General features: G+C 37.6%; 1 pseudogene; it reads right to left on the reverse strand.

Moving 5' to 3' along the window:
* Positions 1-8,264: 8,264 nt before the first annotated feature.
* Positions 8,265-44,828, reverse strand: LOC114040022 (annotated as a pseudogene).
* Positions 44,829-72,089: the final 27,261 nt, after the last annotated feature.

Here is a 72,089-nt window from a genome sequence, read left to right on the forward strand (position 1 = left end):
CTGAAGACTCAATTATTTCAAAGCAAAGACGTGATGAAATGGTTTAGTAAGAAGGTAGCAATAGAATATTTTCCACATAAATTTTCCACACACACCATCAGTAGAAAGGGTGGGTATACATAGTAAACACACATGGCCTGGGTATACATATGGAAAGGCACAGTGTAGGGGAAGAGTATGGCCAAAGCAATGCATGGTAGAGCACACACATAAGGAACACATATGGAGTGATACACACACAGAGGGAACGCATGTGGTCAAAGTATGGAATTGGAGGAGCAGTTCAAACCTCAAATGCTGCAAGACCGCTAATATTTTCTAGTGAGGTTATCATGCTGCTTCCACCATGCCGATTTCTCATTGATTCCTGCCAAATATATAGGTTCTTCTGAATAAAATGCTCTATATGATATGTCATCCTTTCCAGATACAGATCCTTAGAAGCAGCTAGGTGGCACAGTGGATAGAGTGCTAAGCCTGGAGTCACAAGAATGGAGTTCAAGTCCAGCCCCAGATATTGCCTAGCTGTGTGACCTTGGGCAAGTCACTTAACTAGTGTTTGCATCAGTTTCCATAACTGTAAAATGGGGATAATAATAGCACCTGTCTCCCAGGGGTTATGTGATGGTCAAATGAGATAATATTTGTAGAGTGCTTGGAATGATGCCTGGTATATAGTAGGTACTTAATAAATACTTATTTTAAAAAATAAAGATACTTATCTGCTAGACTCTGCTTGACTGATGTGTAACCCCTGCCTGATGCTTCTAGGTATGGCCTACTGAGGGAAAGGTGGAAAGTGGTAGAGAGAATAAACATTATTAAATTCCTACTATGTGACAAATACTATGCTAAGAACTCTACAAATATTATCTCATTTGATATTCACAACAACCCTGAGAGGTAGCGGCTATTATCTCCATTTTACAGCTGAGGAAACTGAGACAAACAGAGGTTAACAAGGTCACACCGTTAGTAAGTGATTTGAACTCAGGTTTTTGTAATTGCAGGTTTGGTACACTATTCACTGCTTCTCTTAGCTGCCTTAAGAATTTTTTTTCACTAAATGTGTTTTTTTTTAATTACATGTAAAGATAGTTTTCAACATTCATTTTTGTAAGATTTTGAGTTCCAAATTTTTCTCCCTCCTTCTCTTCTTTCCCTCCTCCCCAAGATAGCAAGCAATTTGATATAGGTTATACATGTACAATCATGTTAAACATATTTCCACATTAGTCATGCTGTGAAAGAAGAATCAGAACTAAAGGGAAAAACCACGAGAAAGAAAGAAAAAACAAAAATACGTGAAAATAGTATGCTTCAATATGCATTCAGACTCCATAATTCTTTCTCTGGATGTGGATAGCATTTTCCATCATGAGTCTTTTGGAATTGTCTTGTTGTATTACTGAGAAGAACTAAGTCTATCATAGTTGATCATCACACAATGTTACTGTGTACAATGTTCTCCTGGTTCTGCTCACTTTACTCAGCATCAGTTCACGTAAATCTTTCTAGGTACTCCGCCTGCTCATTATTTTTGATACAACAATAGTATTCCATTACACTCATGTAACACAACTTGTTCAGCTATTCACCAATTGATGGGCATCCTCTCAATTTCCAATTCTTTGCTACAAAAAAAGCGGTTAAAAACATTTTTGTACATGTGAGTCCTTTTCCCTTTCTGCTTTAAGAATTTTGACCAGTACAATGACCAACCATGACTTAAGAGTGCCCTGCTGAGAACATGGCTGTGAAGATTCTCTCTGTTTCCCGGATGAAGACTTTGGCTATTGTATTATCTCTTCCTTAGTGCAAGAGTGGTCTTTACTATACTGCACCTAATTAAAAAACCATAGGCTTTTAAAAATAGCTCTTTTATGAAAGCAGTCACCCTTAATTCAGCCACTGAACCAACAAAAGCCCTAGGAAGAAAAGTCTACAAAGGAGTGGCCTGTCTCTTTGCTTCAAAGAGTTTTGACTTGAAGACATTTCATTTCCATCAGGACATCCCTTGCCTTAGGTGCTAGGCTTCTCAGGATAAAGAGCAAGGTTTCTTTAGCAACCTAATCCCTTCAAGCTTAATCTTTTGTTTCTGACTAAGCCTCCTGGTTCTTTTTGTGGAAAACTTTAGCTGATGGTGAGCATTCTCAATGCTTCCTGATTTTAATTTTTGAAGGCTAGAACATACTTGAGTGTCATTCATATAAGGGTTACTTGTCCAGTTTGAAAACTTGGGACTTCCTTGTTTTTCAACTCTAAACCCCATACACTCTCCCATGTAGATGAGTGGGCAAGGAAAAATCAGAGATAAAACTAAACCTAGGGAATATTTTTAGCATCTCTTCTACGTTTACAATCAAATTTCTATCATAATCACATACAAATGTTAGCAGCCAAAGTCTAAGAATACAAAAAGGTATTATTTCCCATGGCCCTATTTCCCCTCAGCATACACACACACAAAGTTGCAAATGATATTCACGATAGTGACAGTGTTTTCTATATCTTTTATATGTCTTCAGAATGCCTGGTGGAGGTTTCTGGAAAAAGTAACGCCTTGGTAAATGTTCACGGATAGATTACACCAACTCATTACAGTACAACTTTATCCACAAACCCTTAAATTTCTTTTCTTTAAAATTTTTAAAAACTTTTTCTCATTAAAAAATATTCTGATTTTTCTTATGAAAGTGACTAACACTTTTAAAAAGAAACATCTCCATATAAAAAGAATAGAAAATAAGCCTATATTAGAAAATTACAATCTCCATGACTTATAGCTTATTTTAATGCATAGATTAAATTCATCAGTCATTAAATTAATAAGCATTTGTTAAGCACTAACTATGGTCCAGGTTCTGTGATAAGTTCTGGAGATACAAAGAAGGGGGGGGGGGCGGGACATAGACCCTGTCTTCAGGAGCTCACAGCAGGTTAAAACTGTCCTACTTCTCTATCTTTCCTTCTAAACCTCCTCCTGTTCTACTCTCTGCAAAATGAATGCATATTCACCAAAAACAAAAGCAAGCATAAAGTGTTTAGATGAACAGAGCAAGAAAGTGAATTTAAATAATCCAATGACAAAAAATAAACAATTGAACTTACAAATGAATTTACAAATAAACAAAATCAAGCCCAGGATCAAATGGATGTACTCTTCAATGAGGATAGTGAGGCCCTGTTTGGTTCTGATCTTGACTTCCTGGGCTCTTACCTTAACACCATTGATGTTTCCTCACTCAGATCGCTGGCACAGGTTAGTGTTTGCAGTCTGAACTTTGCGATTTGTCATTCCTAGTCAACACATTGATGTAATCTTCTATCTCCCTGAGAGGATCCCTAGTCAGGTTACTGCTATAGTCTTCCATTTTACCTGGGGGTTTGCTTAGTCAGAATGTTGCTAATGTCTTCTTTCCCCAGCCGTGATTCCCCATGTCAAGGTATAGTTGTGGGCTTCCGGTCTGTTCACCTGAGTTCATTCTGGCTTTGGTAGCTGGAACCCTCTTCCAACAGCCAGGGCTTCTGTCTTTTTGTGTACTCCTGGATTGGATGAAGGTGTTTACTCTTTGGATTTTTTTTTTTAATCATTTTTTGAACTGGTGCTTTCTAGTTCATTGCTGGAGCATATCTGGGAGATCTGGGCTACTTTCATGCTTCCATCTTAATCAAAATTCCAAACCTTTCAATTTAATAAATGGCTAGAAAATGATTTTGGGTTTATATGAAAATCAACTCAGTTCTACAATTAATAGAAAAAGCAGCGGAACGCCCTCACAAGAACAAAGATAATTCATCACAGTCAACATAGAAGCATAAACATTTTGTTTTGTACTCGCTACATTTATTATAGACAGAAAGATACTTTTGGAGACAGAAAGACCTGTACTCAACTCCTATCTCTGACACATAGTAACTATGTAACTCTCCTAGGCTTTAAGTTACAGATGAACTTCCGATCTGCATAAGTGGAAGGAATTTCCACATTGGGAGTTCACCCAGATGAAATCACAGATCTAAATCCCCGCCCCCTGACACCCCAAGAACAAAAACAAATTGGAAGGGGGAGGGGTTGATACTTGATCAAATTTGTTTTGCTTTGCTTTGCTTGCCTTGAACATGAGTATTTGTAGGCTGCATGCAAATGGCGAAGACAGACGGTAACCCCAGTTGCGACTCTATTAGTTTGTTTGCATGTTGGAATTTTTTTTATTATTATTATGGTTACTCTACGATTTAACAGTAGGAGGCTAATGGAAATGTTATTCGCTGCAGTGGCAGACTAAATCAGTGGGGGGGTTAGGGAAAAGAAAGAAATGTGTTTACACTTGAAGATGTCACATAAAGCAGCTGGATACTCTGTGCCCCTGATACCAGAATTGGCATGTTCTTTACAGAACTCATCTACATTATTACACGCTCCTTCACACTTAGAAATCTATTAATTTACAATTAGTTGTATTGATTTACTAGTAGATTTGTAATTTCTGTAATAATTTACAGAGTACGGAAGAAATTAACTATGCCCCTTGGAAAGATAAGCATTAGTGAAAAATAGATCTCCATGAGAGATATTGAACACATCATTGACTGTCTGGATTTTTTAGCTTTGAATTCTACATTAATTACAGCATAACTGATAGTCAGCTTCTATCTTACTATTTAAGAAACTTCCTCCTTCAGACCTCCCCAAGTCATAATTTTTTCATCAGAAATTTTACCTGGAGAAGTAAATAAGAAAGTGTTGTCTGTTATTAGAAGGAAAAATTTATTTTTAAGATTTAAAATAAATGGCACTACTTATCAATCCATAAATAGCCCAAGTGGTTTTTATTTTTCCACATGAAAAAAATATTTTTAACAAATAATCTTTTGGACATGTCAGTACAAGATTACCTGTAAATATTTTAAAATGTCTGTGTAATTAAAGAAAAAGCAGAATTTTTTGCTGAATTGCTATTATAGTTTCATTTTCACCATATTCAAATATCAGTGGAAGAAAATGCCAGATCCAACTCAACAGAATAATGCCTGGTTGCCTGAAAAAATTCAATCTTATGTTAAATGTTATTTCCATTTATTTTATTTTTTTCCACAGCCAACAGCTTTCTGTAGAATTTCTCCTCTTCAAATGCCCTTTTGAGAAAGTCACTCACTTCCCTAAGATTTGAGGGAGTCTTTAAAATAAGAAAGTCAAGCTAGATTATCTCTCAAGTCCTTTCTAGCTTTAACAGTTTAGATCAGGGGCTCTTATTCTGGGCTTTGTGAACTAGGGTTTTTTTTTTAATATTTTGATGACTTTATCTCAATATAATTGATTTCCTTTAGAATCCTCAGCATTTTCTTTTCTGCACTTAAAAATATTATTCTGAAAAAGAAGGGTCTATAGGTCTTACTAGATTACCAAAGGGGTCTGAGATGCAACAAGGATCAAGAACCACCGGTCTAGTATTCTACTGAGTTCATGTTGCCCGAATGGGCTACAAAGAGTCAAAAGGACAAAATCAGGAGAATGCAGGTTCATGTCCCAAGGAAATCTGAATTTCTATATTTCTAAGCCAACTTATATCAAACACCACTGGGTTGGGGGAAAAAGGAGGGGTGAAGGAAGGTGCTTCTTCTTAACTTTTTTGCCCCTAAATGATGACCTTCTAAGACTTGCCATAGAGATAACCAAGAAGTCATATACCTTGACCAAATAAGTTTTATTCTAGTATTGACACATTCTTTGGGCCTATTTCTGTAGGAGACGTTTCCTCACAAGTAAAATTTTCTCTGGTGGAGCAAGAAATAAATTCAGTTTAAAAAGAGCAATGGATGGTAACGTAGTATGTTTTTACAGGATTACTGAAGTGTAGAAATGTGCTAAGGGCTCATCTGAAGAAAATGAGTTGAGATGAAAAATACATTTGTACATGTTCACCTATTAGAAAGTGAGAGCTTTTTGAGGCAAGAATCTTCCTTTTTTTTTTTTTTAAATGACCTCTCTAGCCTTAGCATAGTGCCTGGCACATAATAAGCACTTAAATTCTTTTTCATTCATTCAAATGAAATCTTGGATGGATTTTGATTTTGATCAATATTATTGCATTTCATGCCATCAATAACTAAGGACGTTGCTTCATTTTCCTAGGCTTCAGTTTCCCCATCTGCAAAATGAAGGCATTGGACCAGGAGATCTCCAAGTTCTAAACCAATGGTCCTATACTTTTCAATTCTCTTACATTTTCCTTTCTTCATACTTTTGTTCACATTATTCTCTGAGCCAACAATGCACAGTTCCCTCTACTAATTCTATACACTGAAGTCCTATCAAAACTTCAGGGATAGCTTAAACAGTACCTTCTCCATGAAGCCTTTCTTGAACCTCACTAACCAGAAGTGATCTCTTCCTATACTCGTGGCACTTTTAACCTCTCCTAGAATATTCTTAGCTTAGTCCCTTTTAAAAAACAAACAAACAACTATAGCTATTATCTTCCTTGATGAATCATAAATACCTTCAAGCTGAGATTGTGTTTTATTTATTATATAAACATCCACACACACACACACACACACACACACACACACACACACACACCCCCTTGGTAACTCATACAGCAATTTGAACATACTGCAAAAGATGGGTGGTTTCATCATCATCATTCAATAAATAAAATTCATTAATTTCTTACTATGTGCCAGACACTAAACTAGGTGTTGGGGTTTTGGTGATAAAAAAGAAGCAGTCCATGCTATCAAGGAAATTATATCCAATCAGGGAATATATATGTGTGTGTGTATATGTGTCTGTGCATACATACGTACATACATACATACATATAAAATACAAGATCACTTTGGGTGGGAGTAAGGCACTAGCAAGTTCTTTTCCTAGTGGAATGATGACAGTCCCTGAGAGAGCTGCCCTAATAGCAGGACTAGCTCATAAGAATAACTGTAGTAATTGCTTCTTTCAACTCTCCATTAGGAAAGTCCTCAAATAGAAAGTGATTGTTTGGTTGAACCCATTCTGCCATACTATCTATTGCTATCACCACCACCATCACCCCCCCCAAAAAAATCTGGTAGCTAAATTTAGCATCTAGAAACTTGGGGTAACCTGGAAAGGCTTCAAGTAGAAGATGAACCTTGAGCTAACCCATTCCCCCTTCCACATTATCCATTACTATGACCAAATAATAATAATAATAATAATGATAACTGGTAGTCAAATTTATCTAGGCTGGTTCTGGGATGAAGAAAGTCTACCTCTTGCCCTGTTCTTAAAGGCTTTCAGTCTGACAGAAACTTTGTGAACACATAGTCACCTTTACAGGCATGATGAGTCATCAAAGTAGAATTTAGTGGGAGACTTTTTATTGCACATCACTTGGACGACAACAAAAAAGTGGTGGGGGTAATACAGTTATGCTAAAACTGATGAGAACCCTGGTGGCAGATCCAGGTAGTTGGGATGTGAAGAAAAAAGGAAGTGGGACATAGGGAGACACATTGTGACGTGATCTTGAGGCATTTCACTGCCACACAACAGAGCAGGGACTTTAAGATATATATTGGTATGAATTTCTCAAGCACTTGGAAATCAAAGAACTTTCCCCTCTCTATTGTGGTTTGAGACCTCAGATGATGACCGTGTGGGACAGTTTAATTTCAAAAGTCGCTAGCAATAACCAGTCTAGAAGATGGGTCTTTCGGGAAAGTAAATGAAACAAGTAAACATTAGGGCATAATCCTAGCCTTCCAGATACATTTCTCTTGGGTCAGAGATGAAACATGATCCAAACAAGATTCTCACGATTTGTTTAATTACCACTCAGGTAAAATGTAGTTTTTTTTGCTAGTGGAATGATGACAATCCCTGAGAGAGCTGCCCTAATAGCAGGACTAGCTCATAGGTGTAACTGCAGCAATTGCTTCTTTCAACTCTCCAAATCAGTCACTCATTACCATATCCCCACCCCTAACTCAACCAGGTCCTTACAGAGTCAAACAACATAGGAGGTTGAGGGGAGGGACAACAGGAGAGAAAAAAAATTGGTCTGAAATATAGAAGAAATGAGAAGAGGAACTGTCAGTCCCTCACCTGTAGCGATGTGTTATGATCTCAAAGGCGATGGTCAGTGTGTGAAGTAGGAGAGAGATATAGTCAGAATGTGAGGCAAGGGAGAGATGTGGTAGGAAATCTGAGAAGGTACTGGCTACTACTGCTTGTGTGTGCTGGTACCTAATTTCACTTTTTGGTTTTGCCTTGACTGCTACAACCACCATAGCTTTGCATATGATCTCTTGATGGGTTTCAGATTCTTATTCAACTCATACACAATGGGAATGCCAGCAGGCAGATTCAGCTCCACGATTGCTTCATCAGACAGACCTTCAAGATGTTTGACAATCCCACCAACGCTATTGCCATGAGTTTCAATCAGAACACACTTTCCTTCCTTAATTTGAGGGATGATTTCTTTTTTCCAGAAGGATAGAAGGCTCTCACAGGAGGGCAGATGATCCTCAGTGAGATCCACATAGCAACGGCCCTTACTGATACTGCTGTAGAAGGGGTCATAAGTCACCACTGGAGGTTTCTGAATGTCATAGAAGTGTCTGTTTTGTTGATACTCTCTTTGAGGCACCAAGTCCTCACTACTAACAACCACATATGCTCAATGGCATTTAGTACTGTGCAAAGAGTGTGAGTTGTCCTCTTTTGGACAAAGGTGAAGCAGATATCAGATTTGTAGCCAGTATCTCACAACAATTGGCCTCCTCGCACCTGGCAGGGCTCAGGTCCACATCATAGCATCTGCTGAAACAAGTGCTCTCTCTATGCCAGATTAGCATAAGCTTGAAGGCAGCTATGGCAGGGAGGAGGCTCAGGAAGGTCGAGTCAGCAGGCAGTGAGTGGGAGCACACTGAGATCTTCATAAGACACTTTAATCATAGTAGGCACTAAATGACAATTTACCAAGCTGAATGCCTACTGTGTACATAGATCATCTCTGAGGCAGGCTCTTATTCAAAAGTTCAACCTGCTAATCCGTACATTCATAATTATGGTTTTCCTCAGTAATTTTGAGGTTAAATTAATTTCTAATCTAAATTGTTTACTTTTATTTTCTTATACCATTAACTGAACTTGGGCTGACAGACTGAAGTTTCTAAGTCTTTATAGAGGAATTTTGAAGGGATAAAGGACTTTGATAGCAAAAGAAAGTACTAAACAACTAGCCTTAAATAACTCTTGTTATAGATGTCAGGCATTAATCAAACCACAGTGAACTAAATCTAGAGGGAGCTGGAAATATGGTAGGTCCTATTGGGTATGCACAGAAATGGCTTCCAGGAGACTAGGATTCAAACTATAGCTTGGTACCTTTTCTCAAATGTAAAGTAATGAGATCAGAACATAGGAGATCTTGGGTCTCTTTTGACTAAAGTTTGATGTCTCTTTGGTATTTACAGGTTACCAGTGATGATAAATAATACAAAAATGGGAATGATCCATATTTTGCATAAAAAAGAAGACAAGAGCTATCAGAGAAAATGAAAACTTTTACTAATGTATGAATTCACATAGTCAGTCAAGAGAATATTTACCAGAAGAGGCTGTGTTTCTGTTTGTTTCAATAAATGGAGATATTTGATGTTAATACAACAGGTCCATCTGCTTCTTCTGAATACTAATGTCAATACGTATTTGCTATGAGCCAACCATTAATACAGCTCAGCCATCTGGGCCTGATGGAAAATCTGTGTGGAATGCCTGTGTTTGCTTTTCATTTATTAGCTCCTTTCCTCTAGAATCCCAGGCCACTGCCAATCACTAACAAATGAGAACTCAATTTTTAATGGGTATTTACTCTCCTCAAAGTACACAACCAATAAGAACTATAGAAGCCATACCAATTCCCTGCTAATAGCAAGGAGGCTCTGCCTTTGCCAACAATAGCCAGATGAACTTTTGCTTCTGAAGGGTGTGGGGGAGGGCAGAATGCTGTCCTAGCCTTTGTGGGAAGGGACATATAAAGATGTATTATTTCTTACGGTTCTGACATCTGAAGTGATGAAATGGATTCATACAACTGCTAACTTTTTTCGTGCCTTCATTCAACCATTGAGCCCTGCCTCTCCTCTGATACATATTTGCTATGTGATCATGGACCATGTACCTATTGATAACCCATGCAACTCTCTAAAACTATATGTTTATTAATATTAAATATGTTTATGTAAATGATAAATGTTTATTTAAATAAATATTAATATTCAATAGGTTTATTTTAAAATTAATATTAAATATGTTTGTTAATATTAATTAAATATTATGTTTATAAATTGCTTTAAGGTTTGTGAAGTAAAAGATACACATAAATATAAATTCATATATAATATATGCATATGTATAATGTGTATATATGTATATATAATACTTATTTTATATATGTGTATATATGTGGTATGTGTATGTATGAATTTGATTATCAAAACCTGCTAGGTAGTTGCTATTATTATATTCATTTTATAGATGAATAAACTGCGGCTAAGAGAGAGGTTAAGTGACTTGTCACAAAGTTAGTAAGTACCTGAGACAAAATTTGAATTCAAATCTTCTTGACTTCCAGCATGAATAATATGAGGTCACCTTAATCAAGCCCCATGAATCATCTCTACAACATTCCTGACAAGAGGTCTGCTTAAATATCTTTAGTGCCTCTTGAGGCAAACCCATTTCATTTTTGACAGTTTTAATTGTTAAAAAGGTAATTAATTCTTCAAATTGAGACACAGTCTGGTGGCCTGAAATTTTTACACTTAGTTCTACTCTCCAGAACCAGTAAGAATAGTCCAATTCCTTTGAACATTTGAAGATGGCTCTCATGTGCCATCCTCTCCTCCTCCAAGTATTCTCTTAGCCAGAATAAACATCCTCATTTTCTTTAACTGACCCTGTGGTTTAATTGATATGGTTTTCAATCTTCTAACCATTCTGGTCAGCCTCCTCTTCCGGAGTTTCCCAAGCTTTGCAAAGCTGCTACCAAGCTGGAAAAGTTTCAGGTATGTCAATGGGCCAAAAACAAACTCAGTTCAGAGAATCATTATAGGACTGATGGTAGTCATGAATTTTTCAGCCACAGTAATTTTTGAAGATCATCTCTTAGGTGCCAGAAATGCTTTGATTTCTATCAATGGAGGGGAATATCTACCTCAATAAAATTTTAGATCACTGAGGTATTATAGATTTGCATGTGTGTCCCATCTGTGACTTCCCTCCAATGTTATTAATCCTAACCCTCTGGTGTCAAACTAATTTGCCCCAATCCCTTCTTCATGATAGCCCTTAAAATGCTTGAAGATGGCTAGCATGTCTTCCTTGAGTCTCCTTGTCTTCAGCTAAACATCCTTTGTTTCTTAAAGCAAACTTAATATTGTATGATCTCATGGTCCTTCAGCATCTTGGATGGCTTCCTTTGGATGTTTTCCAGCTTGTCAATATCTCTTCTAATATGAAGTGCCCAGAATAGAACCCAATACTCTGGTTACCTTCCTGCTCTGGACACTTTTTTTTTTTATACAACCAAAGATTTTATTAGCTTTCTTCACTGTCACACTAAATCACCGAATCATGTTAAGCTTTCAGTCCAATAAAATCCCCTATTATTTTTCATAAGGATGGATCTTTAGCTATAAAAATTCCCATGCTGTACATTGTGGGGCTAGTTTTAGGCATCCAAATATGGAGAAACCAGTGAGATTTGTGCTGGCTAAAACATAAAATTAAGTGATTTTGTTACCAGTGGCTATGAATAATAAAGGTCAGAATATGGATGGGGACGGAAACCAATGGTTATGCTTACTTCAATTAGCCTTTTGGTTTTGCCCCAAGTCATTTGGATGTCAATCAAGGAGTATTTTGGGAGAATAAACCAAGCCTTACTTACCTCCTTCCTATATAGCTCCTCTGGTATTTTATAGAGGGAGTCACAGAAAAGAGTTTTGGGAACACAGATTGAGAAGAAGGGATTTAAGAGAATTAAAAGCAATTTTCTAATATCTGAGTCAGATAGTTATTGGAAATCAGGGAAAATGAGTCTTCAAGAGAAGAAAAGCAGTTGAAAGGAATATCCCTAATCTTAATTTGAGGATTTCTATTAGCTTTTACTGGTTATCTTCCTGGGGAGGAAGGCTCATAGCCCCAAGTTATACACTAAAATAATGGTATCCTGCCCTTGTCAGGGAGATGCTTGCTAGTCACTACAGCTCCTGCAGATGATAATAATAGATGCATGGCAACTGCATGACCAATGGATATCCCCATCAATTGTATGAGAAATGGACACCCCCAACAAAAGTAATGTGATGGAGAGCAGGCGTGACACCCAGCTGAGAGCCAAGACATGATGATAACTCATTTGATGCTCAATGGGGAGCAGCATGATGACATCAGAGAATATTGGTAGCTATGTAGTATTGGAGGTGTGATTTGCCCCAGCCATTCATTGACCCTGGCCATGCATGTCCTTACTTGTTTGCCTTTCACACATACATCCTGACCACACAGGATCCTGGAATTGGCACTTTCACACACATACTCCCTGGCCACATATGTTTACCTCGTGAATACTCCATGTGTTTTATTTGTTCCTTATGTGTGAACACTCTATGAAATCTCCCAGGTCACACTGTTCTCTATCCATATGCCTTCCCCAACAGTGTTGTGATTACCTGGGGAAGAGGTACCCTATGTGGGCATTCTAGGAGGAAGTGAATATTTTCCTGTTACTCAGTTTGCTCTGTTATTTCTTTAAGTGTCATTTACTTTCAATGAATTAGCCAAAGCTGCCACAGCAGCTCTGTGGGCATTCTTATAATCCAAGGGTTTAGGAGGTGTTAGGTGAGTTGTCTACACACCCTTTATTTCAACATTTGTTGTTCAATCATTGTCTGACTCTTCCCAATCAATCAAGTCTGACTCTTCATGAACCTGTATGAGGTTTTCTTGGCAAAGATACAAGAGTGGTTTGCCATTGCCTTCTCCAGTGGATTAAGGCAAACAGAAGTTTAGTGACTTGTCCAGGGTCACACAGCTAGAGAGTGTCTGAGGCCAGGTTTAAACTCAGGTCCTCCTGACTCCAGGCCCAGTGCTCTATCCACTGAGCCACCTAGCTGCCTCATTCCTTTCCTAACATACTGTTAGGAAACCTAGTCACAGTCATCTTGTGAATACTAATTCCTGTTTAATTACACATCGGATTACTTTTAACAATTTAGCCCGGAGGTAATGGTCTAGGTCATGAAAGTGATATTTACTGCTCACCTAATGCCTTGCTAGCACTCCCATAGGAACTAACAGAATATTCAGTTTCCCAGTAAACATCACAAAAAACTTTTGTCTGTTTTTCAAAATGTGACTGGCATCAATGATTAAAATGGTCCATCATAAAGAAACTGAAATTGACTATGCCAGCAAAAATTTAAGTTGTTCTTCATCAAGTAGTTGAGTATGCTGAAACTTATATACCACAAAAAATTGTGCTACTGATTCCCAGAAATGAAGTGAAATTTTAAAACAACAAACAAAACATGCAGTATAAATTCGACCACTATTGTCTCCAAAGAAGGAATAACTTGGTGTCATTCATTCATGAATTATGATATTAGTGATGCGAAAGTGCATTCATTGCCTGCTTTTCTAACTTCATTCTGCAAACTGCAAACTGAACTGACTGCTCTGATCTCTGTATCTCTGGTACCTAGGCCATAGTAGGTACTCAGTAAATGCTTGTGGATTGCCTGTTTGAGCTACCAGGTTAAGTTTATCTCACACTAGTCACACATTAAACTCGTTTTACTTCTTTTTTCCAGTACTTTAAAGAAGAACAAGAAATAAGGTGATCATACAAGCACTCTGTTCTTATATAGGCACTTATAGTATCTTTTTAATGCTAATTATGAGGCTTTTGGGAAGGTAACCACTAGTGACTCTCAGATAACTCTTCCCAGGAATAGCTGGGCTTCACTGAGCTATCAGGTTCCTGTGTTTTTCCTGACTTTCCCAGCCACAGAAATTTATCAAGTAAATGTCTAGAAAGTGGAGGAGATCAGCATCCTCATTTGGGGATAACAACAAGGGGCTAGAAAGTATTATTCTCCTGGACAGTTATTTTCCCTTTTAAGTTTTCTTTTCATTTACATCCACTCATCTCAATTCTACCTCAAACTAGATTTATTTTAGTTCACGTGAGACAGCTCCAAGAAGGATCTAGTCTCTAGTTCTTTTTAATTAATATCTTCTCTTTGTCTCTCTCTGTCTCTTACATGGGCCTTTACAATATCTTCTTGTTGTCTAAGTTGCTCTTTAATATTATACCAAAAAATTTTTTAAAATAATAAACCATTAAGTCACATAGAGGTGTTTTCACGAACACTAACTTGGATTGAGTGTCTGTTCTAAGGCAGCAAGATACAGTGGTAAGGAGACCACCGGACTTGGAGACAGAGGGCCTGGGTTTAAAATCCACGCCCTGTCACTTACTATCAGGGGGACCTTGGGAAACACTTACCCTTCCTGCACATCAGCTTCTTCATCCCCAAAATGAGGGTGTTAGACAATGGCAGAATCACAGAATTCGAGGTCCCCTGGAAGGGACCTCAGTCGCCATCTTGTCCAACTCATACACAAAGGGAATTTCTACCTTAACATAACTCAGCAGTGACTATCCATCCTCTGATTGCAGTCTTATTAGAAGAGGAAACCCACTGCTTTTGGAGGCAGACCATTTCACTTTTGGAAAGCTCTAATTGTTAGGAAGTTTATCCTGACATGAAGTCTAAATTGACCTCTTTGCAACTTCCTCTCATTGTTCCTAATTCTGCCCTTGAGGGTAAATGAAATAAATCTAATCCCACCTCTAATTTACAGGACTTCAAACACTTGAAGACTGCCAATTATCTCCCTTCCATATGCCCAATGCACATATACCTCTTAGTCTTCTTCTCTGTAGGTCCAAAATACATATTTCCTTCAACCAATCATCATTTGTTGTAGATTCAAGGCTCTTCATCATTCTGGCCTTCTTCTAGACAATTTCTAGTTTATCTTAAACCATGGTGCCCAAAACTAAACACAATGATTCAGATGAGGTCTAACAAAGGCAGAGAACATGGGGATTAGCCATTCCTGGAAGCTCAGTCGTCCTTCCCCATAGGCCCAGATAGAATTAGCTTCTTTGGCTATCATGTTACACTGCTGACTTAAATTGAACTTACAGTACATTGAACACCTAGATCTTTCTCAAAACAACTTCCATTTGGCCATGCCTCCCATGTGTTTTACTTGTAAAGTTGATTCATTTTTTGTACTCAAGTACAAAACTTTACCTTTATCTCTATTGGATTTCATCTTATTAGCTTCAGCTCTTTCTAGCCCAGAAGTACCAAAAACATAATTGGGAAATGTTCAACAAAACAAATAAAGATATAGCATGGATAATGTAAATTTGTGGCCTTCTAAGACAATATATGGTCCACAGAGCCTGTCAAGATCCTTTCAGATTCTGACTACGTTATCATCTGTGTTGACTATCCCTTTCAATTTGTATCACCTGAAAATTTGATGAAGATACCATACATGCTTTTATCCAAACAATTTATAAAATTTTTAATCAGGGCAGTTAGGATAGAGCCCCAGCCCTGGAGTCAGGAGGGCCTGAGTTCAAATCCAGCCTCAGACACTTAACACTGTGTGACCTTGGACAAGTCACTTAACCGCATTGCCTAGCCAAAAAAAATAATTAATCAGCAGTCATTGATGAAAATGTTAAACAGCACAGATCTCTGGGGTACTCCACTGGAGGCAGTTTTCCACACTGACATGGGATCATTAACATCTACACTTAGAATCTAGCCATTGAAATAGTTCTGAACCATTTGCTTGTAGTATTGTCTACTTTATCTTTCTATACCTTCTTCACAAGAATAGTGTGCCCAAAGGTAATAATATTTACTGCATTCCTCTGTTTTTCTATTTAGAAAAAGACAATGAGGTTCATCTGGCATGACCTGTTTTTGACAAAGCCAGGCTGGCTCTTTGTAATCACTGTTTCCTTTTCTAGTTATTTGCCAACCTTGCCAACCATTCGAATTATCTATTTCAGAATTTTCTGAGAAATTACAGTCAAGTTCCCTGTCCAGTGGTTTGAAGACTGTTCTTTCCGCTTTTTGAAAATTGTCAAAAAAAAAAAAGGAAAAAAGAAAATTGTAAAAACATAGATCCTCCCATGTTGGGACATCTCTCCAGCTTTCCATGACCTTTCAAATATCAGTGACAGTGACTCAGTCATCACATATGCCAGTTCTCTCAGGACCTAAGGATGTAGTTCATGTTGGCCAAGTGACTACAATTTATCAATGGCAGCTGGGTGTTCTGATCAACTCCCTACTTAACTTTGGTAGTAACTATTAATCATTTTTGTTCTTTCATATCCAACATAATGGCCATTCTTCTTTACATAGAAAACAGAAAAAGAATAAAACTTGAGCAACTCTGTCTTCTCTTTTGTAGTTATTATCCTCCCATCTGCCCCAAGCAAAAGTCTTATCTTTTCTTTGATCTTCCTTTTCCTGCTAATATAATTAGAAATATGCTACATAGCCTCAAATCTATGATCCTGTTTCATCAATATACAAAGGCTATTTGACCAAATATGTAAATGTACAGATTGATTGGTGCCTGCACAAACCCATCAAACTATTCATTTGAATCGATGCCTAGTGCAATCCAGTATGAAGTTGGGAACCTTCCGAATGCATCTGGTACTGAAATCAGACACTACTACTCTGGGGTTTGCTCCAGACATCTTGTGATAAAAACTCGATTTCTCATTTTCGGCACTAGGGTTTTAATTGCATAAACAACAAGACCCAGGACTCGTTTCATGTCCTTGCTTGCCAATGGCCCATTTCCCATGATTTTCCTCTCTTCCTAATTTTCTATATATATCTTCTCTCCTACCCTGCCACAAACTGGTAAAAAGCACATACTGAGACCTAATGATCCATCTTATGACAGATTAACTTAACAGGCAATGAATCAGGAGAGCACAGCAAATTCAGAGATGGAAAGGCATCATCGGGCTTTTACTTGGTTCGTGCCAACTGTAGGGGAAGCAATGAAGAGAATTCCATTTGCTCTCTCCATTCAACAGCCAATAGTTGGTCTCTAAGTGAGATTTCTGTAGCCACCTGCTCTTCAAATACATGTATAAGTTAAGTGTAAGCTCCCTGAGACCAGGAACTTTCTCATGTATGCTTTTCTAATTCTAACACCTGGGCCAGTGTTTTTGTTTATATTTTTTTGTTTGTTTTGTCTTTACATCAAGGGTAGTTAATAAATGTGGAATTAAATAAGAAACAGTGCCAGTGCTGAAACTTCATGGAGGCCAGTCCTTGACAGGGTGATGCCTAAGAAGAAACTTGTTTGAGTTAGAAACTTTCAACCATTCAGTTGCTAAACAGAGCTTCTGTAGCAACATAGGGCTTCCCTATTGGTCATTTCTTTACTACAAATGCTAGAATAGTTAAAGGGTTTAAGTAACTTGTGCCCAGAAACAAAGGAAGAATAGCTGTATCTGAATAACTTGTATATTTATAGAAGCATTAGAGACTTTAGCAGAAAAAAAGAATGAGGTGTCAGTGGCCAAATGCTACCCACTGTAAAGGACAAAACTTAGCATTTTACAGCTGAGTTCAGGTAGACTTTCAAAACTGCTGCACAATGGGTCATTGGGTTTAATGCTTTGTATAAATTCAAGAATGTAGTATTTAGTATAGGTACAATCCCATTATAGTGAATAAATGTAACTGAAGAATTTAAGAAAAATATAATATTATTATATATATGAAAAATATAACTGGAAAAATATGAATGTCTGCTAAGATTTAATGTGTTACCCCTCTGGAAGGAAAGAAGGACACAAATTAGCATCTATTAATCCAATCCAATCCAATAAACATTTGCTAAGTACCTAAGTAGTAGGTATTAGGTATTAAGTACCTACTACATATTAGGAACTGTGCTAAATGGGATATAATTAATAAAAAGGAAGATAGTTCTTCCCCTCAAAGGAGCTTACAATCTAATGCGTGGAAACAAAACACAAAAAGAGACTGGAAAATATTGGGGGTGAGAGGTGGTAGTAGGTATGGCAGGGCTAGGGGAGGAGAGGGAGAAGAGCAGTGGGTACCTTGCTAGGAGCACTTTGTTTAGTGGGGTTGAAACTGGACAGGACAGGGAAGCTGATGCAGAGTGGAGTGAGCTGAGTACAGCTTCTGCCCTTTATAAAGGAAGGAGTTTGGTACTCCACTCTCCATCCCTCCAATCAAGAGGGTAGAAGAGTCTGAGGAAAATGGTGTCCATCAAGGCTTGAGTTAAAAGCAGAGTGATGAGATTAGAGGTGATGAGCTTAACCAAAACACCTACTATGTGCCAGGACTAAGCAATGGACAAATATTGTATCATTTAATTTTCATAACAACTTTGAGAAATAGGTACTATTGTTATCTCCATTTTACAGTTGAAGAAACTGAAGCAAACAGAGGTTAAATAGCTTGCCTTGGGTCACAAAGTTAGGAAGGGTTTGAAATCAGATTTTCACTCAGGTCTTCAGTGGGTAGGGCACCAGGCCTGGAATTAGGAAGACTCAACTTCCTTATTTCAAATCTGGTCTTAGACACTTATTAGATTGTGACCCTGGGCAAGTTACTTAACCCTGTTTGCCTCAGTTTCCTCATCTGTAAAATAAGATGGAGAAAGAAATAGTATCTTTGCCAAGAAAACCCCAAATGGTGTATTTACAGAGTCAGAAAAATGACGGAACTTCCTGACTCCAGGCCTGGCATTCTATCTTCTGGACTACCTAGCTGTCTCTGGAGATTTTTACAATTTAATAAAGAATAAAGTCTGAGGCCAAAAGGCTGCATGTCTACTAGTGGAATTTCTAGAGCCCCAGGCAGTGGAAGAAATTGTTTTGGGGGATGCAGGGAAAGCTCTTAACACAGTTGCTCAAATCACATGGGCAGTCATTCATTTTGGTCACTTATGTAGCTAATCTTTTCTATATATCACATGTTGTAAACTTTTGTCTAAACAGTGAAGCACTAATAAAAACACCACCCATACACACACATTGAGATCTAGAAGCTCCAAGGAAGGAAGGGATGAGGGTGAAGATATGAGCATGACAACGATGCCTTCCTCTTTCCTATAATGTTTTCAGAACAGTTCTTTAAACTTCCTAATTCACTACCTAATTAAGAGGGTTAAGTGAACAGGATGTTAGAGGGTCAAAGAGCAAGAACACATGCATGTGAGAGCTCTGGGGTTTTGCAGGCTGGGAATGTGGTTGCTGATAATAACAAAATTCCAGTGAAAGGTAAACTGAGGTCTAGTGAGGTCAAGTTATTTGCTCATGGTCACAAAAAAGTAAGCATCAATAGTCAGGATTTGAACTCAAATTCTCTGGCTAAGAGTCAGTTGTTTTTCTAATACTCTATAATACAAATCTCCAAATAATAGCTATAGTATTTAAAGACCAAGGGAGTGTGTTCCAGAGGAACATTAAGATTTAGGAAAGACATTATTACATGAAAACTCCAACTACCTTCGCAACAGTCTCCTTATATACTCCTTCCCTTTCCTGCAATTAATTCCACAGGACCTCATGTTTAGTTAAAGTAACATCCTGCATTGGCATAATATCAACTATTCCCAGAATTTAAATTCCTTAATTAGTCATCTTGCTGTGCTTCAGAAATAGGAAGAGAATTAAGGCAAGAGGAAGGGAACTGAGACGACCAAAATTAGGTTCTTTGCTTCCACAGGCAGACAAAAGGGAATTATTTAACTCATCAAAGTGGAAAAGATTTGTAATTTTACAAAGACCAAAATTTTTGCTGGAAATCTGATAACTTCTCCCTATTACATGTTATTGTATCATCTAGCTTCATCTTCTGTTGCAGTTTAAAGGTGCTGTGTCACATGATTATATAATGTTCATCTTTATCTGATTAAGAGCACTGATTGCTGGACTTCTCCCAGAGGAAGCTTGGGGTCCAGACCATTCCACCTTGCCTTTTCCAGGCACACCATGACTGAAATAAACACAATCAGAGAGAGGATATCCTTTTTGCTGCTCCAAGCACTTGTCACTGGAAATCATCAAAGGGATTTTTCCCCCCAAGTCGACTACCTTCTTCCCTAGGAGCCTTTAATATGATTTTTTTGTTGGCCAAAGAACTTCTGTGTTTAAATACAAAAATAACTCACTAACTAACTAAATAAAACATTCCTTAGATTCCTAAAATTTAGAGCTAGAATGGACTTTAGAAAATCATCTAATTCAACTCTTTTATTTTACAGATAAGAAAACTGAGGCCCAAGGGATGAGATGCAATTCTAAGAGTGTAGTAGTAGGTCAAGGTTGACCTGCTTGGTCTGGTACCTCAGGTTTAAAATTGGAATGAAATGAGACACTTGTTGTACAACTAACAGTTAACTTAGCCATAGCAAAGGGAGGAGATTCAGAACAGGGTAACACCATTTAAGTGAGCATATAGCCTTGATTTAGTTCCCTGTTAGCCACCTTCCCACACTGGAGAAACTTTCACCATAAGGCCATGCCTTTCTGATTGGTGATTGCCTGCCTGGACCACTATACAGTAGGAGTCATAGCCAGGCTACAATTCACTGACAACGCGACTTTCTGGACTTCTCCTCATGGTTTGCCTTACTTTACCCCCTCCCACTTCCCAGCTCCCCTTTATGTCTTATCTTCCCCCAATAGAACATAAGCGCCTTGAATGCAATGACAGTCTTGCTTGCTTGTATTTGTAACCTCAGTACTTAGCACGGTTCCTACAATACTTTAAAATGTGCTGCTCATCAAGCCTCTGAGTACAAATGGGCACAAAAGTCTTAGTCCCTAAGCCAATCAAATTCAGGGATGGTTTTAGTGCCTTATAAGGAAAAGAACTAGCTTGGGCCATATTTCAGGGGCCACTGGTAGATGCTTCTCCTTTCACACAAAGATAAAAGGATCTCCTTTCACACAAAGATAAAAGGAGTAGTCAGAATTAGAACTAATGCCTTTGACTCCAGAGCTGACATGCTTTACTGACATCCAATATCATTTCATTTTATCCTCACAGTTTCCTTGTGAGATAGGTACTACTATTCTTTTTGAATTAATGAAACTCAAGCTCAGAGAAATTAAATGAGTGGCCTAGGGTCATACAGTTAGTAGGAATCAAAGACAGGATTCAAATCCACATCTTTCCTCACTCCAGGCCTGACACTTTCCCCATTATAATACATTCTTCACTTTGCCCTTTCTCTTACATCACCTTCATTTGCCCTGCACCAGCCAAACTATTTTCCTTGGAATGAGGTATGTGGAATTCATCTCAACAACCATTAATTAATGAAAGGAGATAGGAAACCAGAGAGAAACTCTAAAAGAAATACATTTTATTGAAAACACAAGTCATCTCCATGTTCTGCCAATCCTTGGATTGCTTAGAGCACTGTGGTATCCTGCCATTGAAGGCCCTATCTATTACTCATGGATGACATGATGTTAGACAAGTTATTTCTCTTTGTTGGCCGTAGATTCCTCTTCCACAAACTAAAGGGGTTGAACTCAATGATCCCTAAGATCTCTTTTAGCTCTAAGAATTTGTGATTCTCTATGATGGATAAAATGTTAAAAGGTAATCAGGTTAAAAAGATAAGTGCATCAGGGGGAGAAACAATTTACATCAGAGTAGAAACCACTATAGGATTAGGCACTTTTCTCCCCTTTCCTCTTCATTAAAAGCATTATTAAATCTTAGGTCACTTTGTGCAAGCTTCATTCTTTCAGTACTCCTCCCCCCTTAAATATGATGCTAATGATTAACAAATGTTTCTATAATAAAGTATGTCTGCATAGCCTCAAGTACGTGTCATATATTTGAAGGTCCCAGATTTTTAAAATATCAGATTACCAAATGAAATGAAATTACATGAACTCTGATAGGCTCTTCCTTTTATTTATTTACTTTTTTATTTGACTATCATGGAGATTTGGGTTTGTAAATAAACTCTGAGTAACTCTTTGGGAGAGAGCATTGCCGAGGAGAAGGCAATGCTAACACACTGGTTAGAGTGCCTGGCCTGGAGTCACAGTCATGAAGACTTAGGTTCAAATCCAACTTCAGAGACTTACTAGCTGTGTGACCCTAGACAAGTCACTTAACCATGTTTGCTTCACTTTCCCCATCTGTAAAATGAACTGGAGAATGAAATGACAAACTACTCTAGTATCTCTGCCAAGAAAACCCCTAAAAGGGTCACAAAGAGTCAGACATGACTGAAAACAACTCAACAACAACAATAACAATAACACTGCTTAAGAGAAAAAATGCAGGGCCTAGAATCAGGAGACATGGTTCATGTTCAGCCTCAGTCAGTCTTTTAAAGCATCAGATTTCCCATATGTAAAATGGATAGGATATAATACTTATACTGCATGGGACTACTGTGATTACAGTGGGTCTGTACAGGTATTTTCTGGGCCCTTTTACTACTGTCATAAGTCTTTGATTTCCTCTCTAAAAATTCTCCATTGATGAGGTCTTTTTTATGGCATTGATGCCTCCCAACAAAAGGTGTGAAATTCCTTTGACAAAGCTAAACTGTTGGGTAGGCCATATGCATTCACCTTCTCCTGGATTCTTCCTGAGTTCAAATTTAGCCTCAGATTTACTGGCTGTGTGATCCTGGGCAAGTCATTTAACCCTGTTTGCCTCAGTTCCTCATCTGTCAAGTGAGCTGGAGAAGGAAATGGCAAACCACTCCTCTATCTTTGCCAAGAAAACCCCAAAAGGGTTCAAAGAGAGTCAGACAATATTGAAATGACTCATCAACGACAACAGAAAAGGAACATGACCTCATCTCATATTTAAAGGAATATGACCTCACCTCCTACTTTACACTTCTTTATTTTGATGGATCTGTGATCTCATCAATGTGAGAACTCCCTCTTCTAATGCAGATCATATCCCTTCTATACCCTCTCATCTTTCACCTAATGTGCTGAGATCCTTCTTCTAGATCAAGGTGTTGGCAAACTGAAACCTGAGGACTAAAATAGTCCATACTTTTTTTAAAATTTTAAAAATGTAAAAAACCATCCTTAGCTTGCGAGCCAGACAGAAAGAGGAAGCAGGCCAGATTTGACTCTTAGATCATTGTTTGCTGACCCTGATTTTAAGATATTCTATGGATAGCAATGGAGTGTTCAGACTGAATACTGTTTTGACTGACCTATCATAGATCTCTTTCTCTAACTTATGAGTATCCTTCCTAAACTGTAGAATCTAGAATTAAACATAATATTTTATATCTGTTCAGATCAGGGCAGAGAACCAAAGGGAATAACACCTCCTTATTCCTGTACCTCCCTCAAATGTAATCTCAAATTGAATTAATTCTTTTATCTGTTATATTACTTGCCTAATGCACACTGATCTCACAGTTCAGTAAAACCCCCAGAACTTTTCCAGACAAACTGCTATCTAATTGTTCTATACCTCATATGATACTTATAAAATTGATGTTTTTCAATCTAGTGTAAGACTTTAAATTTATCACAATTGGATGTCATTTTTTTTGATTCAACCTAATGTTCTCTCAAAATTATTTTGGATACTGAGTCTGTCATCCATTGTGTTAGCCAATCTTCCGGCTTTGTGTCCTCTGAAAATTGGTAAGGATACCGTGTATGCCTTCATACAAATCATTAATTAAAAATGTTAAATAGCACAGTGAGGAACATAGATCCCTGGAGTACTTTCCTGAAAGCCTTCTGCCAAGTCAATATTGAACCATTAATGGTATCTGGCCATATTACTAGTTCCAAATCCATCTAACTGCATAATTATTTGGCCAACATTTCTCCATCTTTTCCATTAGAATCAAAAGTAAAGTATAGCCACAGAATTCCTTGTTTAGTAAATTTGTCAAAAAATGGAAATAGGTTTGGTCTGGCATGAAATCCTTTTGAAAAATCATGCCAGATCCTGGAAATCAATGCCTTCATTTTCTAAATATTTACTAATTGTCTCTTCAATGATCTGTTCTAGGATTTTCCCAAGAATCAAAGTCAAGCTAACTTGCCTATAGTTTACAGTCTGTTCTCTTCTACTGTTTCAAAATATAGGACTCTTCTCTAGTCCTGCATTGCCAATACCATTTTTATATTCTTTCAAATATCCCTGAAAACAAGTCAGCCATTACATCTGCCTGTTCCTTTAGTACTCGGAGAAGTAATTCATCCAGGCCTGGTGACTCAAATTCATCATGGGTAGCTAAGTGTTCTTAGTACCTTTTAATTTATTTTGGATATAAAGTTCCCGTTAGTACAAACATCATTCACTTTGGTAGAAAAAAAGAGAAGCAAAACAACAATTATGCAGCTCTGCCTTAGCTCTTTTGTCAGTTATTATCATTTCTCCCATCCCAAGAAACGGTCCCATTCTTTCTTTCATCCTCCTTTTTCTTCCTATATAGTTTTTTTAAACTCTGTTTTGCCATTTTTCACTCTCTATGTCAATCTCAGCTCAGATCTAACACTATTTTTCCAGTACTTGTGAATTCATCTTCTGTTACCGCCACTGACAGCCAGTCTGTACTATTATCTGTGCATGTCTTTAACACTACACTGTCTTTTCGTATTCATGCAGGATGTCCCATTTGTGCCCAGAGAGCACTTAACGTTCAGATGAAGATCTGTCGGCATTTTTTTCTTCCTTAAGGTTTAGCCTTGGAGTCTCCTCCTCCAATAGTCTTCTTTCCTATTTCCTCCAAATGAAAATATTCTCAAGCTCTTCACATTTTCCCAGGACATTTTGACAAGATCTCTCCTTTGCACAGTTTACCTGGCTTTATTTTTATTGCTATCGAGGTCTTACTTTTCCCTGTACCCAAGAAGCCTGTAAGATCCTTGGCTGGGGAGGGAGGGGGGTTGTACTGAATCTTTTTTTTTTTCTCTTAATTTCCCCAGTACTTAATACAGGCTCTTGAAACACAAAGTTAGTCAATGCTTATTGAAGTAAATGCAGTGATATCATGACAAGAGGTGGTTATATTCATTCTTATTTCTGAATGCATTAAATTTTGTTTGAATACTGATTGTTCATGTCACCATGAAATATGTGGTCTAGTAATATATACCCAAAAAGAAGCATGCGAAAGCTATATCATCCTACAACCTATAATTCTTTTTTTAATGATGTATGCTATGTTTCTTACTGTCATATAGTTTTTCTCCTTTCCAGGTGAGCTAGTCTTCCTGAAGGGTACAAGATTGACAGCTTGAAAGATTAAGGACTTTTATTTAAACATAGAATAGATCCAATTAACATAGAAACCTAACATGATTCTACTACTCCCTTCAATGATGGCTTTTGACACATAGATAATTCCAATTCTAGGCCCTTTCAATCAATCTCTGACATCTTTTAACAACATAACAATATATACACTAGATAATCCTGTTATGTTGGTTGTAAAAGAGGGGTTTATACATTCAGGAATCTTTCAGTTAACATCATGCCACAATACTTAGGTCAAAAGACTATCAGATGATTCACTGACTCAACTAGGAGTGGTCTGTGGGATATCCACTCCTAGAGTTGCTGATGCTCTTTGTCCTTTTCTAGAAGAGGACCTTCACATCACGGAAGTGATATCATGACATGCAAGTGAATTGGATTTAAATGAGGGAGGGCTGTGCAAAGTCACCAGCCTCACTTTCACCTCTGGAGTCATCTGGGTCCAGTAACCAGATATAGATCAGGACTACTGGAGATGGCCCAGATGCAGTAAGGGACCTTGGCCTTTTCAATCTAAGGTCTTTAACGGGTCTCAACTTGACTGAGGCAACACACATTTAGACCCCTAGAGAGTCACATGGGGAAATGTTGTATAATCCTCAGTGGAATCTAACCTGTAGAAAACATATATGACAGATATTGTATACCCCAAAAAATGTGTTGCACATAATAATCTTATTCCTTGATTCCAAAGGTTGATATCTCAAAACAGTCACTGAAGATTACAAAAGAAACCTAGACTATTTTCGATAAACTTGCCCATTAAGTAACTTAGAGAGTTTATTAGCAAATTAACTCTATATAAGGAACAAAAGTAAGGAAATACAAACAAATGCATAATCCAAGCATTATAAAAATTATAGAATATGAGATATATGCAGAATAATGGTACTTTAAAGGCTATCTGGTCTGTACCTTTTATTTTACAGATAGGAAAACTGGAGCCAGAGAAATAAAATAATTTGCCAAAGGTCACAATTCAATTCAATAAACATTTATTAAGCACCTACTATGTGTCAGGCACTGCATGCTAAGTGCTAGGTATTACCAAAACTAGGACTATATTGATTTGGTTATTAACTGAGGGTTATGGTGGGTGGTGGACAGAAGTCTTGATTTCTATACCTGAGACAAACACAAGTGAAAGATTTTAGGTACTCCTCTGTGACAATTTGGCTAAGTATCGGTCCACTTATATTACTGCCACACACACACACACACACACACACACACACACACACACAGAGTTCATATGAGTGCTTGGTCTAAAACAGTTTCATTTTCAAAGTGGAAGAAAAATAGAGCTATTGTGAATAGCATTTGACATTGTTGACCCTTAGTCAACAATCTTTCCTTCTTTAGCTTCCACAACAATGTACTCTCCTGATTTTCCTCCTACTTTGATCTTCTCTGTTTCTTTAAATGACTTATCTTTCTTCCCCTATCCACTAACATTGCTCCAAGAATCTGCTATAGGTTCAAAGATTTAGATCTGGGAGAGATCTTAGATACTAGCCCAACTCCTTATTCTACAGCTGAAGCCTAGATTCCATTGGACTTACCCACAAGCATAGAGAGGCAGAGGAAAGAGTCTAACCTGGGCAGAATGAAACCCAATGTAATATTCTTTCTGCTATAGCATGTGATCCACAGCCAGAGGTAATGTAAGGTTCAAATGAGATGATAGATGTAATACCCTTTGCAAATGTTCTGTTGCTATACAAATATAAAATATATTGTTATAAAATATGAATATATGATATATAATATGTAATATATGTTATATAAATACATAAAATTAAAATTAATGCAAACACAAAATATTATTCTCACTAAATAATGATTATTAGTAAGTAATAATAATAATTATTGATCTATATTTACCAGGCCTCCAATCAGGTTATAGTTTTCTACTGTACCCTTGCTAAGCTCAAGCATTGTATATAGAGCAATATAACACAAATGTGTGTTGTCAAATGATTTAGAAGCAACTCTACCCTACTGAAAATACACAAACATCCATCCATCCATCCATTCATACACACACACACACACACACACACACACACCTTAAAGTTTAATCTGCTTCATTAACACTTTCTTAAGTCTAGGCAATAGTAAATCAAGCCCTGAATCTGTAGTGATTTCTAATTTATATGGTGTAAATGTTCACGCTGAAAATTTAATAAGCTTGCTAGAGCTAGCACACCCCTGTCCACAGCCCACTTCAGTCAGCTACCAGCTGAGTTTCCCTCTGAAAGGTTTGTCTGTACTCGTCCTGTTATTTCCACTGTCCCTATCGCAGCTCAAGTGCTTATCATTTATACCTAGACCATTACTTTATCTTCCCAAGTAATTTTCTTGCCTCTATATTCTTCTGATTATATTCACCTTATATTTTATCACTTGGTTAATCTCTACTTATGTTGCTTTTTGGCTTCAATTTTTTCATTCATTCTTCTAAAACTCAAAGTCCTAACTTTTTTTTTCCTTTGGTAAGGCAATTGGGGTTAAGTAACTGGCCCAGAGTCACACAGCTAGTGAGTGTTATGTGTCTGAGGCCACATTTGAACTCAGGTCCTCCTGACCCCAGGGCCAGTGCTTTATCCACTGTGCCATCTCTGAAGTCCTAATTTTGTAGTCAAGACCCTCTCCATTATAGCCTCAATATGTATTTCCAGGCTTACTTCCCATTGTTACCCTGTTGTTGTTATTCAGTTGTTTTAGTCTTGTCTAACTCTCCATGACCCCATTTGGGTTTTCTTGGCAAAGACACTCGAGTGGTTTGCCATGTCCTTCTTCAGTTCATTTTACAGATGAGGAAACTGAGGCAAACAGGGTTAAGTGACTTGCCCAGGGTCACACAACTAATAAGTGTCTGAGGCTAGATTTGAGCTCAGGAAGATGAATTTTCCTGACTCCAGGCCTAGTATTCTATCCACTGTACCACCTAGCTACCCTAAGCTTTTACCCTAGGCATCAGCAAAATAGAACTACTTAATGTTTTCCAACTATTTCTTCAGTTTTCTTGCCCTCATACTTTTGCTGACTGATGTCATCCCTTCTACCTGGAATACTCTTCTCCATCTCTTATCTAATGAAATGCTACTGATACTTCACATCCAGACCAAATGCATCCTCTTATATAAAATTTTACCTGGTCTCTACATCCACTGAATTCCTACAGCACTTCATTCATATTGTTATTCTACCTTCTACTATAGATATCTGCACATGTCTTATATTTATCATGGTATTTTAAATTCCTTAAGGCAGGGGATATCTTTTTCAGATTTTTTTAAGCACACATTGAAATTTAATGAGCAAATGAACACAAGTTGAGTTAACTATCTTTCACATAGACTACATACGTCATCATTAGACCTGTGGGTGGAGGATTATTCAACTTATTGTAACATGCCCTAATATAAACTTTTTTGAAAATATGTGTTCCCAGGAGACAATGATCTTAAAACAAAAGTTAGCTCAGATATATCATGTCTTCTTCCCTAATCAGTTGAATAACTTCATCATGACATGCTATAATTACACAACTTATGTCATTGATATAACTGGGCATAATCATACAATTATGCATATTATAATCAAAGAAAAAATGAGAAAGCTAACACAACTAAGTTAAAAAGCCAAGCCATAATTTTACTGAGTTTCACTTCTACTATAAAACACTAGAGAGCCAACCTTTATTTGGTTATCACTCCTAGTGAAGGGGGGCATTAGCATAGTTAATGCCAAAGAGTTAACAATCTATTAGTCGAAGTAATTATTCTTCAGTTAGGTGACAGAAGGAACCTCAGACAGCTGGGTGGTGGTTATGTCACATGGAGAAGAGAAAGCCAAATCAAAACAAAGGCTATGAGGCACTTCAGAAATATTCAGTGGACTGGCAATGAAAGCTGGCTTTGGAGTGATCTGGTTACAAGAGGTCCATAGGGTTTGGGTTGGAAGGGTTGAAGAAAGTCAGACTAGAAAAAGAGATAAGCAATAGATTTTTGGATGTGAAGAGGCTGGGGGACCCCTTGGGTGGCAGGAAATTATCTCAATGATAATTTCCAATGGAACTAAGCCACAGGTAAATAATTATTCTACTCATATATTCTATGGAAACAAGAAAAAGCATAGTTAATTGAAGTGAAGCCTCTTCTACATTGCTCTGAATTTTCTTTTTTCCGTCCAAAAACTTTCAAAGAGTTGACCAATACTAAATAAAGTTATGAGACAGTGTGGTATAAAAAAAAAAGGCACTGGGTTTGGACTAAGATGACCAGGGTCAGAATTGTAACTCTGTTATTTAAAATCTTTGTAACTTTGAGTAAATCATTTCCTCTTTCTGGTCCTAGCTTCCTTGTCTATAACATGCTCAAATAGAATACATGATTTCTACAGAGTAGTCTATATCATTCTCCAAGGCTCAGTTTCCTTATATATGAAAGGAAGATAATAGTATTAGCATTACCTACATCATTGGGTTGTCATGAGGAAAACATTTTGTAAACTTTAAAGTGACAAATAAATGCAGTTTATTATTATGATTATTATTATTATTAATTTCCCTACCAAAAAGTGACAATGTAAATTTTCACTTAGATTTGAAGATCAACCCATCATCAACTGTGATTGTAATGAATGAGACAGTTTGCAAAACTAAACACAGCAAGGAGAGGAAATCTTCCTTGATGGTTTTAAATAATAGATGAACACATTTTAATTTTTGCTCTATAATCACTTTCCAGAATAACCGGAAAATAATCATAGCACTGTTGTCTGCCTCACTTTTGCCCTAAACAGGAGGAAAAGCACCATTCCTGAAGTTCTTCATATGATAAATGCCATATATTTAGGGAGGAGCTGACTTGGGAATTGCTTGGCAAAGGGAATTCTCTGTACCTGTGTAGATCGGCACTCATTTCTCAATTAATGAGTTTTATCAAGTTTCCTGGGGCACTGAGAAGTTCTGTCATGCCCAGGATTATACAAACAGCATATGGAAGAGCCTGGGACTTGAACTCAAGATAAAAGTTGTTATATGGACTTATCTTCCATGTTACAATGGGGGAAGTCTACAATTCACAAAACCATTATTTTTTTTAGAGATTAACACAGCCATAATATGAAGCCTTCATTGGTGGATGTGATATCAGCCTGATTTCAGAGAATGATAATAATAACAATAACAACAACAATAATAATAGTAATTCACACTGATACAATATTTTAATGTTTTCAAAGCACTTTATATATTTTATCTTGAGTCTCATACTCATACTGTAAGGTGGGTTTATCATCATACCCATTTTACAGATGAGGAAACTGAGGCTCAAGGAGCTTAAGTTACTCACTCAGGGCCACAAAGCTAGTTTTGAAGGTGAGGTTTGAACCCAAGAATTCCTTATTTCAAATCCAGTACTCTATTTGCTAAAGACCAATAGTAATTTTTAGCATGTCTACATAAAATAAACTCTTATGCTTTCAACAAATATTTAATGATGAATTGCTATATTTAAGCAAAATTTTTAGGCACTGTGGGATATTAAGATAAACAAAACCCTTACTTATAGAAGCTCACTATAGATTAGGTGAGATGAGACATACAGAAATAACAAAAAGACAAGGCAAAGTGTGATAATTACCAACAAAAAAGAATAAATAAAGCAGTTACAGCAGTTCAAAAGAGAGAGTGATTAAATGAGACTAAGTTTGATTGAATTCGATTTAATAAATATTTATTAAGTGCCTACTATGTGCTAGGCACTGTGCTAAGCACAGAAGATAAAAATAGTAATAAATCCCTGCCCTCAAAGATCTTATAATCTAATAGGAGAAGACAATGCATAAAAGCATGGTAAAAGGGTAGGGCCCAGAACTGGGGCATGATGTTCCTTGAAGTCAAAACCAAGCAGAGATGCTGATGGAAAATAGAGCTACCTGGAAAGTTCTGGTCTAAGCCTTCCATAAAGAAGCCTTTGGGAGAAGTTTATTATCCCTTCCTCCAGCCCTCTAATCTGAGGGGAGAGGTAACTCTAGGAGATGAAAAGTTGTTGAGTATCAAAAATGGAGTCAATCAGCACGATGTTGAAAATTCAGGACATTGGTTTATCCTGGGTGAAGCATGGTGTTGCTGGGGTTCAAACCAAGCAGACTACTGATGGAAAATGGAGTGTTACCTGTCTCCTTGGAGAAGGGAGCATTTGAGCTGATCCTTAAAAGGTATGAAAAAACTTCAACAAATAGAGATGGGGATGGAGTTTTTTTTTTTAACAAAAACATAACCATATAAGTGCTATCAATCAAAATGAGAAGAAAAAATGCCTTTCTTCAACATCATAGCTTATATTTTAAAAGTTTAACTGTTTTATTTCCCTGAATTTCTGTCTGCATCTTGGTAACTACAGCTTAAAACTTGGGTTGAATTTGTAAGACTGCCTTAAAATTTAGCCATTTTCAGGGACATAAGTGTGGAAAATGTCATGTACATTGGTTATTCAAAGAAGTGTTTAGTGAAATTACTCTCAGATGCCATAAGTAATTTTAACCAAGCATAATTGAATTCTCTCTCTTTACTGAAAGAGCTATTTGAAGTTCAAGGTTTATATTGGAAAGTTGAAAACACAAAAGCAATGTCTTAACAAGAAAATATTCAAGTATTATAGCATAAAAATGCCACCAGCTAAGAACACAGTTTTCACCAATTTCAGACAAAGGAGATAGAAGTTTCTCATTAAAAGAGAAAGGTAATATCACTTCAGAATTGTCTGTCAAGAATCACAGAGTGGGATGGAAAGATTGAGAGAGCTATAGTAAAAGTAAAGAGGGTCAACCAAGAGAAGATTTAATTGCCTAGAAGACAGTATTCAAGGATTGGAAGGGGAGGAAATGGAAGCAGTGATATGAGTCAGGGATGACTAATGGAGTTCATTAGAAAAAAATGAATTAACATCAACAAATAAGTATTAGGCACCTGCTATGTGTAAGACACTGTACTAGGCACTGTAAATATGAAGATGAAAGCTGATCCATACTGGACTAAAGGAATAAGTAGTGAAAAATTATATTTATTCATTTTTTTCCCTACAAATGCCATTGGGTGGAACATACGGTAAAAAAAAAAAAGAGTGACAGAATCAACAATCGACAAGTTGGGAAAACAATGAGTAACATTCTAAAATAGGAGCATAAATACTAAAAAGAACAAAAATAGCATTGCTTTATCATAAAATGCAATTTTATCTAATCCTAATTCAATCTCCTCCTCCTGTTTTAGATCTTGGTGCTCAGAACCTTTTATCTTACCTCCAGATGCTCAGTTATGATTTTAATTTCTCTCCACCCTGGGCCCTGGAGGAATCAGGTTGTCAGAATATGACAACATCGCAGCAAGAATTTACTCTATCCAGGGAGGATGGTGCTATTTTAAAGAGGGAGTTTCATCTCTTACATATTAGAATTAATGAACACTGACAGAATTTAAGTAAAGGTGATGGCAGCACTAGTTCTTATTTTAACCACATCAAATTGTCCTATTACTTGCCTGACATGAGAGTAGCACAAATTACCTCAGTGTCTTCATGCTTTTCCAGAATGAAACTTGATAAGTTTCCCCACTGATATTGGAAAATCATTTTATGTTGATTGTAACCAAGAAATGTACAATTTAAAAATTACATTAACATAAAGTTATTACTTTCATGAATATATACATACATATATGTATACATGCACGTAAAAAGTACATCTACTATACATTTCATTCAGAAAAGATGACAACTTGTCACAGTATCAAAACTATAAAAAGAATTATTTTTATCATCAAGAGAATACTGGGACAATTTTTGCTATAAGAAGTAAAAGTAGCCAACATGGATTAGTAGTAATGATGACAGCTAATTCATTCTTTAAACAAGTATTTGTTGTGCTATTATGTACCAAGAACCATGCTTCCATACAAGAAAGGCACAAGGTGAGAATAAGAAGGATGTAGCGTATGATGAACAACGTCCAGCACCACTTGGATGCAATCTCTCCTTACTTTGGTCTTGGAGAATCCCTCTGTTCCTTCAAGACACAGCGTAAGCACTGCCTGAAACCTTTCTGATTCCCCATCCCCAACTACTAGTTACTTCCCTTTAATTAACTTTAGTGAAGTAGTCAAAACGTTTTGTATTTCTTTGACTTCATTATTTTTAATGCTTATTTTGTATATGGGTCCTTGTTTCCCATGTTAAAATGTAAGCTGCTTGAGAGTAGGAATTGATTCATTCCTTCTCTTTGTAACCACAGCACCTAATGTATTCCATTAGCCACCCCTTAGTCATCCCTGATCCCTATCACCGCTTCCATTTCCTCCCCATCCTATCCCTGAATACTTAGTTCCAGACAAGTAGACCCTCTCTTGGTGGGCCCTTTTTACTTGTACTATAACTCTTTCAGTTCTTTTATCCCAGGGGCCATCTTTAGTCCTCCTGATCTATATCTCGCCACTGGACCCAGATGGCTCTGGAGGAGAATGTGAGGCTGGTGACTTTGCACAACCCTCCCTCACTGGAATCCAATTCACCTGCAAGTCCTGGCATCACCTTCCTGATGTCATGGTCCTTTCTGAGAATGAAGGACAAACAACAACGTTTTATTCCACTCTATGATTCTTGACTGAAAATTTTGAAGTGACACTGCTTTTCAATGAGGTACTTCTGTCTCTTTTGTCTGAGATTGGTAAAAAAAAAAAATAATGTTCTCAGCTCGTGGTATTTTTATGCTATAATACTTGAATATTTTCTTAAGACATTGTTTTCATATTTTCAGCTTTACTTGAACATATTAGTTGCTTAATAAATGCTTGATAATTGATTGATTGATTGAAGAGGCAGTGGGTTACTCTTGTAGTGAGAATAAGATTAAATAGATGAACATTCTGACTGCTATGGCTGCACTTGACCTACGAAGGCACAAGAGGATGGGCTCCAGCCTTTGGGTGGATCATCTATAGAGGATTTACACAAAGCCATAGAGACAAGAGTGTTTGGGGCTAAGAAGGCATCGGTAGAAGGAACATCCACCCTACTGAAACCATGAATGCATCAAAACCCCTACTCAGGGAACCGCTGACATTTTTCACTTCTTTTTTGGGAAGACACCTGACTGCCAAGTCCCCATTAGAATCCTTTCTCTTCTCTCCCTATTGAAACATCCCTGTTAAGGGGCAATCCTATTAATTATAAGTGATGGTTTTACTTCCACAGTGCTGCTCATTATAAATGACCTGTGTGTATACGTCTTCCTTTCTAAGAAAGTAACAAAAGCGAGAACCGCAGAGCTGGCTTGTTGCCCAGTGAATTCTTGTGACTTTGTTGCATGATTCAGAGGATGTATCATGGCTGATAAACCTCAATACCACTGAATCAAGGAAAATAAACACAGTTGGCACTTTGTGGGGATCATTTGTGAATATTTAACTATTGTATTATAAGCCTTCCCTTACCCTTAATTTCTCTTCCTAGTTGCCTGACAGAGTATAATAAAGACTTGCACAGCTCCTTCTCTTGCTTCATAACTATGGTCATTCTGATTTCTGTGATTGGATCAAAAGATTCACTGTGGTTGGCAGAATCCTTGGAGAAGCTGTTCTAAACCCAAAGCTAAGGATTTGGTAGTAGCTAGATCAGTTTCAAAAGAGCTTGCCTCTTTGCAAAACTGCAGTGTAGATCTATTTTGGGGGCATCACACTCTTCCCCTTTCTGTTCCTTCTTTTTTACTTATCCCCCATTTCTATCCACGCTCTCTTTCTGTTTAATGTTTTTTTTTTCAATTAGCAAGCATTTATTGTCTCCCTCTCCCACTTCCTCCTCAACCAACATTAGTAAAAGATAAAGGAAAAACTGCACCCTTGCAACAAATAATCATAGTCAAGCAAAACAGATTTCAGCCTTGGCCACATCCAAAGCTGTGTGTCTTATTCTGCCTCTTGAGTCCATCACTGTGCTATCAGGAGATGGTCAGCATATTTCATTATTGGTCTCTGGAAGCCTATTTAGTCATTATATTAATCAGAGTTCTTAAGCCTTTCAAAGTAGTTTTTACAAAGTTATTGAATACCACCTCCTCCTTCCAAATCCTGATCCCTTTATATTCTCCCTATCTCAGCCTCTACTCTCTCTTCAAAACCTCTTAGGAGAATATATTAGATAATCCATTTTAACACAGGTATATATTTTAGCCAGTATTTTCCTCTCCAAGAGTGTAATCTGCATTACTAATTGTAAAATAAAAAGACCTTGACCTCTGTTATTTTAATTTCTGACCTGGGTGAGAAGGTTTGGGAAGTATTTGGGGGCTAGAGGCTCTCCATACATCTTTGAAATTATACCACCTCTGCCTGCATCTGACCCTGAGTCCCCTTTCCTCCTGAGACCATAGATTTAGAGCTAAAGGGGGCTTCAGAAGCCAGTTAGCTCAAAACCCTCACTTTACACATGAGCAAAGTGAAACCCAGAGATGTTCAATGACTTGCCCAAAGCTACACATGTAGTAAGCATCAGAGGCAAGATCTGAACTCAGGTCTTCTGATTCTAGAGGACTTTCCACTATATTGAGCCGAGTCTCTGTGTGTTCACTTTTATCATAATGAACTCCAGAACTGAACCTGTCCAAGACTACTCTATAGTTGTCACCATGATCTTAAGCTTTGAATGCTGAAGTGAATCAGAGAATTTTGAAACTAGAAGGGGTACCCAGCACATGGGAAATAAATACTCTTAGAACTAGAAAAATGCTTAGAAATCATCTTTTAAAAAACATTTACAGAGGAGAAAGTGAAGCCTGGGAAGTGAAATCACTTATTTGAAGTCACATATCTGTGAGGGTTCTTGGAAGAGGAGATCATAAAATCTCCAAATGAGGTAATTTTTGTTATTGTTGTTGATATTGAGGAGAGGTCTACATCTGTAATTTTATTGTTATGGGGGACTCCCCACATAACATGTATTCATGATTCCTCTTAACTTATGGTCTTAGTTGCCTGATATATTAAGAAGTTAAGTGACATTCCAGTGGTCACCTGGTGTGTGTGTGTGTGTGTGTGTGTGTGTGTGTGGACTTAAACCTTGGCCATCCTGACTCCAAGGTGAGCCTCCTATAAGTTATGCCACATAAGAATAATAATACTTTACATTTGTAAAGCATTAAACAATATTCAAAGTATATTTAATCATTTTTTTCATTTAATCCTTAACAGCAACACTTCACAATGAATAAGACAGGTATGATAATAATCAGGGTAGCTAGGTGGCACAACGGATAGAATGCCAGGCCTAGAGTCAGGAGGATTCATCCTCTTGAGTTAAAATCTGGCCTCAGACACTTACAAGCTGTGTAACCCTGGACAAGTCACTTAACCCCATTTGCCTGTTTCCTCATCTATAAAATGAGATGGTGAAGGAAATGGCGAACAACTTTGATATCATTGCCAAGAAAACCCCAAATGGGGTCATGAAGAAACAGACATGACTGAAAAATGGCGGAACAACAACAAGATGACAAAAATAACACATTTTATAGCATTTTGGAGTTAACATAGCACTTCCTCACAAACCCCGTGAAACATGAGTATTATTTTCTCCATTTGAGAGATGAGAAAACTGACTCAGAAAACTTCTCACTCGCCCAGTTTAACACAATTAGTAAATTATGTGTAGAGTTAGGACTAACACTCAAGTTTTTTTGGCTCCCAGTCCACAGCTATTTTGAGTACCCATCTTCTGGACATAATTTTAGGTCCTTTAAATCTCATTTATTGTTAGAAATGTTTCTCTCAGCCTGGGCATTTTTAGCAATTGTTCCATGACAAGGGAAGATCTTTATCTCATCTCCCCAAATTGCCTCTTACCAGGATTGCCCCATAATCTACTCTTTTCCTCCTCCTTGGAGAAAGCTTACAACTGGATTGCCCTCAGCAATGTGACAAGATGATATGGCTTTCACTGAAGCCTGTCCTAGAGTCATTTGGAATGCAGAAGAAGCCCAGCATTGACCTCCCCATGCAGCCCAGGGTCCCTTCAGCCTAGGCAATGCCCCAGACTTGGAAACACTGGAAACAACGTGGTCCGTTGCAGGTTTTGTCTATCAAGCCTAGGCCCAGATCTAGAATTCTAGGGACATGAGAGATTACAGTATGTTTTGAGGGTCACTCTTTTGTGCCAGGAGACCCTTGATATTTCCAGAAAACAAAATGAAAATCTTGGGATCTTTGTACAATCTACCCATCATACCTAGAATTCACTCCCTCCTCATCTCTGCCTCTTACTAACCCTTGATTTCTTCAAAGCCGAGCTCCAAACATCACTCCCTCCAGGGACTTTTCTTGCTCCCTCTAGCTGCTAATGCTTTTCCCTAACAAATTACTGTTTTGCATGTACTTGTGCTTATTCATATTGTCTCTGCCTCTAGAATGGAAATTCCTTGAGGGAAGGGACTATGTCATTAATCTTGGGGGTCCCCAGCACCTATCACAATGCTTGGCACACAGTAGGCACTTAATAATTTTTTTTTGCATGTTTTGCCCAGGGTCACAGAGCTATTAAGGATCTAAGGCAGGGGTGTGGATCCTACAGTCTTGAGGCCACATGTGGCCCTCTAGATCCTCAGTCAGTCAAAGGGCCACATTTGAGGATCTAGAGGGCCACATGTGGCCTCAAGGCTGCAGGTTTCCCACCCCTAAACTCAGACCCAGGTTTAACTCCAAGGTCAGTGCTCTACCCACTATACATATTGCCTCTAGTGTCACAGACACTAAATCATAGGATTTCTGGCTGTTGTCAGGTTCTAGACTGTTAATATGTGCATTAAAGAACCTCACCAGGGTCTGTTCACATTGCCCTGCACTGCTTTCAGTAGAGTCCAACAAAAGAAGAAGACATTTACATATAGTCAGAGAGGTTTTAGTGGAAAACTGTTTTTATCATACCCTCTCCATTAGGAGTGAATGTTAAAGCTTGGAGTTATATGATAGTTTCTCTTTAATTCCTTTTTACTCTGGATTTAGATTCTTTAAAATGCAATAGCCTTTTAAATATGATATTTCCAGTTCAGGTTTCCTCAAGCTAACTCAGCTTATTGGTTTGTTTTTATCTGTCAATATGGAAAGGCTATCCACTCTCTAAAGAGCATCCTTATAGGCAATCTGATTTTCTAATACCACCAAGGTCAAATCAATCACTATCTTCCTTCTATTTTTTCCTCTTTGCATTTAGGTCAGATTTATTATTTGAAGGGACAACAGATTGACAGGAGACCATAGGCAAGGTAATGAAATCAAACTTTCATTGCTTCCATTTGCTCAGCTTTATAGCATCTAAAGAACGGAAAGGGTAAGTGATGTAATGGGGCAGCAGATGCTGATCCTATCTGGGCCTTACACTTCCCTTGCTCTCACTTATTACTGGGAATGTTTCCTTCACACAGGGTATTCCAGCAAATGTGCCAGCACCAGAGCTTCCTTCCCTTCATCTCTGTTCTCATATTTCATTCGGTGAGCCTTATATGTGACTAAACCTGACAAGAATATGTGTATCTAGAAACAAGCAGCAACGAAGCTCTGAAAAGACTCCAGTGAGGTCTGTGGGACAGCAAAAGAAATCATCTCTAACTCATTTCTGCTCCCAGTAACAAGGGCATGGGGTGGGGTTGGGGAGGCAGAAGAATCATGTTTTGCTATTTGTACCTGTATTGTTTTTAGCTATAAAGGACCCTGGCCTGTCGATGACAATACAATCAGTACAGCCCTATGGCACCTGCAAAGGAAGGGGTGAACTCTTAGCTGGCTTCCCTCCTTCATGGGCAGCTGTGCCTTACACCAAACAAAATCAATTACTCCATATCTTGATGCCGGGTTTTAGGTTATTGGCTTTTGACTAATCACGTTTTGCAGTGATTCCTTCCCTCAAAACAATTTTCATCAGTGGCAGGCCAAAGGGTATGGGGGTTGGAAGTGGAGGGGGGAGGAATCCTATTTTTCATGGAAGCCCCCACCGATGACATACAAACCTTTTCCATATTAGCAATCACACTAAGTATGAGGGAAAACTGGGAGGAAAACATGGCCTATAATTTTCATCTTCACATACAGGTTCTTTCCTCTTTTACTAATGCCTGTAAAAGTGGCCAGAGACAGTTTCTGTAGCAACAAACACCAGCAGTTTACAAGTAAGAGAGACCCTACATGTGGGATAACAAAGGGCTCCACCACATGAAATATCAGAGCCAATCACTGTAGTTCTTGCAGGAGGTCTGCAGGAGAGGCAGGCTGCCCAGCTGTATAATTAGGAGTTGAAGGGAGATTCCCCATGTGGTTCAGAGGTTTCCTCTGCTTGGATCACCTAAAGGAAGAATATTAAACGCTCAGTGTGGTTCTAGAATTCATCATGGCTTGTAAAGAGATGACCGCTGTTAAGGAACAACCACATAGCCCTTGATAGGCCTCAAAGTTAAAGGAGATTTCTACCTTTACACCATTCCCACTCCCCCCACAACCCAGGTTCTTGGTGGTGCTATTACAGATGGCATGTCCATGAGCTACCATCTCCCCCCACACACCCCTACCCTTCTGCTGAGGCATCTGCCACCTCCTTAAAAATGACAAAAAGAGAAGCCCTTCTCACCTCAAGAACAGAAGGGTCATGTTTGTTAACCAGAGGAGATATTTAAATGAAGGTCACTAAAAACAATCCATTAGTTCAGACGGATTTGCCTCTGGAAGAAGAATCCGAAAAAAAATTAAAACAATATCTTTCCTTGAATTAAGATCTTCCGATTTTTTTTATCAGTAACTTGAATGAAGATACACACATACACATCATGATATATAAGATAAATATACATATATGTACACAGATGATAGATAAGATACATACATATACATATATACATATAAGATATGTAAGCTACATACATACATATATACCTATGTGTGTGTTGTTCAAATATGCAAACAACACACAATTGGAAGCAGTAGCTAATACGATGAGTGACAGAATCAAGATTCAAGGAGATCCTGATGGCCTGGGGCTGGACTGAAGCTAACAATGGAACTTAATAGAAAGTAGGGAAATAAGCATGTATTAAGTACCTACTGTGTGCCACACGCTGTGTTTAACAAACTTTGTAAACATTCTCTCACCTGATCCTCAAAACTACTCTGTGAGGTAGGTGCCATTATTATTCCCATTTTACAGTTGAGGAAACTGAGGCATCTAGGAGTTAAATGACTTGTCCAAAGTCCAATAGCCAGCAATTGTCTGAGGCCATATTTGAACTCAGGTCTTCCTGCTTCCAGGCTCAACACTCCATCCACCATGCCACATAGTTGCCTCTAGGGAGAAATGTAAAGTAGGAAACTTATATTGAAAAAAAAATCAACTACATAATCACATTTTTAGGGTTGAAAAGTGTCTTAAATGGCCATTTAGGTCAACCCCCTAAATAACACAGGACTCCCTTCTACAAGATGCCTGATAGAGATACGATATTTCTTTAGCTCTTTCAAATGACACCAAGCTGATAGCCTAGGCAGTCCACCTCCCTATTGAAAGATGGCACCCTGAACAGACGACCTAAGAGGTCCTGTCAATTCTTTAAGGAGGGAGTCTGGATATGTGTTATTTAGAAGAGGGTTTGTGAGTAGAACAATGAATGAATGGACTCAGGATCACATTAGTTATTGGTATGACACTAGCAGAAGAAAGTGCACAGGACTTGGAAGTAAGAAGGAAATGTTTGTAAATCACACCTCTGAAATCTACTAGCTCTCTGACTTTGGGTAAGTCACTTAACCTTAGTCCCAACCTAAGTTTCCTCACATGAAAAAATGAAATGATAATGACTATAGGATTGACCTCACAGTGTTACCCTTAAGGTCAAATGAGATAATGTGTATGAAGAATTAAAGCTTCAAAATGCTACATGCCAGCTACAATTGTTATTATCATACATAATTCAATTAATCAATGAGCAATTGTTTATTAAGCACCTACCATGTGCAAATGGCTGTTTTAAGTGCTGGGGATAATGAAGACAAAAAGGAAATACTCCCTGTCCTTAAGGAGTTTACATTCTATCTAGGAGATACTATAGGTATATTTAAGTAAGAAGACACATATAAATATAGATAAAATATGATTTAACTGATACTAGTGTATTTGTCTGTCCTATAAGTTGAGGGGTAGAGAACTAGATGGAATGGGTAGAATGAGCCTGAGGGTTGAATTGGAGCAGATGCTTATAGGGTCCCTCTCAGGAGGATGAAGACGAAGGAGTGTCAGATCCCGGGAGGGGAAACCGGGAAGGTGATATTGGGGGACAGGCATGAGCAACTGGGAAGACCAAAGGAGGAGAGAATTTCAAGCATGAAAGACAGCCATTGAACTGGCATAGAAAATCAATGGCAATGGGAGAGAGATTATTGTGTGCAAAGAATTGCAAAGAGCCCAGTATAACTAGATTGCAGAGTGTGTGATGTGAAAGAAGGAATAAATAAATGGGAAAAGGTAGGATGGGTCTATGTTGCAAAGGATATTAAATGCTAAACAGAGGTTTATTTTTGATCCCAGAAGTCATAGGGAGCTGCTGCAGTAGTAGGGACACAACACAATCAGATCTGTGCTTCATGAAAATCAATTTGCTGGCTATGTGAGGGGGGGTTGGAGTGGAGAGAGAGGCTTGAAGCAGGTAGACCAGTGGTGGCTGTGTGAGTAGAGAAGATGTATACAAGAGATACTGTGAAGATAGAAATGACAAGAATCTATAGTCATGGATATCAAATTTCTACAAAACGTGGTGGAATTTAGCTAGCTATTCGTTCCTACGTTGTAGGTTTAAGATATCCCAGTTATTATTATTATTATTTTGGTCTTAATAGACCTTGTGTTCATAAGAGCTTAGAAGGCAACACTGAGTATGGAGTGAATCCTGATCAGGAACAAGTGTAAAGATCTTTAAAAAGACCACGTGCATATCTACAGGCGGGTATCTCTATGATATACATGCCTGTGTCCATCCACATTTGGTGGCACAGTGAAGAGAGCACTGGACCTGAAATCAGGAGGATCTGGGTTCAAATACAGTCTTAGACATTTGTTTGATGTATGAACCTGGTCAAGTCACTTAACCCCTATTTGCCTCACTTTCCCCAACTGCAAAATGGGGGTAACAATAGTATCTGCCTCCAAGGGTTGTTGTGAGGATTAAATGAGATAATATTTGTAAAGTGCCTAGCACAGTGCCTAGAACATAGTTGGCACTGTGTAAATGTTTATTCCCTCTCTGCCTTTGTATGTAGGGACTTCCTCTACCAGTGCAGACCTTTAAGTGTTCTGTCACATACAGTCTTGTAGAGGTGCCTGGGGTGATGAAAGGTTAAATGACTTGTCCAGAGTTACAGAGACACTATTTGTCAGGGAAAAGATTTGAAGCCTGGGCTCCCTAACTCCAAAGTTTCTGCTCTTTCCAGCACTTGATACCAAGAGCACATGGCAACCAAAATACTTCCCCAGGCTCCCCATTTCCTTATACCTCCTGTATTTCACCACAATCTCCAATTTTATCATTTACAACACTGAAATCATTCCAAGAGAGTAATGCACATCAATTTCAAACACAAATATTTACAGAATTGACTGTCACATATCACTCACAGGAAATGACAGGATCATGTGACCTTTATAGAAGGAATATTTTTGGAAGCTATTTTCCCAGGAAGAAATAGGGTAGTAAGCAATATGTCCCTTTTATCTAGGACAAAAGTCCTTGGGTTTGTAGCTTTGAGAACTGAAATCAGACTTCCCAAAAGAATGCACACTTAGAATATGCTCTGAACAGATTCACCTGGGATAAAGCTATGGCTTGCTTATCAGGTGTTGCACTTTGCTTAGTGTCTAATGAAGGAAAACTGGAAACCATTTGGGATACTCTCCTTTCCAATTAAAAACTAGCTTAAGGATTTCAGTTGCCTCATCTCCAAAATGAGGAGGTTCTATTAGATGACCTTATAAGTCTCATCTAGCTCTAAATCCATGATTCTGTGACCTGGGTTCAAATTCTGTGGTACCTACTTACTACCTGTATGACCTTGCAAAAGGCACTTAATATTTCATGGCCTCAGTTACCTCAGGAGTAAGTAAAAGGGGTCAGACAAGATTATTTTTATGGTCCCTTACAGTTCCAAACCTTTTGCTTAATCAATCAACAATTTAAATGCCTTAGTGCTATGTACTGTACTGGATGCTAGGGATAGAAAGACAGAAGTCCTTCCCTGCCGTTGAAGAGCTCTTATAGTCTACCCAGGACACATAATATGTGTGTATATGAGTATAATAATAATAATAGTAATAACTAGAATTTCTTTAGCACTTTAAGGCTCATAAAGTATTTTAAATGCATTATCCCATTAGATCATATTTGATTAAAACATATGTATATATACACACACATATATCTACACATATACATATATACATATACATTTATGCATACATACATACATGCATATATATATGAATGACAACTTGATCTTATAATGTATAGGGTCCCCAATTCAAGCACCCCATGGCAGAAGTTAAGCTCCAAGAGAAAGAGTGAATCAATGAATCAATGAATATTTCTTAAGAACTACTATGTGCCAGGCACTAAATTAAGAAATAGAAAGAAGGGGCAAAAATACTCCTTGCTCTCAAGGAGCTTATACTCAACACAAAGACCCTGCGGAGGTGAGTGAGCTGTCGGGGGAGGAAGATGGTTGTGAGGAGAATAGATTGTAAATTCCATGAAGGCAGATGCTAGTTTTTATCTAAATTGTATATCTCTCCTGTTACATAGTATAGTGTTTTCCACACAGGATAAATAAATAAATAAGTGAATGAATGAATAAATAAGCATACAGTGAGTTAAAGTAAAATGAATAGCCTCCTGAGGAGAGAACCCCTTCATCTTCCTCTCTTTCCCTTACTCACAGTCCATTGCCTCACCCTAGCCTGTTGGATGACTCAAGAAGGATGGGAGAGTCCTTCTTTCCTCCAGGTCTTTCCCCTAAACCTCATCAGAACTGTGTCTTTGCCCCAATCTTCTTGCCAGCCCTCCTTACAATTTTTTTATTTCACTATCTGACCTCTCATTCTCACTCCCTGAGAGGGAGTCATACTGCTCCAGCTACATTCAGATTAGCTCATTCTCCACTTTCCAATAGTCATGGGCATGCCCCTTACAGTTCCCTCTCCTCCAATACACTCATGGTGGTGAGGGCTGGCCACTGACACCACTTCAATGAGTACGGAGTCACCACCTGCAAGCTTTCCAGTAAGATAGAGAACCATCAGCCTTCCCAATTGCATCCTCTAGACCCTAGGGAATAGCCATCTTCACTGTTGATATACTTCAAATACCTCTGGGCTCTGCCCCTTCAATCCCAATGGATCATTTGTCCTTTCCATCTCCCTGGCATCTGAATCTTAACTCCCCTAATTAGAATGTGAACTGCTTGAATTTACAGTATTTTATTTATATCCAACACTTAGCATAGTGCTTGGTATTTAGAATGTGCTTAATAAGTGCCTTTCTTCTATCTATCTATCTAACTATTCATTCATTCATTCATTCATACCTTCAGGAGCTGTGAACATTACTGACTCAGTCATGTTAGGGCTTCCCAAGCAATCCCTGTTAATGCCCAGGAGAGCTGTGACCACCTCTGAGAAGGTAGGAGAAGGTGCCCAACAAGGCATCTTTTACTGACTAAAGATGATGCTGGTAGACTCCAAAGCAGCCCAGGACCAGGGACACTGAGCACTCTCTTTTTTTAAAAATAAATTTATTTATTTTTAGTTTTCAACATTTACTTCCACAAGATTTTAAGTTCTAAATTTTCACCCCATCTCGCCCCTCCCCCCACCCCAAGATGGCATGCATTCTGAATACCCCTTCCCCTAGTCTGCCTTCCTTTCTATCTCTCCCTCCCTTCTCTTATGCCCTTCCCCTTCTATTTTCCTGTAGGGTAGGATAGATTTCTGTACCCCATTTCCTATATTTCTTATTTCTCAGTTGCTTGCAAAAACATTTTTTCAAAACATATGTTTTTAAAACTTTGGGTTCCAAATTTTCTCCCTTCCTCTTTCCCCACCCACCCTCATTGAAAAGGCAAGCAACTCAATATAGGTTATACATGTGCAGTTATGCAAAACACTTCCATAGTCGACATGCTGTGAAAAACTAACTCTATTTCCCTTAATCCTATCCTGCCCCCCTCATTTATTCCATTCTTTCTTTTGACCCTGTCCCTCCTCAGAAGTATTTGCTTCTGATTATCCCCTTTCCCAATCTGCCCTCCTCTTTATCATCCCCCTACTCTCTTGTCCCTCCCCCCCATTTTCCTGTAGGGTAAGACAAATTTCCATACGCAATTGAGTGTGTATATTATTCCCTTCTTAAGTCAAATCCTATGAGAATAAGATTCACTCATTACCTCTCATCTTCCCCCTGTTTCCCCTCCACTGTAAGAACCTTTTCTTTTCTGGTTTTTTGTGAGATAATTTACCCCATTCTACCTCTCCCTTTCTCCTTCTCCTAGTATAATCCTCTCTCATCCCTTAATTTTATTCTCCAGTTATGACCCCTTCATCTTCAGCTCACCCTGTGCCCTCTATCTATCTATCTATCTATCTATCTATCTATCTATCTATATACGTACATATAATTTTTCCCTCCAACTACCTTAATACTGACAAAGGTCTCATGAGTTACAAATATCATCTTTCCATGCAGGAATGTAAACACTTCAACCTTAATAAGTCTCTTATGATTTCTCTTTCCTGTTTACCTCTTCATGTTCCACTTGAGGCTTGTATTGGAAAGTCAAATTGTCTATTGAGCTCTGGTCTTTTCATCAAGAATGCTTGAAAGTCCTCTATTTCACTGAATGACCATTTTTTCCCCTGAAGGATTATACTCAGTTTTGCTGGGTAGGTGATTCTTGGTTGTAATCCTATCTCCTTTGCCCTCCGGAATATTATATTCCATGCCCTGTGGTCCCTTAATGTAGAAGCAGCTAAATCTTGTGTTATCCTGATTGTGTTTCCACAATACTTGAATTGTTTCTTTCTGGCTGCTTATAATATTTTCTCCTTGACCTGGGAACTCTGGCATTTGGCTACAATATTCCTAGGAGTTTTCCTTTGGGGATCTCTTTCAGGAGGAGATCGGTGGATTCTTTCAATTTCTATTTTGCCCTCTGGTTCTAAAATATCAGGGCAGTTTTCCTTGATCATTTCTTGAAAGATGATGTCTAGGTTCTTTTTTTGATCATGGCTTTCAGATAATCCAATAATTTTTAAATTCTCTCTCCTGGATCTATTTTCCAGGTCAGTTGTTTTTCCAATGAGATATTTCACATTGTTTTCTAATTTTTCATTCTTTTGGATTTGTTTTACAGTGTCTTGATTTCTCATAAAGCCACTAGCTTCCAGTTGCTCTATTCTAATTTTTAAGGAAGTATTTTCTTCAGTAATCTTTTGGACTTCCTCTTCCATTTGGCCAATTTTGCTTTTTAGGGCATTCTTCTCCTCATTGGCTTTTTGGATGTCTTTTGCCATTTGGGTTAGGCTATTTTTTAAGGTGTAATTTTCTTCAGTATTTTTTTTTGGGTCTCCTTTAGCAAGCTGTTGACTTGTTTTTCATGATTTTCTTGCATCATTATCATTTCTCTACCCAGTTTTTCCTCTACTTCTCTTACTTGCTTCTCAAAATCCCTTTTGAGCTCTCCCAAGGCCTGGGACTGATTCATATTTTTCTTGGAGGCTTTGGATGTAGGAGCTTTGGCTTTGTTGTCTTCTTTTGGTTGTATGTTTTGATCTTCTTTGTTACCAAAGTAAGATAATAAAATCTGACTCTTTTTGTGCTGCTTACTCATGATTCCAGCCAATTACTTGAGTTTTAAACTCTGTTAAGGTAAGAGTCTGCTTCCAATGTGGAGAATGTGCTGTCCCAAGCTTAGGGGGCTTGTACAGTTGTTTTCAGAGATATTCTAGGGACCTGTAAATTTTCAATTCTTCCAAGGTGGTATGTTAAGGGGTGAGGTGTTTCCTCTCCACCACCACAACAAGCTCTACCACACCAGCACTTCTCCTTGCCCCAGGACCACCCCTCAGAACTGTGACCCAGATCCAAGCACGGGCAAAGCAAGAGATTCCTGCCTTAGCACTGGCAAAGAGTTCCCTGCAATCCCCCTCTGATCAGCAACTTGATTCCCACTCAGTCTGTGGGCTGGAAGTTCAGGAAACAGCCACGGTCCTGGGTTGCACTCGAGACTTGCGACTGAAACCTAGCTCCTCTCTCATCGCAGTCACAGACTTTTCCCACTGATCTTCTAAGTAGTCTTTGGTGTTTGTGGGTTGAGAGGTCTGGAAATCACCACAGCTACCCATAATTCAGTCCTCTGAGGCCTGCTCCAGGTTCACTGCGGCCTGCGCGCCCATGTCGAGCTGTGTTCCTCTCCCAGCATGTCGCATTATATGTTTCCTGATCAACCATCCAGGTTATCTTGGGTATTTGTTTCACTCTGTCTTTTTGTGGGTTCTGCTGCTTTAGAATTTGTTTAGAGCCATTTTTATAGGTATTTGAAGGGGTTTGGGGGAGAGCTGAAGCAAGTCACTGCTTTCCCTCCGCCATCTTGGCTCTGCCTCCCTGAGCACTCTCTTTAAGAAGCTCTGGATGCCTGGAGTATGGCTGCTATATAATGCCTCATGGATATTGAATTCTTGGAATAAAACTCCTTGTGACTAGTAAGCATTCAAATCCATCAGAGTTACATTAGAAAAGTCATTAAAACTTTTCCTTCCCTTAAACTAAGGCCCAGATTCCCTCCCTCTAGTAATTATATTATGCTGCCTCCTGTGTTGATGTTGCAAACACCAAGATTTAGAAATTCAACAATTTTCCCCTTAGATCTGGTCAAACAAATTAAGAGAGCTCAGAAATAGTATCCTCAAATTTTTTTCCTAATCTTCATAGATTAGATTTTATATGTTCTTGCATGTCTTTACCATCTCTTTGGGAACTGAGCATTCAGATATTCCTTATTCTACAATAGAATGTCTTTAAATACACTTAATCTTGTCATTTAGCCCAAATCCACCTACCAGTAATGAATATCAACCATTTTATGAGGTAGTTACAATTCTTCTCCATCTCATTTCAACAGCTGACATAAGCTTTACATTTATCTAGTATATTCAATAACTTATCTCATTTCATCTTCTCAGCAACTCTATGAGTCAGGAATCATAACTCCCATTTTATAAATGAGGAAACTGAGGCTCATTGAGATGAACAAAATTACATACAATCACATGTAAGTAATGGATACAAAACTTAAAACCAAATCTCCTGACTTGAAATCTAATCTTGTTTTCTAAATATTAAATGATCTCATCTCTCCAATCTTCCTTCCCCAACTAGACAGTGAGTAGACTATTTCAACTGCTGGTTTTTTAACACCATAAAAATAAACTTACCCCAGACCTCAAGGTTTCATTTACCTAAATAGAGTAATGGGGCAACATAAGGCATTAATCAATTCCACCATACAAAATTAGATATCCTAAATTAAATTTAATTCACATTTATCAGGTTTGCACATCACAATAAGGACCAGGTTATAAACTGTTTAAGAAACAATGGTTGCACTGAGAATAATAATATTAATAACTCATGTTTCTATAGTGTCTTAAGGATTTCAAAAAGCTTTCCCTATCACAACCCTGTGAGGCAGGGAGTGTATGTGTTAATGTAGACATTTTAGATGATATGGCCAAAGTCACACACCTATTTAAGCATCTGCAGTAGGATTTAAAAATATTATAATTTTAATTTATGGAATAAAAGAAGCATTTCCATACCATAGTAATAATAAAAAATAATAATAAAGAGATGATTGCACATGAAACTTCAAATCTATTATGTACAACTTGCTATTCCTTTTAAATATGTAATGTAAATTACTTTTTTTTCTTCCTTTGTTTTTCTCTCCCCCCAGACATGGCTACCATTAGGCACAAATATGTGTGTATACATATATGTATGTATGTGTATATATATATGTGTGTGTGTACATATACATACATACATACATATATATGGAAAATCATTCTATAAGTACTTCTATTCATCAGTTCTTTCTCTGGATGCAGATAGCATCTTCCTTCAATCTAAGGTAGAATTTTAATTTGGATCTCCTGAAAATGTCCATAGAGCTACTTACTACAACAGCATAATGAGAAACAATGTATTTATAGAAACAATAGAGAATGGAAAATATATGTATATATATGTACACATAGGTACGTACATATGTATATATATACATGTGTGTATGTATATGTGTGTACATGTGTGTACACAAACACATAGCCTTCCACCGACAAAAGACAAAAGACAGTCTTAGCTACATTACCGGTAAAAATTAAAAGCCACAGGGGCAGCTAGGTGGCGCAGTGGATAGAGCACTAGCCCTGAAGTCAGGAGGACCTGAATTCAAATCCGGCTTCAGACCAAATACTTGACACTTACTAGCTGTGTGACCCTGGGCAAGTCACTTAACCCCAATTGCCTAAAAAAAAAAAATTGAAAGCCACATATATATCTTTTGTTGAAAGCTACAGCCTCAATAGAAAGTCATAGCTAGAAGGTTCTTATTCAAGGAGGGCCTTGAGGTATCAGATTAGTTGTATAAAACCAGATGTAGTAAGTTGCTAAGAGGCCAGAGGCAGGAGGGGGAATATGGACTGGAAGCAGGGGTTTGTCAGTATAGGAGAAAGAAGCCATGCAGGGCCTGGAGGCAGAATAGGGCTCAGATGGTGCTGTAGGCAGCATGTGGGAAAGGATTCCTTTGGGACAGAGGGTTGTGGGTAACAGCTGAATTAGGTGGAGTCTGACTTCACTAAAGCTTTTGTTAGACTTGAGTATTTAGGGGAAGCAGAGAGTGGGAACTCGGTTGATATATCTTAGACCAAATCAATAGCTACCATTTATGTAGCGCTTTAGGGCTTGCAAAATGCTTTACATGTTGTATCATCTCATTCAATCTTCACAACAACCCTGTAAGGTTGAAGCCATTATCAGCATCCCCATTTTACTAATGGCGAAACTGAGGTGAAGAGGTTAAGGTGACTTGTCCAGGGTCATCCATCTTGTAAATGTCAGAGTCAGGATTCAAATTGATTCTTTTCGATTTCAAGTCCAGCACTTTTATTTTGTGGTATGAGTAAGGGGAATGAGTACAGGAGAGAGCACAATTGAGGCTGAGGATCACAGGACAACTATATTGCCTAATTGTTGTGAGTTGGGGTGTATGCAGATGTTCATGTTGGTACAGGGTCAAGGTTTGTGAAATCTTGAAGCCCACGTAGAGTGTGCATTAGAGTTGGAAAAGTAAAGGTTGGTGATAGCTGTCCTTAAATCCAACCTAAAGTGCCCATTTAAACCATACCTGTGGGGAGGCATTGGGCATAAGACAGAGTAGGCATGAGGAATTCAAAGTTTACAACATAAGAGACACAGTCTGGGCACCAGAGCTTGATGCTGGAGATGGAGTGAAGACCTGGATATCACAAAGAATTCCCACAGTTTACTCCATTCAGTTTCCTTCCTGAGGGTATAGATTTTTATGTGGGGCCCAGTGATGGCCTTCCATTTTTCCTAAATTAGTTGCAGCTGGCTCAGGCTTCCTCATCCCTGAGCTAGACAATTCTCTGTCACTGCTGCTAACATTGCTTTCTATCGAAATCAGCAGGCATGGGTTGGTCAGCTCTAAGCAGTGGTGGATACCAGCTGTCTTGTCTAACATAGAGCTCTCACCTACATTGTAAGCATAGTTCACTAATTTTCATAAAACACAAGGAAAGTGGGATGTGGATTGAACTGAACAACATGAAGACATCGCCATTATAAACCAAAAACATCTCAGGACTTTCAGAGGGGGTCAGCTAGGCAGGTTCAAGTATTGTTATCCAACTCTCTGCTTGACCTTCATGTAGCCCTGAAATGCTTTAGAAATTGAATGAATTAATCTCTATAATTTATATGATTAACATAAAACAATGAAAAAGAAATACACCATCAAACCCCAAAACCACTTGCTTTATTGGGAAAATAAATGTTAGGTTTTTAAAATTATATTTGTATGATGCATTTTCCTCCCATTTAAAAATTGAATGATAGCATAATATACCATACAAGTACTTTTACCAACCACTTGAGTTATAGATAGTTAAGATTTTCATTTTTAAACTAATTTGTGTTAATAAGGATTATGTTAACTATGGGAGGCATTGCGGCTTGGCAGGAATTTCTGGGGTTATGAGTTTAGGGGGTGTTAAAATGGTCCTATCAATTTTCATCTTGGTACCTTTGGCTAAAAGCCCTAGAACATGTACCAGTTCTGGGACTAACACACCAGCAAATCTGAGCCACAGATGCTTGTGAAGCATATCCTGGTCTAGATCCAATCCCAAGCAAAGGGTCATTTCTCCCGCCTATGGTTTCTTTTCTTTTTTTCAAATTTATTTTATTTTTACTTTATGGAATTAAAAAAAAAAAAACTTTTCCTAATCCTCAGGAGTAAGGAAATTTTGTCTTGGAAGTCTAAAAAGATTTGTCAAGATCTTCCTCACCTTGGTGTTAGGAAGAGAAATACTTATCCTGTCATTACATATGGAAGTATTGGGGAATATGGGAGTGGGGATTGGACCTATTTCATTGTTATGGTGAAGTCCTAGGAGAGGACAGTCTACCAATGCAGATGGCACCTAATTGCTTTGAGCACTAGAACTGTGACTTGGTTAGTATCACACAAGTGTATAGGCCAGAGGTAGGATTTGAACCCTCAACTTTCTAGATTTGAAACTAACCAACTCCCTATCCCACAATGCTTGGGAATAGAGGGATAAGAGCTAGATCTGTGATTTCCTTAGTATGAGGAACTCATAGATCTGAACTCAAGCCTTACTGACTCTGAGTTCACTTCTCTATCCACTAAACTGCACTTCCTCTCGTGGGGGAACACCTAAGTTAAAAAAAAAAAGTTATGCAAAACTAAAGGGAGGTTAACAAATTACACTTAATAAAATGACCACAAAGGAGAATGAGTAGCTCAGCTACATTTTCAAGCTATAACATTTTATTAATTTTCAGCATTCAAGAAAGCAGCGGTGAGAAATATAAGGGAAATATAGTCTTAGGTTTCTGAATCTGGCGGAAGCTAATATTCATACCACTTTCACATCCCAGTGGCCTTTATTATTAGATTTTTCAGTGATGGAAAAATAAAATTAGAACATCTAAACCGGTATTTCTCTCTTCACCCAGCAACTGATTAATGTCAAAATGTCACATCCTTTTCACTGTCAATAAACAACTCAAAGCAGCTTATTTCTGGGAGATGTGCTAATGGTCCAAAGAGACAACACTGAATTAACGAAGCCTTTACATTTTTTGTATTTTCAAATATTTGACTGTGAAAAGGCTAAACTAATCCTAGAGTTAAAAAAAAATAAAGAATTATACCAATGTGAAAAACAGTCATTATCATTGCAAATGTATTCCATCACAAAGAAAAGAGAGGCTCTTGTTGGCCAATAACATTCTAGTTCTCCTTCTTTCCGGTACTAGAATAAATGAAGCCTTGCTGCTTAGAGACCATCTTATCTAATTACCCAACCCAGGTCTATTTCACCTGACTATGCAGGGCAGCTTGGAAATAAAATCAGAAATGCCAAGCTAATCCTTAGCTTTTTATTATAATTTTATTTTATTTTTTAAGTAGCACTTACATTAAAGCAAAATGCCCCTGGTGTCTGCTAGAAACCTGTATAAATGAACTAGAAATTAGATACACAAGCATGCACACTCCATTCAATCATTGGAAATCTTCATTCTTGGGTAAATTAAAATGATCCTCTGCACAAATGCAAAAGAACCCAGCCAAGTAAAAACATTTACATGTAATTTACAGAATGTTTTCTCCTTTGGCAGCAATTGCTTCTACCAGAATCATAAAAACCTACACTTTAAATTTTGAGTAAAGCTCAAAGATACTGAACCAAGCTAATAAACTGGGGGAATTGAAAGACATCCAAGTTGGAAAAAGCAAGATACTCATATAACTCTGATCTACTTGGGAAATGTTTATCTGATCACGATTTTGGGTACTGAATCTAGCTAATTACTCATGCAATAATGACTCACGCAGGAAACCACTGTCCTGGTGGTCTGGTAAAACACAGTCCAATAAGTCTTTCTTGTAAGGTGGGTGTTCTGTTTCTTTGGGAACCCTAATGCTTTGTGGACAGAGGAACAAAAAATAATCTATCACCCTACAAAACTGCGGTTGTCCCTCCCATGCTTCCCTGCTCTATTGTTATTGTTGCGGTTGTTCAGTTATTTCCGTTACGTCCAACTCTCCGTGACCCCATTTGGGATTTCTTGGCAAAGATACTAGAGTAGTTTGCCATTTCCTTCTCCAGCTCATTTTGCAGATCAGGAAACTGAGGCAAACAGCATTAAGTGACTTGTGCAGGATCACACAGCTAGTAAGTGTCTGAGATCAGATTTAAACTAAGATCTTTCTAACTCTAGGCCCAGGGCTCTATCCACAGTGGAATAGTGGGCACTGGTGGGTACACGGCAGGACTACAGCATGTAGATGGATAAATTATTTATTAAGTGTTTACTTTATACCAGGCCCTGTGCAAAGCTAGGAATATAAATACGATCAAAATGAAAGTCAGTTCTTTCTCTAAAGGAACTTAAATTCTAATAAAAGAAAACAAAGTATAAAAGGGAATTGAAAGGGGTAGGTGCCTGCTAGTTGGAGAGATTGTCTGGGCTTCATGGGCTGGTGGGAGTTTACAAAGAGTGTGATGGCTGTTATGGGTGTTTCCTCAAATGAAGAATAAGTAGAACGAGTGGGATTTCTTATATTTAAACCATTCTTGCATTCTACAGCTTGATTTCATTTCAGGTGTCATTAAACTGGGGTCCATGAACTTTTTTTTAAAAATCTTGATAGCTATATTTCTTTTTTTAAAATTTTTTAAATTTATTGAATAAAACATGCATTTCTATAACACAGCACAATTAAAAAAAGATGATTGCATGTGAAACTGTATGATGGCTGTATTTCAATGTTTTCCTTTGTAATTCAATGCATTTTATTTTATGCATTTAAAAACATTATTAAGAGAGGAATCCATAAGTTTCACCAAATTGCCAAAGGGCTCCATGACATGGAAAATATTAAGACCTCTAATTGAGACCCACAGACTCTGAAAGAATATATTCCAGACCATGAGCTGCTTTGTATACTGGAAGGAAGGTGGCACAATACAAAGAACTACAGTTATCCTTTCCACATTGTGACTTTTCCCATTATGATATATCATGGGTTGGGATAAGAAATTAAATGGGAATCTTTGGGAAGTTTTGTAGAAGCTGCAGATGAAATGTGAAGGTCAACAGATAACACAGAAAAAGTCTAAAAACTCAAAAATGCATAAAATATATGTATAGTATCATATAATACCAACATGTTTTATCTTTTGATACTGTAAATACCCCATAAAAGAAAAGAAAAAAATGAAGACTTCTTCTCTGGTATGAAGGGAGGGCCAGAAAATTTTACATGGATATTCCAGATCATGGGAGTGCCGCACCCCTAACCCATGAGATGTGGAAGGGATAACTATATAGAATCTTTATTCTTGATGATTTGGGTCACAGGATAGCTTTATTAATAAGTTAGACTGGTATAGAAAGAACCTGGCTAACAGCTGAATCCCCATGGGAAGTAGGAGCCAAATACTGAGAATGAACCCCTAAATACATTTACATTTGGATAATGAAAAACTTTGAAGGTTATAAGAAAAGCAACAAGACGTCTAGGCTAAAGAAAGAATTTCTCAAACTATTTGAAGGAAATATGGGGCACCATGAAGCTGTTCATGGACTTTCTTAAAAAAGAAAAGAGTCGTCATGGCAGATACCACACATGATGAAATGTCTAATTTTGTTGTCTATGTCAGTCACATACAATGTATAAATATCCAGATAATACAGTAAAGTAAGAAGAAAGTGAGGAAGGTCTCTAGCACTTTGGGTAGTTATGGTACACAAAAGGGTGTACCATCTTATGATAAATTTATGGGAGGCCATGGACAAGAATTGTATAGGATCAGCAGGAAAGGATGGTTCAATGAAGGGAATATCCAAATTAATGAGATCACAGATCCATTGGAGTACTAGAGTATGTTTTTGTACCAATGCCCATAAAGGGGGAGTGGAAGGGAAAGGGAATGAGCATTTATACAGCACCTACTATTTGCCAGGCTCTATGCTAAGTATTTTACAAACATTATCTCATTTGATCCTCACAACAACCCTGGGAAGTAGGTGTTATTATTATCCTCATTTTACAATTGAGGAGTCTGAGGCAGACAGAAATTAAGTGACTTGCCCAGGGCCACACAGCTAGTAAGTATCTGAAGGTGGATGTAAAATCAAGTCTTCCTGATTCCAGGCCCAGAACTCTATTCACTGGTGCCACCAGTTACCTTAGGATAATGGATAATTTGGTAAAATTTGGAAATTTAAAAAGACTGGAAAGGCAAATATTAATGATAAGATTGAAGATGAAAGTGACAAAATAAAAATAAAAAAAATAACAAATCAAAAATTCAGAATAAATATGAATATGACATCTATTTCTCATATTGGTTTACTTCTAATAATTCTGATGTGCAACACATTTTATCAACTAATGCTTCAAATAGTTCCAAGGTTCTGTCAAAATGAGCAAATCATTTAACAGCAAAGTAGGGTAAACTAAAAACAATCAAACCTGAAATGCTTAAGGAAACCATGATGATAACCATAATTTATACCACAACACTGAGGATTGGTAGCAGTATCAAAGGACGTTTAGCCTACAGAAGAAAAAGATTAATAAGGTCATGATAGATGTTTTGATAAATTTAAAGGGTCATCATATGAAAGGGTTATTAGATTTTTCTAGCTTTATTTTTTAGGTTGACATTCATGTAGCACACTAAGGTTTGTAAAGTACTTTGTCTTATTTAATGTAGTTGTCTTATTCCATTCTCACAACAAAGCTATCTAGTAGGTGTTATAATTCCCATTTTACAGATGAAGAAACTAACTCAGCCAACTATTAGCTTCTTATTTCCTCTAGAATAAAAGATAAACTCTTTTTTATCTTTTCAAGCCCTATACAACCTGAACTCAAGCTACTTTTAACCTCATTGAACATTACTCCCCTTCTATAATATGCTATTCAGCCCAACTGACCTTCTTTCTCTTTCTCACTCAAGGTACTTCATTCTCCATTTCTCACATGAAACTGTCCTTGAATTTTCCTGGAATGTACTCTCTTCATATCTCTAGAGTCCCTCTCTGACTTTAAGATTCAGTTTAGATGCCAATATGTACGAAACTTTCCTAATTCCCCCAATAGCTAGCACAAACCCTTTTTCCCCTAGTACCTCATTTAACTGCTTTGTTTATGTATACGTATGTGTATCTATTAACTTAATATTTCTGCTATAAATGGTTTATCTGTACTTATTGTCTCTCCCATTAGTATATAAGCTCATTAGAAATAGGGATCATTTTGTTTTCTGTATTTGTGTCCCCAGTAACTAGCAAATGCCTGGCATATTGTAGGGCTTAACAAAAACTTATAGATTGATAAGTTTCAGAGAAGGGAAATGCCTCAGCTTGGGTCACTTGGGTAGTGTTGGAATGTGAATTCTTCCTGACTCCATGTTGTTTTGGTTCCAAGTCAGAAAACCTACCTCTTGCTTACCCCACAGCAAGTCAATTTATTACTCTCTCTAAACTGTAAATGTTGGGCCCATAGCAAGCCTATTAACCTTTTTAAGCAACAGTTTTTTCATCTGCAAAATGGAAATGATTTGTTAATGGTATTAACCTATTATGCTTTCCTGACAGGTTAGTTGTGAGGCTCCAATGAGAATTGGAATAATGTGTGTAAAGCATCTTGAAGATTTTAAATCTTTATGTAAATACCTATAGTCATTACTATTACTTTGGCCATCCTGGACAAAGGTAGGACTAGGTGGAATATTTTGGTTTTATTAGAGCTGTCTAAAAGCAAAATGGGATGCCTCAGGAGGTAGTGAGTTCCCAATTGCTGCAGGTCTTCAAAGAAAAACTGGATGATCACTTGTGGGGAATATTGTAGAGAGGACTCTGGTCCTCTAGATGCCACTATGTTCTGTGAGGTCCCTTATAATTAATATTGTTTATAATACTACCTTCTACCTCATTAAAAATTCCCAGAGTACATTGTCAGCATTTCCCTTTTTGTGTCAATTTCAGTCTATCTTGAATCATATTGATTTTTGTATATTCTTTATCTCTTCCAGTAAATTGCTTGAGGCCAGAGTATATCTTTTCATCTTTGTATTTCTTGGGCCTAGCATGGTATACATTTAATAAAAATTTATTGAAATAATATCATTGACCTGAAAAATTACATATGTTTATAAAATCAGTCTTTTACTATTTAGCACCAATAGAAATAGCCATTAAAATGCTTACAAAGGTTTTTTGTAAGGGTTGTAATTGTTTAAGAGTATAATTTATTGTAGCAATTGTAATTATAACTATTGTAATGATTCTGCAAAAATTTTATTTGTAGTGAAGTGTTCTACAACCAGTTACTTAAAGGACAATTTGAGAACCACAGGGAAATAATGAAAAAAGTTAGAGAAGATATGATATAGCAAGATGGTAGGATAACAGGTATTGGGTCCCTTCCATTAGATGATCCAAGAGGTTTCAGGAAGGCTGAGTGCCCCCAAGTACCTCTCCTGAACCCTGAAATCACATTTGCATTCCAACCTTTGTGCATCACCTTTCTTCTATTCATCTTTTTAAAAATGCAAATACTCCTGGGAGGGATCATAGTTACAGAGCTAGAGGGCACTTTAGAGGCCATCTTGTTCAATCCCTTCACTTTACCAAGAAAAAAGACCTAGCTTGAGGTCATTCAGATAGTATGTGGTAGAGCTGGTATTTGAACCCACTTTCTCTGAATCACAGGATTTATACACTAAGTTCCTAAAAATGTGCTTTTTGCTATTGTTCTATTGTTTCAGTCCTGTCCAACTCTTCGCGACCCTATTTGGGGTTTTCTTGGTAAAGATACTGGAGAGGTTTGCCATTTTCTTCTCCAGTTCATTTTATAGATGAGGAAACCGAGGCAAACAGGGTTAAGTGATATGCCCAGGGTCACACAACTAGTAAGTGTCATCAGATTTGAACTGAAGTCAGATTTGCACTGAGGAAAATGAGTCTTTCTGAATCCAGGCATTTTATCCACGGTACCATCTAGTTGCCTTCCCTACCTTTGTCCCCCCAAAATGGGCTAGAAATGGGCTTATTAGATCAATTTTCCTGGGTGAATAAGGGAGGAAGATAAAGGAAAAAGCAGTTCTTAAAAGTAAATATTGGGGGGGAGGGATAAATGAGGCAAACACTACCTCAGATTCAGGGCTGGGGGTAAGAGGTGGGGAAGAGTAGCATTAGATTACATGAGGGGGAAAAAGTAAATTGGGGATTAGACAGGGCTAGAATTGCAAAATAATGAAGGGAATTAGTTGAATGGGAAAGTAGTATTGCCTTCCTCTTCAATGGCTGGGGTATGGGAGGTGTGAAGGGAACTAGAACTCTATGCATCCCATACTGGGACTTAAAATAAGCTAATTTATATTTACATACAATGTGCACACTCATGGTGACAAAGCATATTGGAGATATGAGCAGGGGCTTATTTGCACTCCATTATTCTTTAAACCCTCACTGTCAACTAACAGGTAAACACTCTTTTTAGGTTATGCATTGGGGGGAAAGAAGCTTCCTTATGCTTTTCTTTCCTGGGTTTTCCATTGTTAATAACTGTCCTACTGAGATCTCTTTGTAGAAGCCAACCTTCCAACAAAACTCTAAGGGCAGCCCTTGGCATTCTTTTGCATCTCTTCCTCCCTCCTACTTACCCTCCCCCTAACTTAATTTCCCAAGGTGAGATGTAAATGCTCCAATTATTATCTCTGAAACAACCGTTTTCCAATGACAGTCTCTGCAGTCGCTGTGGGCAAACATAGTCATGGGCATGGAAAGCCTTGGATGCTTCAGTAAGAACAGGACCCGACTAGGGTGAGAAAAGTTCAGGTACCTATCAATCACACCCCTTTTTGCCTCACTGGAATCCACAGGGCCTAACCTTAGGTCACCAGGCTGTTCAGATAAATAATTACTTCACCTGAACCATTTCATCGAAAGGAAAAAATTCTTTTAAAGTGCTGCTTACCCCAGAGCAGTGTCTGAACGTAATCCTCTGCTCTACATGCAAAATGAGTATGGAGATGCATGTCACATCGGCAATAAAGGACAATGGGTAGAGACCCTAATGTTTCACACAGGTAATAATGCCCAGGTACATAGTTGCCTTATCAACAACTTCCTTATTTCTCACGACAGGAGATCAGTAGCTTCACCAAGGCTTGGGGGAGGATGTAATAGCTCTTCAGAAAGGTCCCATTCTCAAAACAATCCATTTTCTGAGCCAAGTACCACAGGGACATTTGCTGCTCAGTGGTAAGGTATGTGAATAAGTAATTAACTCTAAATTGTACTTGTCAAAATAAATGAGCCAAATTCATTTTAATGATTCATTCCATTTTTAACACATACATATCTATATACATAAGTATATATTACATGTATGTGTATATTCATGTATATCCACTTGTACCTAGATACTCTCTCACTAATTTGAGATGTTTGCCTGTTTTTAGGTTAAATTAACGAGATCCTGGGATACACTGTTCTGCCTAGATAGAAACCACAATTCTTCATGATGTCAAGAATTGTACTTTCTTAGAATGCTATGATTTCATTCTGGCTTTATTTACTAAACTTTTGTGGGGATTAGTTTACTAATAGGCAGTAAGGTTGTCAGTGTTGTAAGATTCAGAATCATAAAGACCTGAGTTCAAATCTTTGTAGCCTTAGATTCTTAGTACCTGGTCAAGTCACTTACTCTCTGCTAATCTGTTTCCTCATCTGTAAAACAGGGATAACAATAGCACCTACCTCACAGACGTGTTATGAAGATCAAATGAGATAATATATGTAAAGTGCTTTGTAAACTTTAAAGTGAAATATGAACACTAGCTATTATTATAACTATTATTTTTATTAATAATGTTAATTATTAATTAATAAGGTTTAATAAAATACCTTACCATGTAGTTACTTGATTACTTTTGGGGTATCTTTACTTGAAAAAAAATAATATGCCTTTCAACATTCCCTCCGCAGATCTTAACATAATAATCAATCCTTTGTCAAAGTTATAAAAACCCATAGATTATATGAATGACTCAGGTCCTATAAAAAGCAATCATAAAATCATGAAGGATAAGACTTTACATAGTTTATCTCACTTGAATCTCAAAAGTACTCCATGAGATAGGTATTACAGTTATGATTAGTCCCATTTTATAGATGGGAAAACTGAGATCAGAGGGCTTAAGTGACTTGCCCACGGTCATACACCTGGTAGAAATACTGGAAATAAAATTTGAATATACCTTCTATCTGACTCCACATCTCACACTTCTTCAACTATACCATGCTGCCTACAGCTTTGGTTTTGAGGTTAACAACCTCCTCCAAATAACCAATAGATTTGCTCCCCATTGTTTGCATTTATGATTGTATGCAACGAATCTGACTTTCCCTTCTTTTCTACTCACTGTGAAGCATTGATTAGGTCCCAGCACAAAAAAGTCTGCTGAAACTCTAGTCCTCACTGGAGACCCAGAATCCAGACTCAAAGTATTCTCTTAGCCTCCTTCAGTCTCTTTACTATCCAAGTAGCCTGTGACTCCTCTCAGGTTTGACACAGCCTTCCCATCTTTCTTTACTCTCTCCTGAAAGGTAGCATGGTTTAGTAGATAGAAAGCTGGCCTTGATCTCAGGATGGGTTAAAGTCACACCTATGACACATACTTACCCCCTGGGCAAATCACAACTTCTTAGTACCCCCACCCACTTCTGTAGGACTTCAAATTGCAAAAAGGGAGAATCTTTAGCTGGAAGAAGTTTCTTCATATGGAAGTTCAATGAAATCACAGGCCAGCTCACTGCCCACATGGTCTCCTAACAGCTAGCACTAGACTATGTTCTTGGCTGCCAGTGTTGCTGTGAGTTGTGGGAAGAATGAGTATGAGAAAGCAGGCTAGACAGAGATACTCCCTTAAAGAGAAATCAGAGAATGCCTTTTAGCTCTCTGTGCCCTCTGGGAGTGGGCAAAGGAACAGTATCAAATGGCTGAGATTGTGAGTAGGGAAACTTCTCAAATACACAATGGAAGTTCATGGATTTAAGTAAAATTTTAGCTGGGAGAGTGTTACTGCAGCATGGAGCTGTTTCTGCTGACTGGACAGATTTGAAGTTACAGGTTATAATCACTAATTCCATTCAATAAAACCAAACTTTCCACTCATGGAATTCCACAAAATCAGAAATGATGGCATCTTGCGTAACATGATATTATGGCCAAGTGAAACACTCTTTATGCAAAAGATCAGTCCTTCTATTTCCTACCTGTCGATGGCATGTTAACTGAAAATGCACCTATCAAACATATCTAATTAGCCTTACAACCAAGATAAAAATAAATTTGCCTTTTTCTCTGGATATAGAAATAATACAGTAGTCCTCTTAGAGATAGTTATCCATTCTGTGCAATAGCTAAGTGAAAATAAAAATGTAATAAAGGTAAATGGATGTATGATAGTGTCTTATACCTAGTAGGTTGCTGAATGGAACTGAACACAAGAGGAAAGTAACAGTAAGTATTAGAGGTCATCTAGTTTAATTGTTTGTTTAACAAACAGGAAACTGACTGGGTGTGGAGGGTCAAACTTGTAAACCCTGACACTGGGGGAGGCTAAGGCTGGCCACTGTGGGACTGAAGTAGATAGGACGTCCTGCTATGTCTGGTACTAACATGGTGAGTCCTTAGGAGTGGAGGACAACTCCATGCCTAAAGTGAGGTTAACTCACCCAGCTCAGAAAACAGAGCAGGTTAAACTTTCTGTACTGAGTGGCCACTCCAGCACAGGTGAGGTAAGGAAACTTGATCTCTACCAACATGTCCCCACAAAAAGAAACTGAGACAGAAATGAAGTGATTTGCCCAAAGGCATAAAGTTAATGAAGGAAGAAACAGGATTTGAACCATACCCATTGCCTCCAAATCCCAGGCTCTTTTCTATTTCATTTCATTATTTCATTACATTTGAGGTGTCTTGATTTGAGGGAAATAAATAGGCCTTCCAGCATACCCTCCACAGATCCTGACATACCAATCAATCTTTTGCCAAAGTTCTAAAACCTACAGGTTATTTGAATGATTCATAGCCTATAAACAACTATCATAACAGCATGAGGGATAAACAAAGCCAAACCAAAGCCTGGGTTTTGAACATTAGGCTTTATTCTTTCAAAAAGAAGTTCAAATACCCACCCTCAAAAAGATTTCTTGTTCAGCATCCCCAAAAGTATTGATGCAATTTAGCTTTGTATTCCAAAAGTATAGACACCTCCTTCATGGATGAACTTTTATCTGCTATAATCACTGGTTCCTCTTTCTCCCCAGTCCAAGTTCAGGCACAGAGGCTTTTCTTTGCAGCTGACTTAATAACAAGCAGAAAAGAATGAAAAAAAAAAAAAACTAGTGAGTTCTGCCAAAACACCCTGTATCCCATAGCCAGCTGTCTGTGCAGCAGGCTATCCTAAGCAAACAGACTGGAGAGCATCATTCTCTGCAGAACAACATGCTTTTCAGTCCTTGCACAAAAGCTGCAATTTAATGTGTTGTAAAGCTAGCCTGACAATAAATACAAGAAAAGGTCATTTTAGATTGAACACAGCTTTTCAATAATGGGAATTATCTAATGCAACACATGGCCACGTTCTTCCTTTACCCTGGAGATCTGAAGACATTTCAGATCAATGATGGGGTAGAGAAATCTAAAGTCTAAAGTCTAATAGATAGGGATTAAAAGAGCCATAAGAAAAAATTGGGGGTGGCATTATTAAGGTTTTATTTTACTAGTTAAATGAAGAAGATTCTGGAAAGAAAGCTCTACTTCTTAAATCTTTCTCTATTTGTTTGTTAGTAGTGGAATGATAGCTAATTACAAGAATTACTCTGGTCTAGAAAAGGAATTTCAGGTTGACTTAGAAAGCATTTTCCTTACAGTGATCCCCTGACATAGGCTTCTCAATTTTTGTTGTCCCCATTTTACAAATAAAACAAAAAAACAAAGACTAGGGGAAGTTTAATGACTTATCCTTTGTTAGGCAGTGAGTATCAGAGCTGAGACTTGAGATCAGGTCTTCTGACTCCAAGGCAAATATATTGCCATATTCTCCCAAGACAGGAGATAGTAGAGTGTTGATGGACAGATAAACTAGATTGAAATCATAAATGTGGAGCAACTTATTACAAATGATACAGCTTTTCTTAATAGGTCATTAAGAGGTATGTGAAAAGCACACTGACTGGCTATTTAGCTACATTTTCTCTACAAGGCCATAGCACTAATTAATCTTTCCTGAAATGAGATGGTTGCATGCAAAACTACAAATCTATTATGTACAAGTTGTCATTCCCTTTAAATATACAAGAAAATTTCGTGTAAATTTCTCTTTTGACCCAATTTCTTTCTTTTTAATTTTTTAAGTTTTATTTTTAATTTATGGAATAAAACAAGCATTTCCATAACAGTATAGTAAAAAAAGATGATTGCACATGAAACTGAAAATCTATTATGCACAACTTGCTATTCCTTTCAAATATACAACAAAATGATTGTGTAAATTTCTTTTTTTCTTCCCTTCCCCCACCCCACCCCATTCTAACACCATTAGATACATATATACACACATATATGTAAAATTATCCTATACATACTTCTATTTATCAGTTCTTTCTCTAGATGCAGATTGTGTCTTTCTTCATATGTCCTTTATAGTTCATTTGAGCATTTATAATAGTCAAAGTAACTTATTCATTCAGTCATTCTTAAAACAATATTGCCATCACTATATACAATGTTTCCTTCTTTTTGTCGATTTTGCTCTAATTTTGTGCAAGTCTGTCCCTGTTTTTCTAAAACCATTGAGCTCATCATTTCTTATAGCAAAATAGTATTCCATCACAATCACATACCACAACTTGTTAGTCATTCCCCAACTGATGGGCATCCCCAAAAGTTAACTACTTTAAGAGGTCTTTTGTCCATGTGCTTATCTTGCCCCATGCTAGTATTTATTTATCTATGAACAGGTTGTATCCCTCTAAGTTCCTTGAATAAATCTAGAATCTAAGTTCCTTGAATAAAGGGACTCTCATAACTGTTTGTGTATCCCTAACACCTAGTACAGTTCCTGGCACATAGAGCTTACTAAATGGTTATTAATTGATTGATTGGTCAATCAATCTAAAAGGAAATCATGCATAAACAAATTTACCAATAATTTAATTACCATTATTAGAATTAGGGATATCTGCTCAAACTGTTAAATTTACAATTAAGAGTTAGGGAAACTAGACTAAAATAAATAGGAGGTCATTATTTTCACTTGGGGACATTTATACTTCTCTGTTTATAAATTAGAAGCCTTTAACAAGAAACTGAGACTTACTTTATAAGCCATCCAAAACTACAGATAATAACTATCATTAACAGTGGCATAATGTACTCATACATAAATTTCCTGCTCTAGATAGGAATGGGATGTTATCAATTTTATGTGCCCTGGGCTACATTGTTTTCTTCCTCTGTATACAATGCCCATTAAAATTAATGACATCATATACGTATCCTATATAATTTGAAAGTCAGCATTAGAGGTTTGATAGCAGATCTTACAAATGCATTTTTTTCTTTCATTGATGCCATCCACCGAGGAAAATTGTTGTCTAGGTCTAAAAAGCTTCTGTGCTTGCAATAATGAGTGCTACCTTTCTTAATGTAAGATGGCATGATTTACCAGCAGCCATTTGTCAGGACTGGTATTGGGTTGCACTGTGCCTGTCATTCACATGTGTGAGCCTCATCCTTCCTCTGACCAGAGACTAAATTTGCAAGATAATTGTCATTAGCCTGTCTGATCATGAAACAGATTTTCTTTTCCCTTTTGCAAAGCTAAAAAGTTCTCCAAAGGTTTGAACCCATGAACTTGGCCTCAGTACCAAAATCTACCCCCAAAATGTGAATTTGGAACCAGTAGATATGAGTCTAGATTTGATTCCCTACTGTGTAACTTACTAACTGGTGAATTAGATAAGAGATCATGGTGCATTGAGAGAAACCTTGAGGCTGGGGTTAAATGACCTGAATTTGGGTTCTAGCTCTTCTTCTTAATAACTTTGTGAGCTTGGACAAATTGTTTCACTTCTATAAGCCTCGTTTTCTTCATCTGTAAAATGAAAGAGTTGGACTGAATCATCATTAAGAGCATATCCCGTTTTGAATTCTACCATCCTCATAAATTACCACTCAAAACGTCATTGCACCTTTTGGTCTGAGACACTGGGATTAAATAACTACATTATAGACAAAGAATAAGAACTCTTCTCTGTAGGCACAACCTTCCAATAACTAGACTTTTCCCATCTAAGTTTTAATTGAATATCGTTTGCTACCTGTTAATCTTTACTGTCAAAAGTACAACAGACTTATATCTGATTTTGTTTAAGTTTTATTAGGTCTAATGCTGTGTCACGGTAGCATCCTTCACCACCACCCCCCCCCAAAAAACCTTTAAAACAAGAAAGAACACAGTCACAAATATGAATCCATTGCCATTTTAATTCCTTTAGTTCAGAAAAACTGCTCAGCTATCAGGAAACGCTTAACCCCAGTAATGTATTATTTCCAGCCTGGCAGAAGGTGTGGCAGAAGGAACGAGTCACAGGGGAAAGGTGAACTAAGCTGAAGAATTTTAGATGACTTGCCAAAATGTTTTTTTTTCTTGACGTTGCTGCCTTCCCTGATCTTTCTGACTGATGCCCCAGCATCCCTGAGAGGGGGTGAATCCATCTCAAATGGATTTTGGGAAATAGTTATTATTTTTATATGTACAAGTCAAGGTGGTCCCAAATTGGCCAGTCAATAAGCCCACCTCTGGTCTGGTTTTCTCCCTTCCTCATATATGCTTCTTGAACTTCCCTTTCCTCAACTTTTCTCAAATTCTTCAGACTTTTTCTGGCTCCTCATCCTCTCATTACTGTTCATTCTTCTCCAGTTTGCTCTTCTTTGTTTTTACTGAACAAATATACAGTTTTAGTGGTAAAGAAAGAGAGAACTGCATGGATTTCTCAACTTCAATGTCTGAAAAGGCAAGATATAATTTTGAGTTTAATCCAATTATTTACATTTTCTCAATCTCTTCTTAAATCTAATCAACAAATCAATGAATTAAGCCCTGATTGGGAGAGTTTGTCCATTTCTGAGGTCTAAATGTTCACAATGAAAATTTTTAAATTGGCTCTCCTGAGCCAGTAGAAGCTGGCTTCAGCACAGTCCTGCCTGTAATTGTTAGAAAAAAAGTTCCTTACTCAAATATTAAAATATGCATGCCAACATGCATTTATTAAGCACTTACTATGTACCAGGCATTGTGCTAAGCAGTAGAGATACAAATATGAGCAAAATGAAAGATAGTGCTTGCCCTCAAGGAGCTTACACTCAAATGCGGGAAGACAAATCACCAAAGGGAGCTGAAAAGCAGAGTTTGGGGAAGATAGAGGGGAAAGTAGGTGGCGGGGGACTTTCTTCTTTAGCTAAGCAGAACAAGTATATTTTCTATTTTATGTGATAGGTAAGTCTTCCTTAAGTTTTCTCTTCTTCAGAGTAAATATACCCAGTCATTCCCATCCCCTTTGGCCTCCCCCCCCCACAAAAAAGATCCTCATATCAGGAAGCTAGGTAGTACAGTGGATAGAGTGCCAGACCTGGAGTTAGGAAGATCTGAGTTCAAATCTCAGACACTTAAGTAGCTATGTGACCCTGGGCAAGTCACTTAACTTCTATCTACTTCAGTGTCCTCAATTTTAAGATGAAGATAATAATAGTGTCTGCTTCCCATGGTTGTTGTGAGGATCAAATGTGACAATTTTATTTCTAAAGCACTTTGGAAACCTGTTTAAGTGTCAGCTATTACTAATATATGATATGAACTTGAGACCTTCTGCACCTCAAATATCCTTTTCTGAATACTCTCCTTTTTATTAATGGCCATCCCAAAGTGTGGCACCCAGAATGGAACATAACACTCTTCCCCCTAGAAGCATATGATTAAAAAAGTAGAGAATGTTGACAAAAAATAGTCATATAACAGACACATGACTCAATCACAAAGTAATTACTTAAATAAATACTTCAAATACTTCAAATTAGAGATTTCAAAGTAGAGAATATTGATAAAAAATAGTCATGTAACAGACACAAACCCAATCACAAAGTAATTACTTAAATAAATACTTCAAATACTTCAAATTACTTAAATAAGTACCTAAACTACTTAAGTAGTCAACTTATAAAAGTATAAATGATACTGAAGGTCTTATGTATAATGCACAATGAAATATCTTCAGGTTACAGTTTGGTTAGAGAGAAACTTCTTTTTTTTTGGAACAAGTTTCTTCTCTGTAGGAGGATAGGTTTAGTCAAATTTTTTAATAGTAGAAAGAAGATTGGAGAATTGAGAGAGAAAGAACAATACAAATGAAGGATGAATCATGAGAAGAGGCAACACTGAATTAAGGCTAAGATAAGCTTAGAACAGCAATGCATGATACTGGAGTGGTCATTCTTGTAACAAAGAATACTGAATAGGTCTCTTTCACTCACTCACTTTCTTGTTATAAGCAATAGAGTATCATGATTTCTGCCATTAATTCTATTCAAGTGAACAAGGTTTTTTTTTTTAATTAAATGTGTTCGGTGTGTTTGTAGCCCCAACCTAAGGATCAGATAAAATAAAAAAAATGAAAACAATTTACAATTTAAGGAGCATATATTCTACAGACTCACAGATAAATAACTCAATGAATGAATGAAGACACATACAATAAGTGTGTGTGTGTGTATGTGTGTGTGTGTGTGTGTGTGTGTGTTGAAGATAAGAGTGAGTGGCATTAACAACTGCAGGAATACAGGAAAGACCTCCTGTAGGCATAGACTTGAAGGATAGGGATTCTGAGAGGTGAAAATGACAAGGGATACCTCCCAGTCACGGTGGCCAGCTCAAGCCAGTGTAGACATGTTAAATAGAAAGTCATGCATGAAGAAAATCCCTGATTGGAGTGTAGGGTGTATGAAGATTAAGACTATGAAATCAATCCAGAAAGATAGTGAAGGTCTTTTAAGGTGAAACAAAGGAGTTTTCATTTTAAACTAGAGGTCATAGGGAGCCATTGAAGCTTCTTAATGTGGGAAGTGACATGGCCAGATCTATGTTTTAGAGCTATTGATTTAGCAATATAAAAAATGTGCTCATTCTCCTTGGCTTTTAGATATTAGATACTAAATGGACATTATGTTAGATATTAGATATTAATATTAGATATTAAAAGGGCAGCTAGATGGTACAGTGGATAGAGTAGATAGTTCCTGGAGTCAGGAAGACTCATCTTCCCAGTTCAAATCCAGCCTCAGACACTTACTAGCTGTGTGACCCTGAGCAAGTCATTTAGCCGTTTGCCTTAGTTCCTCATCTGGAAAATGATCTGGAGAAGGAAATGGCAAACCACTCCAGAATCTTTGCCAAGGAAGCACCAAATGGAGTCAAGAGGTGTTTTCTGAAGCAGAGTTGGAGAAAGAATATGAGAGATGTAGCTCTGTGTGAGGAACAGAGAAAGGTCAGTGTAGCTGGATTTCAGAGTGCAGTAAGAGGAATAATGTCCAAAGGGTCTGGAAAGATGGAATGAGGCTTTTAAAAGCTAAACAGAGGAGATGGCATTTTGCCCTATGGGCATGGTCAGATCTGTGCTTAAAGAAAATCACTTGCAGTCTATGTGGAGGGAGGAGAAATTTGAGGCAGGACTTGAATTAGAATGCTGACTGTGTGAGTAGAGAAAAGGGGACACATATGCAAGAGATGCTTTGGAGGGAGCAATGGCAAGATTTGGAAACTGAATAGATCTATGTGATAAGTTAGAGTGAGAAAGTCAAGAAAGATACTGAGGTTAAGAACATAAAGGACTGAAAGAATGATGGTGCCTTCAATGGAAATGGGGAAATCCAGAAGAAGTATAATATTGATGGGTAGTGGGAAGATAAGTTCTATTTAAGATATGTTGAGTTTGAGATGTTTTTGAGAAATAGCCTTAAAAATGTCTAACAGGGAGGTAGCAATGGAAGACTGAAGCCCAGGAAAGAGACTTGGGCTGTAGATCTTTTAGTCACTGGCATAGAAATAACTGATAAGGTCACCAAGAGAAAGTATGAGAAAGAAGTACTGAATCTTGGGAAAACTCCACAATTATGGAGTATGATATGGGTGATAAACCTACAAAAGAGATTGAGAAGAAGCAGACATGAAAGAGAAGAACCAGGGTACTGTAGTATCATGAAATCTCAGAGTGGAGGAAAGGGTAGTCAAAGGTGTCAAATGCAGCAGAAAGGTCAAGTAGGAAAAAGACTGAAAAAAAGACAATGAGATTTGACAACTGAGAGATTATCAGTAACTTTGGAAAGAGGAATTTCAGTTGAGTAAATAAATATTAGCCTGCACTTCCCCCCAAAATCTAATTCATAAACACAGTACCATTTATAATTGACATTAGTTTTTGGTGTACTCATTTTGTTCTTTTTAAAGAGTTTTCATTTGAGTAGCGTGGCCTGTATTGAGGGAAAGGCTATTTTAGAAGTAGTACAGGGAAAGTTACACACAGGTAGGTAGCTTGGTAGGGGGGAGGGAGGGAGAGACAGAGAGAGAGAGAGACAGAGACAGAGAGAGACAGAGACAGAGACAGACAGAGAGAGAGAGAGAGAGAGAGAGAGAGAGAGAGAGAGAGAGAGAGAGAGAATAGTAAATCTGGCCATAGGAAGGTACCCCTTAATTATTGTAGAAGAAGTTAAAGGCTGAAAAGAAATAAGAGCTCAAGAGAGATAGTAATAATTGGAGAGATGGGAAAGAAATGAGGAAGCCAAGGTCACAGTGGGAGTAGTTAATTATCAACCATGCTGAAGATTGTTGAGTAGTTGAAAAGGATCAGAGTGGAAACTGTAAATATACACTTTCATGGCAGGAATCCATGGCATCAGAAGACCCTGAATTAATGCCTAAATTTTGAAATTATTATTACTCCCCTTGTCATCAAGCTGAGTCCCTCCCAGAAGTCTTCAAACAAAATCAAGAAAACCACCAGTCAGGTATATTGTCTAGGGGATTCCTGTTCCAGTACTGGGGAAAACTGTTCAAGATTAGACTAGATGATTTCTGTGATCCCATGTAATGCTGAGATTCTACAATTCTGTGTTTCTCAACAGGTTTCAAAAAAAGGAGAACAAAATTAACATTCATCTTTAAAATTTAAATGGTTGAATATTTGTCTTCATTGGAAGCCATCCCTATCTGATTTCAAAGATCAAATTATAAATATGATAAGCTCGTAATTCTCTTTTCCATCATTTTAAAAATACCATATGTAAATAGCCACACAAAGTTATGTTTCTCCATTCTTCTCATGTCTCAGATACAGTTAGTAGGAAGCAATGCCATTTGTACTTGTATAAATAAATTTTTCTGTGACGTGTTATGTGACAGAGATTGATATTTGTTTTACAACAGTACCCAGGCTTGGTTTCCCAGTTTGTTTACTTCATAATATCTTCAAATACCAGAGTGCAGAAATATGCTAAACAGAAAGTTCTTATGTAGAAAGCTCAGCTCATTTCCCATTCTTTTACAGTAATTCTGAATCACTTTTGAGAGCCATCTAAGCCAAATGTTGTCGAAGATCTAAGATGGTGTCATGTTTCCTTTCCACAACAGAATGGCTTTCTTTCCTTCACAGTTGATCTTCACCCTTTGCCATCTGGGGGATTTGAACTCTATTTTTAGCCCTTCCATGAGTTGCCAATTTAATGCATTTAAGGAGTGCACAGCAGATGTCTAAAACATTGAAGGTAATTAATTAAGTCCCACAATTTCCAGACTACACAAAAACAATTTGCCATTGCCTGTAAAATGCTATAATTGAGTATTATAAATGTTTCCAGGCCAAGTCTTGCTATGAATTATTTAGGGCATCTGTCCTAATTAAAGACCTATTGGAAGATTAATGTCTCGTAACCTGACAAACTACTTTACTTAGTAACAAATTATCCATATAATGACCTCAAACTAAATTTATATAACCCAAGAAGCCATCTGAAAGAACATCAAGAAAACTTCAATAGAAGGGATTTTACCTGC

The sequence above is a fragment of the Vombatus ursinus genome, unplaced genomic scaffold (assembly GCF_900497805.2).
Source record: "Vombatus ursinus unplaced genomic scaffold, bare-nosed wombat genome assembly UNPS02012602.1, whole genome shotgun sequence".
Taxonomy (NCBI): Eukaryota; Metazoa; Chordata; class Mammalia; order Diprotodontia; family Vombatidae; genus Vombatus; species Vombatus ursinus.